Genomic DNA, 72,089 nt, shown 5'->3' on the forward strand with positions numbered 1-72,089 from the left:
TACATCAACTTTTTACATTTTTTATAGAACCTTTTGTTTTGGTGTTGGATGCAAAATGGAATATTTTGAAATGTATTTCTAACCCTAAACCTAATTTGGTTTACTTAAGAAAATTTCTAGCATTATAAAGACAGTTTTTGGTGGAGTTCAGGACAAGGTATTGGAGGAGAGTTTTTCTCCAGGATCATAGAACATTATAAGCCATAGGGCACGTCTTTGGGAAAATTTTCATTATAGTGAATGTAATAGAAAATTACTTTCAATAATAATATTTATCTTTTCTTTTTTCATTCATTTTTTTCTTGGGTTGTGTCTTCATCAGTGTTATCAAAACATACCTTCATCAAGTGGTATCAGAGTAGGTTTTCTTGAGTGTGTAGACAGAGCACCGACTATGAGGTAGTTTGCACTAGGATTGTGTGGTTGTGGGTTTTGATACAAGAATACACCTCCATGAAGGGAGCATGGTAGAAGGGTTAGATTTTTTACTCCTGAGGTTAGAGCCCTCCAAAGACAAGTCCAGGCATTGTAAGAGGAGATCCATAGAGGGATGCATGTTGCTGTAAGTGACGAAAGTAAAGAAGAAAATGAAGAAGAAGGAAATATTGGGTTGGAAGAGGAAGGAGATGGAGAGTCCTAAAATAGTTAGAGGAGAAGTTTTTAGGGCCATTGCCAAGCTTGGAAAAAGACCTAAAATTGATGTCGGCATGTTTTTCAAAAATCTAAACCTAGATGAGTTGATCGATTAGATCAATGAGCTCGAGGAATATTTTGAGTATGAGGATATTAGGGACCCTAATAGGGTTAGTTTTGCGAAGGAAAAAATGAAAGGCCTTGCCAAAATCTAGTGACAAGAGATTCAGTTAGAAAGAAATAGAAGAGGAAAAGAGAAAATGACAAGATAGGATCGTATGGTGGATAAACTAAAGAAGTAGTTCATTCCTATCATGCCCATAATTCAACAAGGCAGAAACAAAACTCAATTTTTTTTTTGAAAGATATGTTAATGTTTATAATTTAGTCAAATGACTTGATTTTTCATATGGAAGGCTTTACACTCATATCAAGTTTTGCTTATTGTTGAATGGTACACTATTATAACTGAATGTGTATAAGTTGCATTCTAAGGTTATGGATTACAATGAAGATTAAGAAAATATTCGAGTGTTCTAAATTTTTGATTAGATAAGTAGGATACATATGCTTAACTTTGTTAGCCAATTTAAGTCCTTTGAATGTTAATCCAAATTAAGATGATATAGCTATGTTGTTCTTAATCTAGTGTATTTTGTGTTTCAATTAATTCCAAACTTGCATTCGTGATTAATGTTATATATATATTAGCTAGCAATAATCCTTCGCATGAAGATGATGATTCGTTATTTCAATATCGAGGTTGATTCCTTAAGATACTCAGGAATGGGGTCCATTAAACCATCGACTAATACCATCATCCATTTGTCCTTATTCACTGATTTGTTCCAAACTTCAAATTGTTGAAATGTATTCCTATATTCCCTTTTCATAAATACTAAATTTATGTTATCCTCACAACATACTTTATTAACTAAACTAACCCTTAATTATACTTCCATTTCTTAATATCAACATTCCTAAATCCTAGCTTAATCTCCATCTAACCATAACAAAAGTATAACAAGCAAAAATAATTAACTAATATAAACATGTTTAAAATTAAATTACCTATAAACATCTTAAATCTGCATTTTACTTATTCCTAGAATTTACCTATGTATAACTTAACACCTTATCAAATTATCCATAAATACATTAACAATATATATTAGGAACTACATTTAAAAAAAAAAAACTTACTAATTCATTATTCATTACTTTTCTACTCACCTAACCATCTCATCCAATAGATAATTTTATCAGGTCCAAGACAATCATTATTATAAGGAAAATAATGAAGCACATTTTTTTTTGTTACTTTATCTAATCAAATACTAAAAATCTAGCCCAACAAATCTTAATCTAAAGCAATATAATTTACATTCCCAAGAAAAATCTCCTAAAGTTAATTTTAACATCTTTTAATTTATGAAATTTAAAGCTTATAATATATATTTAATTGATTTTAGCACCCCCTCTTCATAAATTTCCTAAGCTACCCCACTTTATTTTTTCCTAACTCCCATCCTATCCTACTCCTTCTTAGCTGACCTAACCTCCCTCTTGTCCCTTCCTCAGGTGGGAGAAGACTTGGGGGATGGTGTGTAAGGGTGAGGGGAGGGCTAACCTTGTCTTTTCACCCCTTTATGCAAAATGGGAAGTGGGATATGCATGGCTGGTTAGGTGGGATTTATCCCAAGTTTTTAATGATTTTTTTTTGAAACTTCCTAACTCCTCCCTAAATGCATGGTCACCCATTTTGGGCTTTTTTTTATTAAAAAAATGTCGTTGCATTTGAGGTGTTGTCACCTTCTACCAAGGGCTATATATATATATATATATATATATATATATGACAATGTACTTGGACCTTTTTTTTTCTGACTCCTTGTAAAGGAAATAATATTATGATGGTGACTTTTATTTTTTTTAAATATTAGTTTTAATAGGAAATGTTTATTTTATTTTGGTTATATTATTTTATTGACTATGTTTTGAAGAGAGGATTTTTCTGGAATTGCCATACATTTTTCAGCAAGTTGTTGGAAATGATTGAAATGATCATAAGAAATTTTTTTGGGATAATATATGGAACTGGTAAAGAATGTCCTCAATCATTGTTTTGTCATTGATGTCAAACTTGCTACTTGCAGGAATGACAATTTCTTTAGTGATCCAAATACTATCAATTAGTTGATTGTCAAGGAGGAGGCAATCAATAAGATGTAACTAGAACACCTAGAGAAAGGTTGAAGTTATGATGTTGTAATGAAGTACAAGGATTAGCTAAGCCATTGATGAAAAAGTGTATTTGATGACATAGTATAAGATACAAAAAATGGGCACACTGAAACATATCAAAGATTTAAGGTTTTAGCTAAGTCTTTTGTAAAGCTCAACTAAGTTCATTAGAGAGAAAGAGCCGAGCAAGCTAGTAAGAGACGAGCAAATTCCTAGTTAATACCGAGTAAACTTTAGATGCTGAGTAAATTTTAGATGTTGAGCAAGTTCAGATGGCGAGTAAACTTTCAGATGCCGAGCAAGTTCAGATGCTGAGTAAACTTTCAGATGCCGAGCAAGTTTAGATGCCGAGTAACCTTCAGATGCCGAGCAAGTTTAGATGCCGAGTAAACTTTAGATGCCAAGCAAGTTCAAATTCTAAGTGACACAGAGTTCATCAAGTGCTGAGAAAAACCAAGTGCCGAGCAGGTATAGGTGCCGAGTAACATAGAGGTGCCGAGCACCAGTAACTCAATAATACTGAGTTGCTGCATTATTTTAGAAATCGAAGATTTGCCAGATCTAAGCCGACAAGGTTGTTATCTAGAAATTTTTAAATTAAAAAGAAGATAAGAATGATGAGCTGGTGGCATAGAACACCATGTAGAACATTTTTAAGGATACAACTGGAAAAGTTTCTAGAAGAGAACAATATATGGGGTAGATACATTATATCCTACCTAATCCATTTTGAAACCCTAAAATTGGAGAGGGAGAATTGAGCGGCAAAGGAAAATCAGATTTCTATTTAAGAAGACACAAGTTAATGAAAAAAAATAGAGGAGAGAGAGAGGTGGTCAAGAATAAAAGCATGAAGTACTGAAGAAGGTGTCAAGGAGAAGAAAGCACAAGAATTCTATTTGGATAGATGACCACAAGGATGATTGCATTGGCAGAATGAGTAAGAAGACTCAAGGAAACAAAGCTTGAGAGGAATACAAGCAATCAAAGCTGGAGTGACTGAAGCCAAGCATAAGGATTGAATTGAAAGTGTGATATGAAATCTGCAAAATATGTTGTAAGTTATATCAGATCAAAAGACCATTATCATTACTTTCTAGCAATTGTAACAGTAAGTTTAAATCCTATGGACTTAGGTTGGTTTAATAGCCATAAGATAAATCCTTTAACAGGGTGACATTCCAAGTGAATGTTCTAAAGACCTTTAACCAAGCCCATTCCTAATAGTTTGGTGAAATCCTCTAACAAGGTCACATTTAACAGTGTGTTGTAAGCCTTTAATAGGGCAGGCTCTTAATAGGGCATCACTTCAGAAGAGTGAGAATCAAGTAGCATGTTACTGGTGGTTTTTCCCAAATTGGGTTTCCACGAAAATCATTATGTCATGTGTTGATCATGGATGTTTTATCTTTGCATGTTGATTTATTGTAACTTGCTAATATGGTTGAATTTAAAGTTTGGATGGATGAAAAGTGTATGGATTCATTAAAAATAGTAAAAAGGTATTAATAGGGAATTTGGACCTTGAATAACTTATTCAACCCCCCCTCTCAGTTATTCTAAAGAATTCTAACAATTGGTATCAGAGCCTGACTGCTGATTCAATTTAAAGGGACTACAAGTAGAAAAGATCAAAATGCCAAAGAGAGAAGTTCCCAAGCTCAACAAAGACAACTTTGTTGCATGGAAAAGTTTGATGAAGCTACATCTTGGATCCATAGGAGATTATGCCCAAAATTCAATTGTCACTAAACATGTAGATCCAACAGGTGCTCCTACTATAGAAGACATGAAAAAAAAGCAAGAACACAATCAGACAATGCTGAAAATTGCCTCTGCACTCAGCTATGCTAAATTTGATGATATCAAAGGATGTGACACTGCATTCAAAATGTGGAAAGCCCTATCAGACATCTATGGAAGAGATCAAAATGTACAAAGAGCAAAAAGAGAAAGTCTTAGAGGAAGGTTTGATGACATGAAAATGGAAGGAAATGAGAATGCTGCTCAGTATGGTGCAAGAATAAAGGAAGTGGTAAGTGCAATAAGATGCTTGAGTGGTCAACTGGATGAAGATACTATTAATAGTAAGTTCTTAAGAACCTTGCTCCCTATCTATGCTATTAGAGTATCAGCAATACAAGAGCTAAGATGTATACCAGGAAATAATCTAAGTTTTGAAGGTATAATAGGTAGACTCACTGCATTTGAGTTATCTAACTTTGACAACTACATACCTGAAAATGTTGAATCTACTTTTAAGGCCAAGTTATCACTGAAAGATGCTGAACAGGTGAAATCAAAGAAAGGAAGAAAAATGAAGTATGTATCCAGTGATAGTAGCACTGATGAGGAAGTTGTGAAATAATTGGAAGCATTGCTTGCTAGAAGATTTCACAGGAGCAAAGGAAAATTCAAAGGTAAGATGCCTATCATTTGTTTCAATTGCAATGAAGTAGGTCATATTGCTGCAAGGTGTCCACAGAAAAAGGATTCCAAGGAAGGCAACAAATACAAGAACATAAGAGATGATGACAAGAGAGATTACAAAGAAAAAGGTAAGAAGTGTTATATTGTTGAAGAAAATTTTGATAACAATGATGATGAAGTTGTTTATGTAGCCATGAAGGACCAATCTAATGAAGAAGAAACCACAACACTGGTAACATGTATAAACAAGAATGACAGATGGATCATAGATAGTGGATGCTCACATGACATGACAGGAGACAAAAGTAAGTTTGTTAACTTTACTCAGTATGATGGAAATAGTGTTAGATTTGGTAATGATGCTCCATGTCAAATCAAAGGAAAAGGTTCCATTAAGCTCACAGAACAAATTTTATGTGACAATGCATACTATGTTGAAGGATTAAACTACAATTTACTGAGTGTCTCATAGTTAGGCAATATAGGTTGCAAAGTGGAATTTGGAAACAAAATTGCAAAAATCTATGATACTAATGGTAAACTGATAGGAAAAGGAGATCAAACAAAGAGTAATTTGTTTTACCTTGATATGGATGATGTTTCTTGTTTATTTGCAAAATTTGATGATGAATGGTTATGGCATAGAAGATTATGTCATGTCAACTTTGACAATCTAGTCAACATCAGTAAAATGAAGAAAGTTAGAGGTTTACCAAAATTGAAGAAACTTGATAATAACATGTGCAAAAAATGTTAGCTAGAAAGGATGACAAAGCCAAGTTTCAAAAGCAAAAACTATACATCTAAAGAGATACTTGAGTTAGTTCACATTGACTTATGTGGTCCAATGGAAATACAAAGCTATAAAGGAGATAAATACATAATGCTATTTGTTGATGACTATTCTAGGATGATGATTGTTATGTTCTTAAAATAAAAATATGAAGCTTTTCAAATGTTTAAGTGATATGTGGCTAGAGTTGAAAAAAAATTGGAAAAAGCTTGAAATGCCTAAGATCAGATAGAGGTGGTGAATTTACATCAAATGAATTTGAGATATTTTGTAATGATAAAGGAATCAAAAGACAAACGTCAGCTCCTAGAACTCCTCCACAGAATGGAATTGCTGAGAGAAGAAATAGATCTGTGATTGACTATGCCAGAACATTAATGATGGAAAAGACTGTTGCTCTAAAATACTAGAGAGAAGCGGTAAGTGTAGCTGTTCATATACTGAACCGAGTACAAGTCAAGAAAGGTACAAATACAACACCTTTTGAATTATGGTATGGTTACTCACCCAATGTAAAACATTTCAAAGTGTTTGGTTGTAAATGCTTTATCCTTAAAGATTCTAGAAATGGAAAATTTGATGCAAAAAGTGATGAAGGTATATTTCTTGGTTACTCCACTAGAAGTAAGGCATATAAGTGTTTGAATATTAACACTAACAAAATTGTGGAAAGTGCAAATATAAATTTTGATGAGCACACAAAAGTCCAAGCTGAAGTACCAAAGAAAATGAAAGAGTACAGAACCTTTGTGTATTCTTATGAAGGAATGACTGTTGATGAGGATGATGTCAATCAAATTGAAAATCAACAAGTATCAGTTTTAGCCAAGTCTCAACCAGTGAATACCGAGTTGCATTCAGAAGTCGAGTTGCAGAATGGAGAAAATGCACAATCTGATTCTAAAGACAGTACACATGATGAAGAACAACCTGACAACGAAGTGCATAGTGATCTTGAATCTAGAAGATCAAACATGGAAACAAGGACAAAGCCAAGATTATCCAAATATGTAAAAAGACATCGCCCTGCTGAACAGATAATTGGTGACAAAGATGCAAGACCAATGACAAGGAACAGACTAAGACAAGAATCATGTCTGATCATAAAATTTGAACCCAAGACAGTATATAGTGCATTACAAGATGATGACTGGTATAAAGCTATGGAAGAAGAAATTGATCAAATAAGAAAAAACAAAACCTGGAGTTTAGTTCCCAGACCAACTAACAAGAATGTGATTGGCGCCAAATGGGTATTTAGAAAAAAACTAGATGAGAATGGTGAAATTACTAGAAACAAAGCTAGACTAGTATGCAAGGGTTATGCTCAAGAAGAAGGAATAGACTATGGGGAAACATTTGGTCCTGTTGCTAGAATGGAAGGAGTAAGAACTTTACTTGCATATGTTGCCTACAAAGATTTTAAAGTCTATCAGATGGATGTAAAATATGCCTTCTTAAATGGTATACTAGAAGAAGAAGTCTACATTGAACAACCAGAAAGATTTGTTGATGAAAACAACAAAGATATGGTGTATAAGCTACATAAAGCACTCTATGGGTTGAAACAAGCACGTAGAGCATGGTATGAGAGACTTCACAAGTATCTAGTGCAAATTGGATTTGAAAGAACTGATGATAACAGTAACATGTACATCAAAGTAGAAGAAGGTAAAGACATTATTGTATCTAAAATCTTTGTGGATGACATAGTGTTTGGTGGTAAGGAAGTACTTTGCAAAGGTTTTGCTAACAAAATGAAACATGAATTTGAGATGTCTATGTTTAGAGAAATCAAATTTTTTGTTGGGTTGCAAGTACATCAACTCAAACATGGAATATTTGTTACACAATCAAAATACATCAAAGAAATTCTTAAAATGTTTGGATTGGAGGAATCCAAACTAGTCAGCATACCAATGGCAACAGGAAATAAGCTATCCAAAAATAATGAGTCAGCTGAAGTCAATCAAACAATGTACAGATCCATGATTGGAAAACTGTTGGAAATAGAGATGGAGTAACTAAGAGGGGAGGGGTGAAATAGTTACCACAAAAATTATTTCTACAGATCCTTAGATGTCTTAAAATACAGCTGCTGCTGACACTTGGTAACCACACAAATAAATGCTGAAACTTGATAGATGTTCTGTTAATTTTATTAAGCATTTAAAGTGATTAACATGCATACATAAAGAAATAACATGAACACAAGAGACACCAGATTTAACGTGGAAACTCAATTTGGGAAAAACTACCAAGTAACTAGTTACCAATTTTCACTCTTCTGAAGTGAGCCCTGCTAGGAGCCAACCCTGTTAAAAGTTACAAAACACACTGTTAGGTTTGAACCTGTTAGAGGATTTGATCACCTTGTTAGAAGTAGCCTTGTGAGAGGTCTTTAAAACAATTCAACTGAATTGTCACCTTGTTAGAGGATTTACAAAATGGCTGTCAAAACAACTCTGTTAAGAGATTTTGAATCACTGTTACAATGATTAAAAAGAAACAATGAAGTGATTTGAGATATATGCAACTTATCTTTATTGAATACAGATCTCTGTTTTGCTTCATTAAATCCTCACTGATTGAATGCAACTTTGCAGCTTCATATGGATGACAAATTCTTCCTCAACATTCACTCATGTAATTGCTTATACATTTGCACTTTTATGCATCCACACAATTCTACATCCCTTGAATTCACAACTTGACCTTTCATATATACCTTACAGATTGTCAAGTCAGCTCAATTACAAGTTTACAATAACTAAATAAATAAATAAATCAGTCGGCTGGATAGAACAATTAAACTTAATTCTTTAGAATCATAAATTTCTTTGCTGCCCGACCCAGCTTGGTGACCACTGCTTTAAAATGGTTTCTCCGTGTTAACTAAGTGAAGCTCGATAAACACTGCAAACCTTGCAAATTCCTTTAGAGACCAAGTTAACTCGATAAATACTAACCTTCCTTTGTTTACCGAGTGAGCTCGGTAAAAGATAACTTCTTTTCGCTTACCGAGTGAGCTCGGTAAAAGATAACTTTTTTTGCTTACCGAGTGAGTTCGGTAAAAGATAACTTTTCTTTGCTTACCGAGTGAGTTCGGTAAAAGCTAATTTTTCTTTGCTTACAGAGTGAGCTTGGTAAAAGATAACTTATTGAGTAATGTTCAAGAATGCTCGGTAGTCACTATAAGTTGCTTTGCTAACTATCTAAGCTCGGTAGACTCTATTTGAAGGCTGATATGACATTTGTGTAACATCAAAGACAATTCACAATTAACAATTGTATCCAACAATCTCTCTCTTTAGCATTGATGGCAACAAAACATGTCATAGCAGAAATGAAATTTGTAAACAAGTCTTTTACTTATATGGCAATCACAACATGTCAATATAACAATTCTCCCTCTAAGATAAAAAAACTCTCCCTCTTTAACAACACATGCCAAAGACAATTCAAACTCAAATGAATTTTAGTGTACCTTTAGTACTGATTCATATGCAATGTTTCCTGGTTATGTTGCATCAACTGATAGATCCTCAATCTAGTATGAGTTGATGCATCACTAGAACTTTATTTTAGTGAACTTTGGATAGGGGAGTGACCCCTAACTTACCTCTTAGATACAAGAATGCATCCTTAGGTAATGATTTTGTGAATATGTCAACAATTTGGTCCTTTGTATGAACATATTCCAATCTGATCTCCTTATCTTGCACCAATTCTCTGACAAAATGATATTTTATTGCAATGTGCTTGGTTTTGGAATGCATCACTAGATTCTTAGATTTGTTGATTGCAATTGTATTATCACAGAACATAACAAATGGTTCTTTGATTTCCATCTTCATTCCTTCCAACAATTGTTTAAACCAAACAATGTTAGAGCAGTTTACTGCTATAACAACATACTCTGCCTCTGCTGTTGATTGAGATGTACAATTCTGCTTTTTGCTTGTCCAAGAAACCAATTTTTTTCCAAGAAAGAATGCACCTCCACTTGTACTTTTTTTGTCATCAAGGTTTCCTGCCCAATCAGCATCAGTAAACACTTTCAAATCCAAATTTCCTCCAGACTTATACCATAAACTATACTCTTCAGTTCCTTTCAAATATCTCATTATTCTTTTGATTGCCATCAAGTGGTTTTCTCTTGGTTTTGCTGAAAATCTTGCTACAATACCAACTGCAAGAGCAATATTTGGCCTTGTATGAACTACATACTGCAATTTTCCAATCATAGATCTATACAATGTTTGATCTACTTCCTTTAATTCATCTTCCTTGGTAAGTTTTAATCTGGTACACATAGGAGTCCCAACTGGTTTACAATCTTCCATTCCAAACTTTTTCAATATCTCTTTGATGTACTTTGATTGAGTAATGTAGATACCATTTTTATTCTGTTGAATTTGAAGACCAAAAAAGAATTTGATCTCACAAAACATAGACATTTCAAATTCCTTGTTCATTTGTTCTGAGAATTCTTTGCACAGATCATCATTTCTTGTGAAAACAGTATCATCTACAAATATTTCTGCCAAGACAATCTTATTATCTGGTCCTTCCTTAATATACAAGCTACTGTTATCATTAGCTCTTTGAAAACCAATCTAAATAAGATAGTTATGCAATATTTCATACCATGCTCTAGGGGCTTGTTTCTGACCATACAATGCCTTGTGTAATTTGCAGACCATGTTCTTCTTATCTGGATTAACAAAACCTTCAGGTTGTTCAATGTAAACCTCTTCATCCAGTATACCATTGAGGAATGCTGATTTGTCATCCATCTGATAAACTTTGAAACCCTTGTGAGAAGCATATGCTAGTAAGGTTCTGACTTCTTCCAATCTTGCAATAGGAGCAAAAGTTTCTTCATAGTCTATTCCTTCTTCTTGAGCATATCCTTTGCATACTAGTCTAGCTTTGTTTCTTGATACCTTACCATCTTCATCCAACTTGTTTCTAAATACCCACTTAGTTCCAATCACATTTTTGTCTTTAGGTCTGGGTACAAGAGTCCATGTCTTATTTTTTTCTATTTTCTCTATCTCTTCATTCATAGCCACAATCCAACTATCATTTTCCAATGCATCTTTGATATTCCTAGGTTCAAAATCAGCAAGTAAACAAGTACCTTTCAGCTTATTTCTTGTCATGGTTCCTTCAGATTTATCTCCAATGATATGATCTACTAAATGATGTCTCCTGACATACTTAGCTAATACAGGTTCCTTGCCTTTTGAATAGATTTCATTATCATCTTTTTGCATTTTAACTTCAGGCTCTTTCTGTTCTAGCTTAGTAGATATTTGCTCGGTAGATGTTTGCTCGATAAATACTTTCTCAGTAGATACTGAATTTAACTCAATTTGCTGTGGCTCAGTTTGAACTTCCTGTAACTCGATTAGAGTTGACTCAAGAGTAGAAGTTTCCTGATTCTCTGATGTAACTGGTACTATATCAGGTTCACTGAAGACAAACCTTTTATAATCTTCTAGTTCCCTTTTGCTTTCTTCTTCAGTCCTTTCTGCAAACTCATCAACTTTCACATGTGCACTTTCATAACTCATAGGGGGTTTTGAATGAGTCTTTCTTCAGCTATACTCGATTCAAGGTATAGACTGTAGTGTTGATTGCTTCCTTCCAGTATTTGATAGCAATGCTCTTTTCAATCATTAATGTTCTTGCACAATCCATGATGGATCTATTTTTTCTTTCAGCCATTCCATTCTGTTGGGGTGTTCCAGGGGCTGATACCTATCTTTTGATTCCTCTTTCAATGCAAAAGTTATTGAAATCATGTGAAATGAATTCTCCACCTCTGTTTGATCTCAAGCATTTTAATCTTTTCCCTGTTTACTTTTCTACTCTGGCCAAATACCATTTGAACTTTTCAAATGCTTCTGATTTGTTTCTTAAATACATGACTGCCATCATTCTTGAGTAATCATCAACAAAAAGAATGAAGAACTTTTCTCTAGTATAGCTTTCAATTCCAATGGGTCCACATAAATCAGTATGTACAATTTCTAATATATCTTTAGACTGATAGTTTTTACTTTTAAAACTAGTCTTTCTCATCTTTCCAATTTGACAATTTTTGCATAGACCGACCTCAGGTTTCTTTATGTTGGGAATGCCTTTTACTTTTCTAAATTTTCTTATCTTTACCAGATTATCAAAGTTTATATGACACAACCTTTTATGCCATAACCAACTTTCTTCAACTTGAGCAATGAAACATGAACATTCACCTAGTTCAAGATAGAACAAGTTACCTTTAGTTTGAGTGCCTGATCCAATCAACTTTTCTTTCCCATCTAGCAGTCTTGTTTTACCATGCATGAATTCTACTTTGATTCCATTATTGAGTAGCTATTCCACACTTAACAGATTATGCTTTAGTCCTTCTACCCAATAGGCATTATCACATATAAGTTCTTTGGTTAGAGGGATTCTTCCTCTTCCTTTTATACCACAAGGTTCATTGTTACCAAATCTTACACTACCACCATCATAGTCTTCAAAGTATTCAAAATTAGTTTTGTCGCTAGTAATGTGATGAGAGAAACCACTATCTATGATCCATGTATCATTTTTGCTCATATGAGAAATGAGTGCCATTTATTCATCACTATCAGATTCATCTTTCACAGCAATATAGACAATCTCATCTTCTTCTTCATCATTAGAGTCATTAGAATCTTTAGCCATAAAACATGTTTTCTTTCCTTTGTCCTTGAATGATTTGAAATCTTTCTTTCCATTCCATTTCTTTTCATCTTTATTCTGCTTGTTTGGACATCTAGTAGCAATATGACCAACTTCTTCACATGAAAAATAGATTAGGGGTACTTTACCTTTGTATTTTCCTCTGCCTCTAGAATATTTCCTTGCTAGAAGGGCTTCAATTACTTCAAGATCACTATCTGAACTTTGGTTTGATTCATCTTCACTTTTTGACTGAGATTTCTTTTTGCCTTTCTCCTTGAGTGAAAGTTTGGCTTCAAATGCTGATTCAATGTTTTTGGAAGCTGAAACATAGTTATCAAAGTTGTCCAGTTCAAATGCAGTCAATCTTCCAACTATAGCCTCTAGATTTATCTTATGATTTGCTTCACATCTTCTTTCCTAAATTGCAGACTCTGATTGCATAAATGGGAAGTAGAGTTCTGAGAACTTTGCTTATAACTATCTCTTCACTGATATCTCCTCCAGAAGCTTTGATTACGCTGACACATGCTTTAACTCTTTCAACATATTTTGCAATGTTTTCATCCTCTCTCATCCTCATTTGATCAAATTGTCCTCTCAAACTTTTTTCTTTGGCTCTTTTGACATTATCATCTCCTCCATAGATCTCTTTCAGCTTTTCTCACATTTCAAAGGAAGATTTGCAGTCCTTGATATCATCAAATTCTTCATAACTTAGAGCAGATGCTATATCTATCATCATAATGTTGTGAGTCTTATTTTCAGCAATATCATTGATAGATAGTCTACCAGCTAGTTCTGCATATTTTTCATCAAGGTACTTTAGTCCTATATCACCAATGGATGCTAGGTGAAGTCTCATCAGTCCTTGCCATGCTGAGAAGTTATTTCTATTAAGTCTTGGGATTTCCCTTTTGTAAGACATCCTGATCTTTGGCTTAGATCCTTGAAATCTTATCCATAAGCACCAAAAGCTCTGATACCAATTGTTGGAAATAGAGATGGAGTAACTTAGAGGGGAGGGGTGAATCAATTACCACAAAAATTATTTCTACAGATCCTTAGATGTCTTAAAATACAACTGCTGCTTACATTTGGTAACCACACAAATAAATGCTGAAACTTGATAGATGTTCTATTAATTTTATTAAGCATTTAAATTGATTAACATGCATACATAAAGAAATAAAATGAACACAAGAGACACCAGATTTAACGTGGAAACCCAATTTGAGAAAAACCACCAAGTAACTAGTTACCAATTTTCACTCTTCTGAAGTGAGCCCTATTAGGAGGCAACACTGTTAAAGGTTACAAAACACACTGTTAGGTGTGACCCTGTTAGAGGATTTGATCACCTTGTTAGAAGTGGCCTTGTAAGAGGTCTTTAAAACAATTCAACTGAATTGTCACCTTGTTAGAGGATTTACAAAATGGCTGTCAAACCAACTCTGTTAAGAGATTTTGAATCACTGTTACAATGATTAAAAAGCAACAATGAAGTGATCTGAGATATATGCAACTTATCTTTGCTAAATATAGATCTCTGTTCTACTTCATTAAATCCTCACTGATCGAATGCAACTTTGTAGCTTCATAGGGATGACGAATTCTTCCTCAACATTCACTCATGTAATTTCTTATACATTCACACGTTTATGCATCCACACAATTCTACATACCTTGAATTCACAACTTGACCTTTCATATATACCTTACAGATTGTCAAGTCGGCTCAATTACAAGTTTACAACAACTAAAAAAAAAACATAAATCAGTCGGCTGGACAGAAAAATTAAACTTAATTTTTTAGAATCATAAATTTCTTTGCGGCCCGAACCAACTCGGTGACCACTGCTTTAAAATGGTTTCCCCGTGTTAACCAAGTGAAGCTCGATAAACACTGCAAACCTTGCAACTTCCTTTGGAGATTGAGTTAACTCGGTAAATACTAACCTTCCTTTGTTCACCGAGTGAGCTTGGTAAAAGATAACTTTTCTTTGCTTACCAAGTGAGCTCGGTAAAAGATAACTTTTCTTTGCTTACCAAGTGAATTTGGTAAAAGATAACTTTTCTTTGCTTACTGAGTGAGTTTGGTAAAAGATAACTTTTCTTTGCTTACCAAGTGAGTTTGGTAAAAGCTAATTTTCTTTTGCTTACCAAGTGAGCTCGGTAAAAGCTAACTTGTTGAGTAATGTTCAAGAATGCTTGGTAGTCACTATAAGTTGCTTTGCTAACCATCTGAGCTTGGTAGACTCTATCTAATGGCTGATATGAAATTTGTGTAACATCAAAGAAAATTCACAATTAACAATTATATCCAACAAAAACTACAATATTTTGTACATAGTAGACCAGACATAGCATTAGCAGTTGGAATAGTGGCTAGGTTCTTTGCTAATCCTAAGAAAATCATCTCGTAGCAGTAAAAAGAATAATGAGATATCTTAAAGAAACTGATAACTTTGGACTATACTAAAAAAAGAATGGAAAATTTGAGCTCAATGCATAAACAGATGCAGACTGGGGAGGAAACATTGATGATAGAAAAAGCACAAGTGGAGGTACATTATTTCTAGGCAAAAGGTTGGTCACCTAGACTAGCAGGAAACAAACATGTACATCTCAGTCCACTGCAGAGTCGAAATATGTGGCAACTGTAGTCAATTGCAAAAATATTGTGTGGCTCACACATCTATTAGAAGGAATGAAAGATGAGGTAACAAAACATGTGATATTGTATTATGATAATACAAGTGCTATAAACATATCCAAAAATTCAGTAATGCATGCAAAAACCAAGCATATTGCAATCAAGTATCATTATGTCAGAGAATTGGTAGAAGAGAAACAAGTAAAGTTGGAATACATTCACACAAAGGAACAAACTGCAAATATCTTCACCAAACCATTTCCCAAGGATGCCTATGAATATCTTAGAGGCAAGTTGGGGGTAATACCCCTAACTCAAGCAGTTTAAGGCAACAAGGAAGCTGTCTTGCATCAACAGGAATAAATCATTAAAATATTAATAGGTTGATGCAAAGGATGACAGCAGGAGCAGAAACTCCAAATCAGTCACAAGCATGGTGATAGAGGGAGAAAATCAACAAGAAGCCAAAGCTTATATTGTGCATGATGAAGATGCTACATCTTTAGCATTTATGTCAGAGAGAGAGAAATATGTAGAAATCTGATCAATACAAAGAAAGAGGGAGATATATATGAAAGAGGGAGATATATGAGATCAGTACAGCAAGACAACATATACAATCTTGGTGGTAACTAAGTAACAACCATTATATTAGATCAAAAGACCATTATCGTTACTTTCTAGAAATTCTAACAGTAAGTTTAAATCCTATGGACTTAGGTTGGCTTAATAGCCATAAGATAAATCTTTTAACAGGGTGACATTCCAAGTGAATGTTCTAAAGACCTTTAACTAGGCCCATTCCTAACAATTTGTTGAAATCCTCTAACAAGGTCACATTTAACAATGTGTTGTAAGTCTTTAACAGGGCAGGCTCTTACTAGGGCATCACTTTAGAAGAGTGAGAATCAAGTAGCATGTTACTGGTGGTTTTTTCCAAATTGGGTTTCCACGTAAATCATTGTGTCATGTGTTGATCATGGATGTTTTATCTTTGCATGTTGATTTATTGTAACTTGCTAATATGGTTGAATTTAAAGTTTGGATGGATGAAAAGTGTATGGATTCATTAAAAGTAGTAAAAAGGTATTAATAGGGCATTTGGACCTTGAATAATTGATTCATCCACCCCCCCCCCTCTCAGTTATTCTAAAGAATTCTAACAAGTGAATATGCATCTATAGGTCTCATTTTTAGAGTTAAACTTATATGTATAGTTTTCTTCCTATATTCTCTATGGTTGCTTATAATTGAGTTGACAATAATCTAACATTATATATTGCAATCCAGTACATATTCTACTTAACCATTCTAATGTATTACACATAACAACTATCATATTACTATCAAAGTCTAATTGCAAGATACTCTAATATGAACATCAATGAAATATTCTTGCTTGTGATTCCAAGAACATCAAGTATTTAACTTACATTATTGACATCCAATTCTTGACTATAACTAAATATGAATACATTAACTATTGCATACATATTCTACAATTATGTATGAATCTAGTTTGATCACATAATACATCTAGTTATTTCTATGAGAATGTAGTACAATAGAATAGCAAGAGATAGTTTTAGTTTTATCTTACTATTTCCTACAATGATACTTAACTCTTCTCTTTAATACATTCATATCGAAGTTTATGAACAAAAAAATCGATGCAATAAAATTTCTCCTTCATTATTCTCTCAAATCTTCCTTCTAACACACTTATCAAGCATGAACAAAGGGTGGTGAAATGACCATATCAAGTTATACACAATGAAAGGACCCTTTTAAATACATAGATTATTCAAGACTCTCTCTATGGATAATGAATAAGAACAATAACAACACTCTTACAAGAACAAATAGAATCACATATCAAGATGAAGTTTGGTTCACCATTTCCTTCACAAATACAATAGTGTCATCTTCTCCTATGCAATAGAAGGACTATATGAACCCCAAGTTTCCAAGAATCATCAAGTAAAACCTACAAAATAGAGATGAAAATGGAGAATCATGAAAGCTCACCTTCCATCCTAAGGCTCAAGGAGGCCACCCATCGAGCTTGGGGAAATAAGGCACAAATAGTTGTACACCTTCACATTCACATATCATGCAAACTATAACAACACAATTCAACACAACACAATACAACCCATCCCAAGGCTTGCACATAGATTCTTCCATAGAATCAAGATATAGGGTGAAGATGGGCTCTCTCCATGAGAAAAATTTCACATCCACAAATCTCTCACATATTCCCATAAATAACATGCCCTTTCAAGTCTTATCATTATCTTCCCCCTTCATAGTCCTCCTTATACCTCTAAAGAATGCAAGAAATCATAAGTCCATACTCCATTGAAACACATCAAAATCATCTCCACACATGGGAGATTTTCTTAACTACATGGGTGAACTCGACTAACCCCTTCACCCAAGCATATCTTCTTTCCCAAGGGTAAGTGATGCTTCACACCCAATTTACACAAAAAACAACATGAAAAAACAAGATTCAAGAAAGAATCACATAAAAATTTACACATTCAACATACATACAACAAGATTTTTCACCAAACTACATCTATACCATATCAAGTATACAATGCAAGGAAGAAACACCATATCAAATCTGCAATGCAATGAAAAAGCACCATGGATCATAGATACCAACCTCACTCCAAGAAATGGAAAATAGAAGTTGTTGTAGAGCTCCTTATCCTCTTTCTCCAAACCCTAAATGTCTCTAAAGTTAGAGAGTGGGAAAGTGGGTTTCTAGTTTGTCCATGCCTCTACATGTGACTCCCATTTTCGAATTCAATATAAAATGCATTCTTTTTGGGGTCTCTTAGGTCTTTTAGGCACCCTACTGGTCACTATTAGCCCCCAAACTTAAAGTATTATCATGGGGAGGGTTTATTTTCATCAAAAATTCACCTTAGAGCTACTTTTTGGCCCTCACAATGCTAGGTAAAGTCTAATTTCAAGCTCCTATAATGGTAACCTTTTTTCCCCTTACTTAATAAAGGTAATTAAGTCTCATTCTTAATTAAAGAATTTAACTTCAGATAAGGTGACTACATGATCCATCTTTCGACAACATGTCATTTTCACACAATGAGTATAAGTGTCAAGTGACACACACAAAATTCACTATACATCACACATGACATGTTCTGAATCTACTCATGAAATACATACTACACACATACATCTCATGTTTACAAAATAAACACATCACAATGAGGTTTATGAATCTTCTAAAGATTCACCTTGGTAGTGTCATATTAACATGTGTTTACACCTTGTTTTTTTGTTATGTTTCCATGGTTCCTTTTCTACACACTAAACTCAAGCATTAGTAATCCAATGAAAATTCACATATAAAATACATATCAAAGTAAAGATACATAATAATTTCATTATTCTACAATTCACATATAACACATTTCATAATTAACTTTTTATTCTCCATCATTTGCTTACATACATTTAATCACAAACCTCAAAAATCTAAATATTAGTGACTTTCCTAACAATATCAATTTAAGAATTTTGAATCACAACATAATTCCATTTTCTATCATAATAATGAAGTACTGATTAAACATCCATTAATTCATCGACTATGCTAATTAAGTCCTAATACAGAGCATAATAGAAAATCACAAGGTAAATATCATCATATAAGTAGAAAAATTTACTATCCATCAAGTATCAAAATATATGTCGAGATATCTAGTCCTAAATAAAAAAATGGAAATATAGTATCTATGCTATGATGGGTCAAGGTGAGGCCTCACAATTCCCATTGATTACAAGCTTGATTTGTTCAAAAACATTTAAGGGTTAAAGCAAGCAGGAAAATACATCTAGGAATACATAGAGGAATTTTACCGAGTCGTTATTAGGATAGGGCATGCAGAAGCAAAAAAGAAGAAGGTTTCTTGTTACCTTAGTGGGTTAAGACCTAGCATTCAAGAGGAGCTAAGTCTAGTTAGAATGACTAGCATTGAAGAGACATAAAAAATTGCCTTACAAGTTGAGGAGAAGCTAAACACAAAAGTTTGATGGAGGGAAAAGATGGCACAGTCAAGGAGGAAGGGGCAATGGTAGGCCTCTGAGAAATGTTTGGTAAAATTCAAGATTAGGAGTTATCATGATGAGGTTCTCTATGACATAATTCCAATAGATGTCTACTATTTATTGTTGGGAAGGCTGTGGTAGTTTGATGGGCATGCTACACATGATGGTCATGCAAATACATACTCTCTAGCAAGGGACAAAGTTTTCCACAAATTGAAGCCCTTGATAAAGGAGGGTAAAAAGGTATGCAATAGTGCTAAAGTATGTCTTATTGATGGAAGAAATTTTTTGGATGGCATGAAACATTATCATATGTGTTATACTTTAATTCCTAGAAAAGATAAGGAAGGTAGTAGTGAAATTCCACTTGAAGTTTTAGGTCTATTAAGTGAATATGGAGATGTCATCTTTGAAAATTTTCTACAAGGGTTGCCACCAATAAGAAAAATTAGTCATCAAATACATTTAGTCCTAGAGCTAGTTTGCCTAACAAGGTTGCTCATAGGATGACTCCTAGTGAGACTGAGAAACTAAATAGACAAGTTCAGGAGCTATTGAGGAAATGTTTGATTTGATAGAGCCTGAGTCCATGTGCAATACTTGTAGTACTAACACCAAAGAAGGATGGAGAGTGGAAAATGTGTATAGACTCTTAGGCCATAAATAGAATAACCATCAAGTATTGGTTTACTTTGCCAAGAATGGATGATCTTATGGACTATTTGAGTGGACCTAAGTACTTCAAAAAGATAGATCTAAAGAGTGGTTATTACTAGATATCTATACGAGAGGGAGATGAGTGGAAGATTGCAGTCAAAACCAAGGAGGGTCTATGTGAGTGGTTAGTCATGCCCTTTGTCATTGACCAATGTGCCAAGCACATTCATGCAGCTTATGAATGAGGTACTAAAGAAATTTTTGGAATTTTTTTATATTGTCTATCTGGATGATATTTTGATTTTTAGTAAGTCTTTGGATGCATTTATTGTACATTTGTAGTATCCTTGAAAGGTTGAGGGAAGATAATTGTTTATTAATTTGAAGAAGTGTAGCTTTTTCAAAAGGGAGTTAGTCTATTTGGGGCTTGTTGTCTTAGCTAAGGGTGTCAAAATGGATCTAGAGAAGGTGAAGGTCATCTTGGAATGGCTTACTCCAAGGTTTGCCACTAGGGTGAGGTCATTCCATGGTCTAGCTAGTTTTTACAGGAAGTTCATTAGAAATTTTAGTAGTATATGTGTACCCCTAATCAAAACAATGAGGGGGGATAGAAAAGAGTTCAAGTGGACTACAAGAGTTGCAAGGAGTTTTGAATTGCTGAAGAAGAAGGTGACAGAGCAACCTGTGTTGGCACTTCCTGATTTCAACAAAGTATTCTAGGTGTATTGTGATGCTAGTGGTGGTGCTATTAGGGTTGTGCTAAGCCAAGAAGGTAAACCTATTGCCTATTTTAGTGAAAATTAAATGATGAAAAGAAGAAGTATTTTGTTTATGATAAGGAGTTCTATGCAATAGTTCACACCTTAAAGAAATGGAGGTATTATTTTTTTCCAAAAGAATTTGTCTTGTATATAGATCTCTAGGCATTGAAATACCTAAATAGCCAAGGTAAATTGAATCAGAGACATTTGAAGTGGGTAGAGTTCATGCAAAGCTATACATTTGTATTGAAACATAGAAGCAAAAAGTCTAATAGGGTTGCAAATGCATTAAGTGGGAGAAAGTCATTACTAGCAACAATGCACATTGAAGTGGTTAGGTTTGATGAACTCAAGAATTTATACCCCAAGGATCTTGACTTTATAGAGCCTTGGAAGGCTTGTAAAGAGCCTATTAATTTAGATAGGACTAGGTGTCTAGATTACATGATTTAGGATGACATATTGTTTAAGGGAAGTCAATTGTGTATCCCAAGAAGTTCCATGAGGGAAAAATTGATCAAGGAGAATAAAAAAGGAGGGATGTTAGGACACTTTGGTCAAGATAAGACCATTTCCATTATTAGATAACATTACTTTTGGCCTCACATGTCACATGATGTGAAGAAGTTTGTGTAGAGTTGTCAAATATGTCAAACAACCAAAGGATTTAGTCACAATACTAGACTCTACGAACCATTACCTATTCCAATGAAGCCTTGGGAGGACAAAGGTATGGATTTTTTTTCTTAGATTTCCAAGGACACAAAGGGGTAATGACTCAATATTTGTGGTGGTTGATAGGTTCTCCAAGATGGTATATTTCATTCCATGTCACAAGACTCATGACACAATACATATTGCAAATTTGTTTTTCAGAGAGGTGTTGAGGCTACATGGTCTCCCAAAAAGTATTGTTTCTAACTAAGATACTAAATTTGTGGGGTATCTCTGGAGGGCTTTTTGGAAGAAGTTGAAGAAAATAATGGACAAATATAAGTAGTGAATAGGAGTATGGGAAATTCATTGAGGTGTTTACTAGGAGATAAACCAAAGGGATGGGATTTGATTCTAACACAAGAAAATTTTTCTTACAATAATTCTATAAATAGGAGTACTGGTTGATCACCATTCTAAATTGTTTATGGAAGTAGTCCAAGGACTACACTAGAACTGAGGAAGATGGGGCAAGGGGAAAGGACAAGTGTTGAGGTAGAAGACTTTGCTAAACATGTCAAGAACACACATGAAGAGATGCAAGCACATATTACCAAAATGAACATATAGTATAATGCTAGGGAAGATCAAAAGAGTAGACATATGGAGTTCTAAGTTGGAGATCAAGTTATGGTATATTTGAGGAAGGAATGATTTCTAGTGGGTACCTACAACAAGCTAAAGATGAATAAATTTAGCCCTTGTAAAATTTTGAAAAAACATGATTCAGGGAATGCATGTGAGGAGTTTCCAGATGGGATTCACATTACTCCTATTTTTAATATTATAGAGTTAACAAAATATCATGATGATGGTGTAGATGAGAAATTAATGCTAGAGCCATGTCCATTTCTTACTTCTACGAAGGAAGAGATTGAAGGAATTTTGGATAGTTGTGTGGGCTAGAGTACCAAAAATAGGTAGTATGAAGAATACCCGACGAAGTGGAAAGGATGACCAATAGAAGACTCAACTTAGATATCCACAATGGAGGTTGCCCATTTGAGTTTTCCTCTACCAGTTATAAAGTGTCAGGGTTACTTTTCAATCTATCTTGGGTGTCTAATGCAGGAGCATCTAGTGGTGTAAGGGCAATCCTATATCATCCTGAAACATGTTTAGTGTTAGTTTATATTTAAAGTGTTTTAATTTTAGGATACCCATTTGGGTCAAATAAAGATTCCAACTCTCATAGCTCCACTATTAGTTTTCTAGGTTAGAGTTTTTGAGTACCTTGGGATATGTGCCAATTCAAAAAAAAGATATTTTGTAATTGAGCCATAATTATAATGAGTTAGAGGGTGTAAGTTAGAGGGATGATTATAATTTTAATTTAAAGCACTCCAGAAAAAGAATCAAGTCAAAACACTTTACAGTTTGAAAGTTATTGCAGCTTTAAGTTTTTTGGAGACCTCCTAAGAGTACTTCAAAGTCAGATTTGAGGAACTAAACGGCCTCATATAGGCCAAAAATTTGAGGGATAAGAAAATGTAGTCCATAGGGATATAAAGAACTTGGAGAGATTTCTAAAAATGTAAACAGTTCATCAATCAGAGTCCCAAATCAAAAGTTATGCCTCTTGAAAGTTGGACTACCATTTCTAGATTCTTCTAATTTTACTCTGACTTCTTAGGTGTTTTCTAGAACTTTCTATTTTGGTAGTGGATGACCAATGAAATATTCTAAAATATACCTAACATTAAACCTAATTTGGTTTACTTAAGGATATTTCTAGTATTATAAAGGGAGTTTTTGGTGGAGTTCGAGAGAAGTTACTAGAGGAGGATTTTTCTCTAGGACCATACAACATTGTAAGCCATAGAGCACATATTTGGGTCAATTTTTATTGTACTAAATGTAATAGTAGATAAATTATAATAATAATATTCCCCTTTTCCTATTGCGTTCATTTTTGTCTTGGGTTGTGTCTTCATCAGTTATATCATAGTGTACCTTCATCATTTATGCAGTGAATAACAAGTTCAAGGTTTATCAAATGGATGTTAAATCAGCCTTCTGAATGGAGAACTTGAAGAAGAGGTATACATTGAGCAGCCTCAAGTTTTCCTTTATCAAAAGATAAAGAAATGGTATGCAGATTAAAGAAATCTTTATATTTGAAGCAATCACATAGAACCTAGTATGCAAAGTTGGATAGTTATTTGAAAAAGCTTGGATTTGCAAAAGGTACGACATGCAATAACTTGTATTTGAAAGAAGTTGAAATGGTTTTCTAATTATTATAATATTTTTTGATGACATAATTTTTTTAGGTAATGATGAAGCAAGTGATAAATTTTCTAAAGAGATGAATAATGAGTTTGAAATGAGCATGATAGAAGAAATAAAGTTTTTCCTAGGATTACAAATTGTATAGAACAGTGATGGTATTTTCTTTTCACAAGATAAGTACTTGAAAGATTTTTTGAAAAGTTTTGGTTTGAAAAGTTGTAAAACTATTGGTACACCTATGATAATTGGTCACAATTTATCCAACAAAGATGAGACACTTGTAGTAGAGAAAAATAAGTATATATCCATGATTGGAGGTTTGTAGTATTTGACTTATGCAAGACTAGATATAATAAATGAAGTTGGGATTGTAGCTATATTTCAAGCTGATCCTAAGGAGTATCATTTTGTAGTACTGAAGAGAATATTTAGGTATTTGAAAGGGACATCTAAATATGGAATTTTGTATGAAAGATCAAGTGATTTCACTCTATGTGCACATACTAATGTGGATTGGGCAGGCAGTATGGATGATAGAAAGAGCACCAGTGGTGGAGCATTCTTCCTTGGAGGAAGATTGGTTTCTTGGTTAAGAAAGAAGCAATATTGTATTTCGCTGCCAAGGTAGACTATGTTGCAACAAAAAATAATTGTAATCAAGTCATGTGGATGAAGAAGATGCATAAGAATATTAGAATTGAGTTTGAATAACTTGTTATTATTTATTGTGATAACACAAGTACATCGAGTATGTCTAAGAACCTTGTATTGCATTCTAAGACTAAGCATATATCTATTAACTATCATGTGTTGAGAGAGAAAGAAGTATAAAAGGAGATTAGATTGGAGTAAGTGAGTACTAAAGATCAAATTGTAGATATCTTTATGAAGTCTTTGCCTAAAGATACTTTTGAGTACTTGAGAGGTATGCATGGGGTTATACCCCTACCTGCTTTTGAGTAGATGATGTAAAGAGTGCATTAGTCTAGTGGTACATAGTACTATTGTTAGCCTAGGCTAAATGCTGATGCATCCCATATGGGGGGTATCTATAACAATTTGAGTCACTAAGGACTCTTGGTATTTGGTATCAAATAGTTTCTTTGGACACTCAAGTTGGTTGATGACTTGGTGCAACATATTGGTAATTGGTATTTAACTATTGGTATGTTGTAACATTGAGATTGAGATCTTTGACATTGATGTAAATGGGGGATAAATTGCTTAAATAACACATCTCCTAAGGTATGGGACAGAGTATCTCCTAAGGCATGGATGAGAGATTTCTCTTTAAAGAGATTTAGAAAGATTCATGAAAGAAAGCATGAATATGCTCTTGATGTATTGTAAATTGTTTAGTGTGAAGTAAACAATAGATGTCTAAGAAGAAGTATGCACCTATGTACATATATTGTGTTTGAGATTATTTTTAGCATATGGACAACTAATATTGTTTAGCAACAACAACATAATACTGTTAGGTATTCTTAGAACTTAATTTTTTTCATCTATGTTTCCATCAATGCCAAAGGGGGAGATTGTTAGCATGAATGATGATGATACTACTCTGGGGGAGTATTCTAAGTATTGGCAAGTATTGACATGTTGCATTCATGAATATGTTTATCATTGATGTCAACATAGCATGGTTTCTATAAAGACTAACTAAGTAGAAGAAAAAGATCTTGATGGTATGGATAAAGGTTTTATTTTTTGGTGATGCTTCATTATGGATATGTTCAAAATAGTGTCCTAATGATGTGTTTAAGTGGGAAGAGTCTGAATTGAAGACATACAAAAGTTGTACTTGATTTACAAAGAGCGGTTTAGAGAAAGATTATTAGAAAAGTAGTTCCTGATATTTGTTGGCTATTTTACATTTGAGATGTAATGAAGAGATGTGTAGTTAAGAAGTGATAGAGAATAGTTAGTTGATGATGTCAATGAGTGTGCAAGCCCTAGTATCAAACATGTGAAGTTTTGTATAGACTACGAGATAATAGTGCTATTGTTATTGTAATTAATTAATTATCTTATTATAATTAATTGGAAAGCCTCAAGGCTAACTCAAGGAATTATTATGAAGATATGGTATAAAGGAAATATATTTTCCTTGTTTGTAATGTGATGATATGTGTTGTGATCATTGCATGAAGTGTGAAGTGTGAAAAGAAGTCAAGTGCTCATTGAATGTGTATAAGTGATCCAAGGGATCATTGGATTTGAGATTTGTGATCTAGTTACAAGATTCGAAGGAGCAAAGGTCCTATTTATAGGATAGAGAAAGAGGAAGGAAAAATATAGTAAAATTTTATTATTCTTTAAGGAATAATACAAAGATCATTTGGGCAGTTGGTTCATTGGTCTTTCCCTTGAAGTTGTTTGGGTAGTGGGTCTAGCAGTCTTCCACAACTCCTAACAAGATTATCACAAGTCCTAATAGGGTTGGAATCTCCTAACATGGATTCAAAGTCTCCTAACATTGACTCATATGCATTGAATGTATTCATAGACTCCTAACAGGGTCCATCATCTAACAAAGGAATATTTATATTAGTACATCATCTTGTGGGTACCATTCCCATCGAGGTTTTCAATCTGATCAAGGGGTTCCCTAGTTAACATATCTGGTGTTATTGCATATGAGTATATTTTTGTGGTTTTAGTTTATATTACTCATATGGTTAAGTTGTTTTAAGGTTGATGCTTGTGATAATAGTTGGATAACTGATTCGCCCCCCCTCTTAGTTATATCAGTGGACAATATATTCTAACACATATTTTATTTCCATGAATTTTGTCCTTCCTTTGTGATTCCAATGGCAAGCCTCTTTTCATTTCATCATATCAACAATATGATGAGTCTTTTCAATGAAGTATGGTACAAATCTCCTTGAGAAATTCACCTTTTTGAAGAAAGAATGAACCACTATATTTTTTTATTGTAATGATAAAATTTTTATTTCCTATACTCTCTCTAGATCAATCTTAATACCTTCTTTGGACACAATTTTTCCCAATAGGTCATCTTCTATTAGACCATAAACTAATTTTTTGGTATTTAGTGATACACTATGCTCTTTGCATCTCTCCAAGACTTGTCGTAGATCAAGGAAATGATGTTGGTATGCTTTGAATAAAATAATCAAATCATCCACATATACAATGATGCTTTAATTGATGATACCATCAAAGGCAAAATCCATTGCTTGTTGAAATGTTGCTCTAGTGTTGATAAGGTCAAAAAGAATATGCTGATATGAAAATGTACCCATGGGGTGGTAAATGTCATATTATATTGATCATCATCAAAAAATTCAATTTGATTGTAGCCTGAGAAACCATCTAACATAGATAACATTTCTGAACTAGTTATAACTTGTAACACTTGATTCATGATTGACAGTGGATAATTATCCATGAGAAATGCCTAATTAAGATTAAGAAAATCTACATATTAAAAAATTTATCCATTCTTCTTTCTAATAGGAACTATATTAGCTACCCATGATAAATGGTGAATAGGAAAGATAATACTTTCTTCCAACATTTTTTGAGTTTTAGCTAGAATAATACTTGAAATATTTGGATTATACTGCCTCTGCTTTTGGTAGAAAGGGGTTGTGCCAAATTTATGAGGAATATCGTGCTAGAATTCCTTAAGATGAAAATATTTTAGATCCTCATAAGAATAAGCTAGAAAATCCTTTTATTCATGAAGTAAAGTGACGAACTTCTCCTTTTCTTCATTAGTACACTAGCTTCCAATGTTAACCAACTTTGGATCATCTTCAATCCCAATGTTGTATTTCTCATGTTATCCTGAGGAGCTAGTTCTCTTCTTTTGTTTCTCTTTGATAGACCTATCATGCTTGTCAAATATATTTTCCGAAGAAATGAGGCCTTTGGGGATCTTATTTCCTTTTAATTGAATTACTTCTTGACCAATATCAAAATTTTCATCATTTGGTGCATTTTTTCCTCCATAGTACATATCATCCAATCTTTCCTTCATTTCAAGAAAATTGATGATCTTAGTATCATCATTGAATACTTGCCAGTGTTCACAATTATTTGAGATACTTGGATAGTAAACCAGTTGTATTTCATACATGTCATCTTCAAAGTCTTGATGGTAAAGCAACATAGTAGCCAAAACAACAAGTAAATCAACTCTATCATTCAGATCTATATGGATCATTGAGATATTGACAACATTAAATAAATTGATGAAATCTCAAGCTAGATCATGATAATGTTTAAATGAGTCATTTTTGGCTTGATATTGAATTTTTACTTGACATATAACCAAATCAACATCTCCTTTAACATGTAAGTTCCTAATTCCTTTGGCCCATGCAATGTTCAATCCTAATATCAAGTTATCATATTCAACTGCATTATTAGTATTAGGAAATTGCAAATTGTAGGACAAAAGGGAAAAATTCTTATATAGGTGAAATCATCACAATTTTTACTCTAGATCCTCTAGAAGCACAACCTTCATCAAATTCCATGATCCAAACATCATTAAATCTTCTCAAGCTTACTTAAAATTCCATGAGAATAATCTTTCCTTTAAGAGAATCAATAGAATCTATAATTGAAACATTCTCCACTTTGTTAAGATAATCCATAGGATAATCTTCATGAATTTTTTTTCCTTTGATCATAATTGGTGATTGATTTGGAATGGAAACCTCTTGTAAATTTTTAGTAGCATCAACAAATCTTTTAGTGTTTGAAAGAAAGGAGGAACTCTCAGAGCATGTCCAATCCTTTGCTAATTTTGATATTTCATCCACATGTAGGTACTAATTACCCATTCCAACTAGTTCAAAAATAATTTGAGTGTGTGGATCATTAGATTTGACTACCACATATTGTTTTCCCTCTTAGGATGCAACTTTTACATGACAACTTTAACATGTATTCTAGCTTCAATCATATCCATATTATATCCTTTCAAAAACTTTGGCCAAGTAACATATCATAAGAAGAAGGTATATTTGGAACCAAAATGGTCATCTTTATCTTCTTTTTTTTTGACCTTATGGTCAAATCATTCATCTATTAGTGAATCAATAGTTAGTTAGTTGTTTACATTGCTATCGATCTTATCATAATGCTACTAGTGTAAGCCAAGTATTTTAGTTACAATCAAGCCAATTAGTTAAATTTTAGTTCATGTCAAGCTTCACAATATCTACTAAGCATCTGAGACAAAATATAATGTTAACCAAGCTCTATAGTGTAAACCAAGCTTACAATGTTAACGAAGTAAATAAAGATAGTGTTGACTGAGCCATGCAATGTCAACTGAGTAATTCAGTATCTATCAAGTTCTTTAATATTCTTTGAGTCATCTAGTGTTAAACAAGTTCCTATTACCCAAAGTGATTAGTATGGACTAAGAATTTACATCAACCAAGTGCTAGAGTTTTCTAAGTGTTGACAAATGTTGTCAAGTGTTAGAACATCGCCCAAGTGGTCTTGAGAACCTAAGTTACAATAAGTGAGCCAACTTTGTGAAGATTGTTAGAGTTTGATATTGTAGCCAGCTCCATAAGGAAATTAAGTGGATTGGTATATATGTAATGAATTGCATCATATCCAAATATCAATTTGAAGAAGTAGAAAAAGCATGAGTGCGAATTAAAGAAGGCTACAAGTAGTATAAAGAAAATTAGAGACTTATCTATCATAGAAAGGTGATCATTGTTATTCAAAGGAATCTCATTTAGCAAATCATGTTGTAGACTAGAGATCAACCACTAATTCATCCTAATAGGTGCATTAGTCAAATCCTTTAACAAGGTTGACTTAATAGTCTAATTCCAAATCTCCTAATAGAGTGCATACTTCATTGTATGTTGTAAATCCTTTCACAAGGTGGACCTAACAATCCTTATTGCTCCTAAAAGGGTAGATCATCAAAAGTGATCAATTGTAAGATTTAATAGAGTAACTTTATACTATAGTAATAAAGCTTTTGGGTATCATTCCCACCCTAATTTTACTTTCTATTGGGAAGGTTTCTAGGTTACCAAATATTGTGTCAAGTGTTTTAAATGTTTTATTGTTTTTAGTCTTTCATGCATACAATTAGATCAATGAATGTTTAATTGGTGAATTAAAATATAAGCTTTATTTATTCCTGATTCATCCCCCTCTTAGTCACCTAATCTATATTACATTTCCAACAATTGGCATTAGAGCATTAGTTCTCACATTAGAAGTTTAACATCTTGAGAAAAGATCAAAGGCAATGCAAGTATATAGACTAGAGAAAGCTTTTTAAAATGAGAAGTTGGATCTACAATTTTCCATGAATAAATTCAAGAAAATGAAGGAGAAACTATCTCAATCCCTAAAAATAAGAAAAGATCTTGCAACACGAACGAATGATAATATCTGCATTAAAGAAAGAATTGAAGACATTTTCCAAGATAGAAGTTTAGATGAAGTTGATGCATCAATCAAAGATCTACTTATCAACTTAAGGAAAGAGAATGAAAGATCATAATGATCTTAGGATAGAAAAGAAGACCAATGAGAGGATAATCAAATATCAAGAAAGTGTAAATCAAATGAATGAGAAAAATCAATTTAGACACAAAGGTAAAGATGGATTAGGATACATAGAAGAAGGTGAATCATTCTAGCAAGGATCTCAAAAGAACAAAAGACCTACATGTAGTCATTGTGGAAAAATATGACATACATCAAACAAATGTTGGAGAAATGGTAAATCAAAGTTCAATTGGAAGTGTTACAATTACAAAAAACCAAGACATAGAGCAAGTGATTGCATAAAGAAATCTAAGTTTGGAGGAAAGTGTTTTAACTACAATAAACAAGGGCACAAATATTCATAGTACAAGACCAAGAAATGGAACCCAACAAAATGAATTGTCAAAATAATATTTGGATGGGATTACAAACAATGGTGTAGATGTAAATACTATGGTGAGTTTGGTTACATTGGAGAAAATTGCATAAAACATCACACAAGGAAGATAGACAATAGAAAGAGATGTTTTGTATGTACAGAACTTGGACATCTTGCCAAGAATTGCATGAATTGAGGAAGAGTTGAAGATGAAAAGAAGGTAGAGGTTGAAAATATTAGAAGTTGTATGAGCTAGTAATGGGTAAATAAATCTCCTAAAAATGCACGTTAGAGTAATACAAGTGTTAACACTCAAGTTAGTGAGTTGGATAACTCAAACAGTTCAAACTAGTTACCTATGGAGATTACTGGAACTATGATTTTAAGAAGACATCTCACATCAGTTCTAGTCAATAAGAAAAATATCTATTTTAGTATTCTAGATGCATAAGGATCACCAAGTTAAGATGACAACTAAAGACCTTACCAAGCAAGGTTAGGTAATAAGACCTTACTGAGAAAGGTCGGATTGCATAACATTACCTAGTTTTGAATACATATGTCATGTTGGTGACTCTATTGAGTATCAAGTTCATACCAAGTGATGATAGTTCCTATTGAGTTCAATGTTTTTGTCATGTTGAAGATCAAAGTAAGTGAAGAGTTCTTATTGAGTTGAAGGTATCTCCTAAGTAATCTAGACTTGGCCAAGTGGAGGACAACCTATAACAAAGAAAACATTGGTAAGCCACACTAATGATGAATTGAAGACTAAATTTGGTTAAAAGAAAAAAATCTAAGGTTATTTGTCACCACAAATTTTCTAGAGTTAAGATCTAAGAGAATTCAGTCACATAGTCTATATTACATTTCCAACAATTGGCATCAAAGCATTGGTTGTCGCATAAGAAGTTTACCAACTTGAGAAAAGATGAGAGGCAATGGAAGTATATAGACTAGATAAAGCTATTGAAAATGAGAAGGTGGATATGCAATTATCCGTGCATCAATTGAAGAAGATGAAGGAACAACTCTCTCAATCCTTAAAAAGAAGAAAAGATCTTGCAAAACAAATGAATGATAATCTCTACACTGAAGAAAAAATTGAAGATATTTTCCAAGATATAAGTTTAGAAAATACTGAGAAGAGAATAAGAAATTCAACTTGTTAGAATGTTTGAAGACATGGAACAAAGGACAAAGCCAAAAAAGAGAAAAGATTGTTAACCAAAAAGATAGAAGAAAAGGACAATTAAATTCATTAACTATCTCTTTAGTAAGTTTATGATAATCTCTACACTGGAGTTAATGCATTTGTCAAAGATCTACTTGAGAAGAATTTTACTTTGCATAAAGAAGTCAAAATTTTGAGAAGAGAATAAGAAATTCAACTTGTTAACATGTGTGAAGATATGGAACAAAAGGACAAAGCCAAAAAAGAGAAAAGATTTTTAACCAAAAAGATAGAAGAAAAGGACAATTAAATTAATTAACTATCTCTTTAGCAAGTAGATTTGATTGATCAAATCAATGATGAAAATCAAGAACTTATCAACTTAAGGAAAAAGAATGAAATATTACAAAATGATCTTAGCATAGAAAAGAAGACCAATGAGAGGATAATAAAATCTCAAGAATACATAAATCAACTAGATGAGAAAAATCAATTTAGACACAAAGGAAAAGATGGATTAGCATACACAGAAGGAGGTGAATCATCACAGCAAGGAGCTCAAAAGAAAAAAAGATGTACCTATAGTAATTATGGAAAAATATGACATACATCAAACAAGTGTTGGAACAATGGTAAATAAAAGTTCAATTGAAAGTGTTACAGTTGCAACAAACTAGGACATAGGCCAAGTGAATGCATGAAAAAACCTAAGTTTGAAGGAAAGTGTTTTAATTGTAATAAACAAAGGCACAAATATTCACAGTGTAAGACTAAGAAGTGGAACCCAACAGAACAAATTGTCAAAGTTGTATTTGGTTGGGATTACAACACATGGTGTAGATGTCACTACTATTGTGAGTTTGGGCACATTGGAAAAACTACATAAAACATCACACAAGGAAGAGAGACACTACAAAGAGATGTTTTGTATGTACAAAACTTGGACATCTTGCCAAGAATTGTATGAACCAAGGAAGAGTTGAAGATGAAAAGAAGGAAATGAATGATATAATTAGAAGTTAAAGGAGATAGTAATGGATAAAGAAATCTCCTAATAATGCAAGTTAGAGTAAAAAAAGTGTTGACACCGAAGTCAATGAGTTGAGTAACTCAAACATTTAAAACTAGTTACCTATGGAGATTACTAGAACTGTGATTCTAAGAAGACATATCACATCAGCTCTAGTCAACAAGTAGAAGATCCACTTCAACATTCCAGATGCACAAGGATCACTGAGTTAAGATGATAGCTGAAGACCTTACTAAGCAAGGTTGGGTTGCAAGACCTTATTGGGAAAGGTCAAGTTGCATAACATTACCTAGTTTCAAATGGAGATGCTATGTTGGTGACTTTATTGAGTATTGTTTTCATACCAAGTGATGATAGTTCCTATCGAGCTCAAGGTTTTTGTTGTATTGAAGATTAAACCAAGTTAATAGTTCTTACCAAGTCAAAGGTATCTCCCAAGTGATCTAGACTTAGCCAAGTGGAGGGCAACCTATCACCAAGTGAACATTGGTATGACACATTAATGGTGACTTGAAGACTAAATTTGGTTAAAAGAGGGAAATCAAAGGTTTTTTCTCACCATAAAATTTTTTAGAGTTAAGATCTAAGAGAATTTAGTGACCTAGTCTTTATTACATTTCCAACAATTTTTATCAGAGCATTGGTTCTCACATAAGAAGTTTACCAGCTTGAGAAAAGATTAGAGGAAATGGAAGTATATAGACTAGATAAATCTATTGAAAATGAGAAGTTGGATCTACAATTATCCACGAATCAATTCAAGAAGATGAAGGAGAAACTCTCTTAATTCCTAAAAAGAAGAAAAGATCTTGCAACACAAATGAATGATAATCTCTACATTGAAGAAAGAATTGAAGACATTTTCCAAGATAGAAGTTTAGATGAAGCTGATGCATCAATAAAAAATCTACTTGAGAAGAATTTTACTCTTCATGAAGAAGTTAGAAAACTAAGAAGAGAATAAGAAATTCAATCAATCAGACTATATGAAGACATGGAACAAAAGGACAAAGCCAAAGAAGAGAAAAGATTATTAACTGAAAAGATAGAAGAAAAGGACAATTAAATTCATTAACTATCTCCACAACAAGTATATTTGATTGATCAAATCAATGATGAAAATCAAGAACTTATCAACTTAAGGACAAAGAATGAAAGATTAAAAAATGATCTTAGCATAGAAAAGTAGACCAATAAGAGGATAATGAAATCTCAAGAATGCATAAATCAACTGGATGAGAAAAAGAAATTTAGACACAAAGGTAAAGATGGATTAGGATACACAAAAGAAGGTGAATTGTCCTAGCAAGGAGCTCAAAAGAACAAAAGACCTACATGTAGTAATTGTAGAAAAACATGACATACAACAAGCAAGTGCTGGAGCAATGGTAAATCAAAGTTTAGTTGAAAGTGTTACAATTGCAACAAACCATGACATAAAGAAAGTAATGCACAAAGAAACCTAAGTTTGAAGGAAAGTGTTTTAACTACAATAGACAAGGGCACAAATATTCATAGTGCAAGACCAAGAAATGGAAACCAGAAAAAATAATTATCAAAGCTCTATTTGGTTGGGATTACAACACATGGTGTAGATGTCACTACCTGATGCAGGAGCATCCAGAGGTATAAGGGCAATCCTGTGTCACCCAAAAAAAATAATACTTAGACTTAGTTTCTGTTTCATGTGTTTTCATTTTTGGATACCCATTTGGGTCAAATAAAGGTTCCAACTCTCACAGTTCTACTATCAGTGTTCGTGTAAATCTTGAAAAAATAGGAGTATGTAATTGAGCCATCATTTTGGTGAACTAGGAGGTGTAAATTGGCTAGATGAATGTAATTGTAATTTAGAGCATTTCAAAAAAAGAATCAGGTCAAAGGCCCCACGGTTTGAAAGTTATTGCAATTTTTTGAGTTGTGGAGACCTCCTAAGAATGCTTCAAAGTCAAGTTAGGGGCATTAAATGACCTCAAAAAGGGCCAAAAAATGGGGGACAAGAAGAGCTTGTCCATAGGGCTATAGAGCACTTTGAGAGCTTTCCAAAAATGTAAACGGTTCGTCAATCGAAGCTACGGTTCAAAAGTTATGCCTCCCAAAAGTTCAGTTACTATTTTTGGATTCTTCTAGATTTGCGCCAACTTCTAATGTAGCTTCTGGAGCCTTCTATTTGGTTGGTGGATGCCTACTAGCACCTTCTAGAATGTATTCCTAGTCCTTAACCCTCTGGGGTCTATGTAAGGAGATTTTTGGCATTGTAAAAGGAAGTTCGGAGTGGAGTTTGAGAGGAGGTACTGAAAAGAGAAATTATCTCCACATTTATGCTATTGTAAGCCCTTAGGGCATGTTTTGAAGTTTATTTACTCTGTACTGAATGTACTAGCTTATTTTTTTTAGTTAATACAATTTTCCTTTTCTGTTGTGTCCATTCTGTTCTTGGGTCATGTTCCCATCAAGTGGTATTAGAGCTGGTTTTCCTGAGTGTGTAGACAGAGTGCTGATTGTGAGGTAGGTTCCACCAGTACTGTGTGGTTGTTGGTTCAAGTTTGAAGATGCCTCCACAAAGAGAGCATGGCAGAAGGGCTAGAGCTATTAATCCTAAGGAGGATAGAGCCCTCCAAAGGTAGGTACAGGCATTGCAAGAGGAGCTCCGTAGAGGAGAAAATGTTGCCGCAGGTGACGACAGTGAGGATGATAATGAAGAAGAAGAAATGGGACCAGAAGGGGAATTTGATAGGGAAGTTATGAATCATGTAGAGGAAAGGCTTTTTAGGGCCATTACTAAGTTTGGGAAAAGACCTACAATTGAAGTGGGTGTATTTTCAGGAAATCTGAAATCGGATGAGTTGATCGATTAGATCAATGAACTGGAAGAATACTTTGAGTATGAGGATATCAGGGACCCAAATAGGGTTAAGTCTGCAAAGGCCAAACTGAAAGGCCATGCCAAAATCTGGTGGCAAGAGGTTCAATTGGAAAGAAATAGAAGAGGAAAGGAGAAGATCACAAGATGGGATCGCATGGTGGACAAATTGAAGAAGCAGTTCATTCCTATGGACTATGAGCTTGATTTGTTTAAGAAGATGCATGGGTTAAAGCAAGCAGGAAGATCAGTCCAAGAATATACAGAGGAATTTTATCGACTCTTGATTAGAGCGAGGCATGCAAAAGAAAATAAGGAGAAGGTTGCTCGTTATATCAGTGGAATGTGACCTAGCATCCAGGAGGAATTAAGTCTGGTAAGAATGACTAGCATTGAAGAGGCATACTAGTTTGCCCTACGAGTTGAAGAGAAGTTGAATAAAAGGTTTGAAGGAAGACAAAGAGGGTGTGGTCAAGGAGGAAGGGAAAGTGGTAGATCATCTAGAGGCCGCAATGAAAACCAAAAGAAAAATGAAGATGTGGGTACTAGCAGGAACTAGAGGAATGAGGGTTTCAATCGCTCCCATGATAAAGACTTTGGAAATCAGAGAGGAAGAGGTAGAGGATGTGGAAAAGGAAGAGGAGGCTTCTGTGGTACCTATTTCCATTGCAATGAAGAAGGTCATCGTGCCTTTGAATGCCCTCAATGACAAGGAAGGACAGAGAGGAGAGCTGAGGGCCAAGCTAGGGTTGCTCATGTGGATGAGGATGCACAATCATCACATTAAGAGGATGTAGAAAGAGGAGAGACCTTGGTAAATGAAAGAGTCCTACTATGTGGTGAGATTGAACCAGGACAATGGAGGAGTTTGTTCCATATCAGATGCAAGTGTGAGAATAAATGTTGTGACATGATCATTGATGGTGGTAGCACTGATAACTTGGTATCAAAAGAGATGGTCTCTAAGCTGAAGCTTAAGAGGGAGAAACATCCCTAGCCCTATCAGATTGCTTGAGTAAAAGATGATCGTAAGGTCCTGGTAAGTGAACAATGTTTAGTGAAATTCAAAATTGGGAGTTACCATGATGAAGTTCTCTCTGATGTTATTCTGATGGATGTTTTCCATCTATTGTTGGGTAGGCCATGGTAGTTTGATAGACATGCAGTGCATGATGGGCATGCAAACACATACTCTCTAACAAAGGGTAGAGTTCACCACAAATTGAAGCCCATGAAAAAGGAAGGTGAAAAGGTATGTAGCAATGCTAGGATTTGTCTTGTTGATAGAAGGATGTTTTTAGATGGCATGAAACATCAGTATATGTGCTATGCTTTGATTCCTAGGAGAGATAAAGAATGTAGTAGTGAAATACCACTTGAAGTTTCAAATTTATTATGGAAATTTGGAGATATTATCTCTAATAATGTTCCAGATGGATTGCCACCAATAAGGCAAATCAGTCATCCGATAGATCTGATTCTAGGAGCTAGTTTTCCTAACAAGGCTGCTCACAAGTATGACTCCTACTGAAACAGAGGAGCTAAATAGATAGGTTCAAGAGCTATTTAGGAAGGGCTTGATTCAAGAGAGCTTGAGTCCATGTGTAGTACCTGCAGTACTCGCACCAAAGAAGGATGGAGAGAGGAGGATGTGTATAGATTCTCGAGCTATAAATAGGATAACCATCAAGTACCGGTTTCCTTTGCCAACGATGGATGATCTTATGGACTACTTGAGTGGAGCTCTGTACTTCACAAAGATAGATCTCAAGAGTGGCTATCATCAGATATGGATTTGAGAAGGAGATGAGTGGAAAACAACCTTCAAGACCAAGGAGGGTCTTTACGAGTGGTTATTCATGCCCTTTGGATTGTCGAACGCTCCAAGCACCTTCATGCGGCTCATGAATGAGGTACTTAAGAAGTTCTTGGGAAAATTTGTTATTGTTTATTTGGATGATATTTTAATTTTCAGCAAGACTTTGGAAGAACATTTATTGCATATTCGTAGTGTCCTTGAAAGGCTAAGGGAAGAGAAACTGTTAATTAATCTGAAGAAGTGTATCTTTGCAAAAAGGGAGTTAGTCTATTTGGGGTTTGTTATATCACCCGAAGGTCTCAAAATGGATCTGAAGAAGGTAAAAGCCATCTTGGAATGGCCTACTCCAAGGTCTGCTATTGAGGTAAGATCATTTCATGGTTTGGTTAGTTTTTACAGGAAGTTTATTAAGAATTTTAGTGGCATATGTGCACCCCTAACTGATACAATAAGAGGGGATAAAAAATAGTTCAAATGGACTGCAACAGCTAGGAGGAGTTTTGAATTGCTGAAGAAGAAGGTAACAGAACAACCTGTGTTGGCACTTCCAGATTTTAGAAAGGTTTTCTAGGTGGATTGTGATGCTAGTGGCAACGCTATTGGGGTTGTATTAAGCCAATAAGTAATGCAGGTTGAAGTAGTTGGGTTTGATGAACTCAAGAAATTGTACCCCGAGGATCTTGATTTTGCTGAAGCAAGGAAAGCTTGTAAAGAACCTATTGCTGTAGATAGAACCAAGTGGTTAGACTATTTGATTCAGGATGGCATGTTGTTCAAGGGTAGTCAATTATGCATTGCAAGGAGTTTCATGAGGGAAAATCTAATTAAGGAGAAACACAGTGGAGGGATGGCAGGACATTTTGGTCGAGATAAGACCATTGCCATTCTTAGAGAACATTATTTTTGGCCTCAAATTTCACAGGATGTGAAGAAGTTTGTATAGAGTTGCCAGGTTTGTCAAGTTGCCAAGGGGTTTAGTCATAAATACTGGCCTATATCAGCCATTGCCTATTCCATCAAGGCCATGGAAGGACATAAGTATGGATTTTGTTCTTGGAATTCCAAGGACACAAAGGGGTAATGACTCACTATTCATGGTGGTTGATAGATTCTCCAAAATGGCACATTTCATTCCATGCCACAGAACTCATGATGCTGTCCATATTGAAGACTTGTTTTTCAAAGAGGTGGTAAGACTACATGGTCTTCCAAGGAGTATAGTTTATGAAAAAGATGCTAAATTTGTGGGGTATTTTTGGAGGACATTGTGGAATAATTTGAGAACAAACATAGAATTCAGTTCCATGCATCACTCGCAGACTGACGGCCAAACAGAAGTGGTAAATAGAAGTCTAGGCAATTTGCTAAGATGTTTAGTTGGGGATAAGCCCAAGGGATGGGATTTGATTCTACCACAAGCAGAGTTTTCTTACAATAACTCTATAAATAGGAGTACTGGAAAATCACCATTCCAAATTGTATATGGGAATAGCCCAAGGACTGCACCAGAATTAAGGAATATAGAGCAAGGGGAGAGGACAAGTGCTGAAGTGGAAGAATTTGTTGAACATATCAAGCATCTACACGAGGAGGTTCAGGCACACATTACCAAGATGAATCAAGAGTATAAAGCTAGGGCTGATCAAAGGAGAAGACATAAGGAATTCCAAATAGGGGATCTAGTCATGGTGCACTTACGAAAAGAAAGATTTCCAGCCGATACTTACAACAAGCTGAAAATGAAGAAATTTGACCCTTGCAAAATTTTGAAGAAACATGACTCAGGAAATGCATATGAGGTGGAGCTGCCAGATGGTATTCACATTTCTCCCATTTTCAACATTGTAGATTTAACAGAGTATCATGATGATGGTGCAGATGAGGAGCTGGTGTTAGAGCCATGTCCAATTCTTGCTTCTAAGAAGGAGGAGATAGAAGACATTCTAGATCATCGTGTGGGTAGGAGTACCAAAAATAGGCAGTATGAAGAGTATTTGGTCAAATGGAAAGGATGACCAATCGAGGACTCAACTGGATTTCAGCAGCTGAGGTTTTCTATTTGGGATTTCCTCTACCATTCATAAAGTGACAGGGTCACTTTTCAATGTACCCTGGGTGTCTGATGCAGGAGCATCCAAAGGTATAAGGGCAATCCTGTGTCACCCAAAAAAAAAAATACTTAGACTTAGTTTCTGTTTCATGTGTTTTCATTTTTGGATACCCATTTGGGTCAAATAAAGGTTCCAACTCTCACAGTTCCACTATCAGTGTTCGTGTAAATCTTGAAAAAATAGGAGTATGTAATTGAGCCATCATTTTGGTGAACTAGGAGGTGTAAATTGGCTAGATGAATGCAATTGTAATTTAGAGCATTCCAAAAAAAGAATCAGGTCAAAAGGCCCCACGGTTTGAAAGTTATTGCAATTTTTTGGGTTGTGGAGACCTCCTAAGAATGCTTCAAAGTCAGGTTAGGGGCATTAAATGACCTCAAAAAGGGCCAAAAAATGGGGGATGAGAAAAGCTTGTCCATAGGGCTATGGAGCACTTTGAGAGCTTTCCGAAAATGTAAACGGTTCATCAATCGGAGCTATGGTTCAAAAGTTATGCCTCTCGAAAGTTCGGTTACCATTTTTGGATTCTTCTAGATTTGTGTCGAATTCTAACGCAGCTTCTGGAGCCTTCTATTTGGTCAGTGGATGCCTACTAGCACCTTCTAGAATGTATTCCTAGTTCTTAACCCTCCGGGGTCTATTTAAGGAGATTCCTGGCATTGTAAAAGGAAGTTCGGAGTGGAGTTTGAGAGGAGGTACTGAAAAGAGAAATTATCTCCACATTTATGCTATTGTAAGCCCTTAGGGCATGTTTTGAAGTTTATTTACTCTATACTGAATGTACTAGCTTATTTTTTTCAATTAATACAATTTCCCTTTTCTGTTGTGTCCATTCTGTTCTTGGGTCGTGTTCCCATCACTACCATGCTGAGTTTGGGCACATTGGAGAAAAATGTATAATTTACATCACACAAGGAAGAGAAAAACTACAAAGAGATGTTTTGTATGTAAAAAACTTGGACATCTTGCCAAAAACTGTATGAATCAAGGAAGAGTTGAAGATGAAAAGAAGGAAAAGGATAACAATGTCAGAAGTTAGATGAGACAATAATGGGTAAAGAAATCTCCTAAGAATGCAAGTCAAAGTAATATAAGTATTGACACCCAAGTCAATGAGTTGGGTAACTCAAACATTTCAAACTAGTTACCAATGTAGATTATTAGAACTTTGATTCTAAGAAGACATTTCACATCAGTTCTATTTAGCAAGCAAAAGATCCATTTTAGCATTCCAGATGCATAAGGATCATCAAGTTAAGATGATAGCTAAAGACCTTACCAAGCAAGGTTGGGTCACAAGATCTTACTGAGAAAGGTTAGGTTCCATAACATTACCTAGTTTTCAATACAAATTCTGAGTTGGTGACTCTATCGAGTTCATACAAAGTGATGATAGTTCCTATCAAGTTCAAGGTTTTTGTCATGTTGAAGATCAAACCAAGTGAATAGTTCTTACTAAGTCAAAGGTATCTCCTAAGTGATCTAGACTTAGCCAAGTGGAGGACAACCTATCACCAAGAGAACATTGGTATGAAACATTAATGGTGACTTGAAGACTGAATTTAGTTAAAAGAAGTAAATCAAAGGTTATTTCTCACCACAAATTTTCTAGAGTTAAGATTTAAGAGCATTCCAGAGCCTCGAGAAATTCAAAACTATTATTGTTGAAGTTTTCTTTCATGTTTGAAGTATTACTAAGCAAGAATGGCATCTTCTAGTAGTAAAACAAGAAAGGTTTGGAGATGTTAGTTTGAGGAGTCGATTGCAAAGCCCTAGGATTCACATTAAGTCTAGTAGTTGCAGAAGTACTTGACCTAGCTAGAGAAAAATCACAAATTCCTTCAAAGGTACTTTTAATCCACAAAATTTGATCCTTTTACCACTATTTCATTCAAGAGCTAGGAACCTTAGGGATGAACCAAGCATTCAATGAATTTTGTGTAGATGGGAGCTTGAAACTTAAGCAGAAGAATTCGAAAACCAAAGGGTTAACACATATCTTGCATATGTCAAGGGATTTCCAAGGGAAATGGATTAGACTCATCCTGAGTTGAGTCCATGATATGTATTTATGATCAGACAATTGTATTCAAATTACAAAGAGGATGATACATAAGATAACAGGGTTGCCAATGTTGAATAAGGAAAAGACTACAAAAAACCCTAGGTTAGGTTGAACTAACTAAGAGAACTCTTGTTGAATGGGATTGTAGAGGCATGAAACTAAATGGGGTTATAAAGATGGAGATAAAGTTTAGAATCCATGTGATTATATACAAAATCTATAGCTTGAGTAGATTGAACATTGTTCCTTGTGAACCTGTTGACCTAGCATTTAAGATGGTAAAGAATAACCCATCCTCTGACCTTGCTGAGCTATTGTTGAACCAATTCAGTGAGAACATGGAGAGAATCTGAGTCTTGAAGAGCAATCCATGTAAGTTTAGTTCCTTTTTGACTTGTCTATTCTTTTATATGCCAAAGTTATTTCCTTCCAAGGAAACTATGATGTGGAAGAAGGATACACCAATGCTATATCAAATTAATGAATTTATAGTAGAATTGGGTGATAAATTTGAAAGTATAATGGATTCTTATTTTGAAACTTTCAAAGAGAAAATGCAAGCAGATTTAGAATTCCTAAGAAATTAGTGGAAGACTATAAACAAGATTTTTTTTTTCTGGTTGACTGTGATAAAGTCCATATCCAAGTAGTCAGGCCAAGAGTTGCATGGGTTAAGCCCCTGGAATATGAATTAAACATAGATGATACAAGGGACATCATTGAAGATCTCTTGAATGAGTTTGTTGACCCCAAAGAACCTTATTTTGGCACCTATGAGGAAGCCAAGGCCAAAATTACTCTTCAAATTAAGCTTCCCCAAGCAGTGAAAAGAGGAACAAAGAATGTGGAAAAAATACTTAAGACCACAAAATCCTCTAGTTCCTCTCTCTTGTTAACTGAAGGAAAAGGATATGACCTTGATGAATAAGGAGAGGAAGACCATGTAGAGGAAGAAGAACCTAAAGAAGAGGAACCTCCCAAGAAGAAAGGGAAGGTTATAATCACTAAACCTACAAAGTCCTTTCCTATGAAGTAGATGAAGCAGAGAAAATAATGTTTCAGAAGACTACCCCTACCTTTGCATAAATATTGGAAATAATAGAAGAAGGATGAGGTATAGAATCTTTCAAAAATCTTAAGTATGACACTAGGAATGCAAAGGAGAAGAAACAGATAGAATATACCCTAGTGGAAAGAATGGAAAAATGGAAATACTCTCCTAATGAACTGGTCAAGCAAGTTCATCACAATATTTTGAAGGTAGTTACACCTATATGGGATAATGCACTTAATTTTGGAAAGGACACCAGAGGATAGACTTTGAGGCAACTTATGTCTAATCTATCATGCAAGAAGGTAAAGGAATCATTGAAGAAAAATGAGCATAAGCTTACACCAGAATTTAATACATTACTGATCCTATCAAATGACACAAAAAGTGTTGTGAAATCCAACACTATATCATGGAATAATATCTATGGGATACATGAGCCTAGTGATTATGTTGTGCAAATTGATGAAAAGGATGATGAAGTACAAAATGTAGAAAAAGATAATGAAGATATAGATGATGAGGAAGTATAAAATATCAAAGATGATGTTGAAGGTGAAGAGAATCAAGAAGCAGTAGGAGGTGATCTTCCTAAAATCTAGACTATTGAAGACTTAGATCCTAAAAGATAGCAACTTAGGTAATGGCCTCTCTTCCCAACTCTTTGAGAAAAGCCTTAGTGTCATCTAGCTCAGAGATAGCTGCTACCAAGCTAGTTGAGGTAAACACTGCTTCACCAAGCACTCAACTATTACTGAGTACATTGATGAGTGAATTTTCTATCACTTCATCTAGCGAATAGTAGACTCAAATCACCCCAACATCAAGCCTAACTAAGTCACAACAAGGTATTGCAAACATTCCTACTATTAGTGTTATTTCTTCCACTTTTTTACTATTCCTACCATTTCTACTATTGTTACTACCATGGAAAGTACAATGCAAGTTGAGGTTAAGCCTCTACCAAGCATTGATGTATTGAGTAAAGGAAAGGAAATTGTCCTTCCATTTAGAAAGAAAAGGGTAAAGAGGTAAAGCCTCTAAGGAAGAGATTGATCTAGAGGAAGATATTGTCATACCAAATTGGGATCTATATAATCTAACTCTGGATCAAATATATACCCTTGGTGAGCTTTGGAAAAAGAGGGAAAAATAATAGAAGCTCAGAGAAGAAGAAGAAGACGAAGAAGAAGTAGTAGAAGAAGAAAAACCAGGTACTTGAAGACATCAAAAGCATATTTGTGGATGTTCTAAATATTGAGGTTGATGAGAAAAAACTAACTTTGGATCAATTGATTGAAATTTTTCACAAGTAAAGTGAGGACATCAATGGGCAAAATAAACTTCTTCTTAGGGTAGAAAGAAAATTTGATAACAAAATTTTGGAAAAGGTAGGACAAAAGATAGCCATTGACCAAGTAGAATTGTCTACTTTTTTTGCTATATTTAAAGTATCTGTAAATAATGTTGTTTCTTTGTTTGTAAATTAAAGTGATATATCTATCTTCACAAAGGAAATAGAAGTTAAGCTAGCCAAGGTAGATTCTGATTTGAAGGAAAGTGCACATCAATTGTCACTCGACCCTAGCTGTAGTTCTGCACTCCTTGTAAAGATCAATTATTTGATAGATCTTTAGGTTGAATTGTTAAGGGAAGAAGCCAGGATAAGGGTCACGCTTTTAGAAATTCAAGGCATGATCCTTCCCAACATGAATGCAATGTAAAAAAATATTACATGTACAAAGACGTTGATCCATGATAACAATTTCTCCATAGCTGATCATATGATGGAACTTTTAGCAGAAGTATAGATAGCCTTATATGCATAAAAAGTTTTGCAAGAGAACTAGATAAGGCAATGAATATGATTTTGAAGGTACACAATGATTTCTTGTCACATTTTGGTGTTACCTTGTAAACTTTGCATTTTTTTGGCATTTGTGTCAAAAAGGGGGAAATGTAAATACATATCCTATGTAAGGGATAAATTTATATACAAAGGGGGAATACATGTACAAATATGAAAGATGTATATGCAAAGAAGAAAAGGTGTTTACACAATCATTTTGAAAAATAAAAAAAAGTTAAGAAGTTACCAAGCTACAACAATTGACATAGTCAAAACCAAGTTGAAGACCTAGGTTGTTGATAGAGGAGTTTTGACTTGTATTCTAAATATTTAGATTTTTAGTATGTTAAGTGTTTTTTCCACTAATACCAAAGGGGGTGATTGTTTACCTAATGGTCAAATTATTTTTCTGTTAGTGACTCAACACTTAGTCAGTTGTTTACATTTCTATCGAGCTATACAATTGCTACTGAGCTTATCATATTGCTAGTAGTGTAAGCCAAGTGTTTTAGTTGATATCAAGCCAATTAGTCAGATTATAGTTCATGGCAAGCTTCATAGTATCTATTGAGAATCTAAGATAGAATATGGCATTGACCAAGCTCTATAGTCTAAGCCAAGCTTGTATTGTTAATGGAGTGAATGAAGACAGTGTTGATTGAGCCATACAGTGTCAACCAAGTAATTCAATATCTATCAAGTTCTTCAATATTCACTAAGTCATCCAGTGCTAACCAAGTTCCTGTTACCCCAAGTGATCAATATGAACCAAGTGTCTACATCAACCAAGTTCTAGAGTTTTTAGAGTGTTGTCAAGTGTCAGAACATCAAACAAGTGGTCTTGAGAACTAAAGTTATAGAAAGTAAGCCGACTTTGTGAAAATCTTTAGAGTTTGGTATTGTAGCTAGATCCAGAAGGAAATTAAGAAGATTGGTATCTATGTAATGCATTCTATCATATCCAAATATCTGTGTGAACGAGAAGAAGAAACATGAGTGTGAATTAAAGAAGGCTACAAGCAATATAAGGAAAAGCAAAGACTTATTTATCACAACAAGATGATCATTGTTATTCAAAGGAATATCATTTAGAAAATTGAGTTGTAGATTAAAGACCAACCACTAATTCATCCTAATAGGTGCATCAATCAAATTCTTTAACAAGGTGGACTTAACAATCTCATTCCAAATCTCCTAATAGAGTGCATACTTCATTGTATATTTTAAATCCTTTCACAAGGTGGACTTAACATTCCTTATTGCTCCTAATAGGGTAGACCATTAGATTTGATCAATTGTAAGATTTAACATGATAAATTTATACTATAGTAATAAAGCTTATGGGTATCATCCTCGCCCCAATTTTAGTTTCTATTTGGAAGGTATTTAGGTTACCAAATATTGTGTCAAGTGTTATGAATATTTTTTTCCTTTTAGTCTTTCATGCATGCAATTAGATTAGTTAATTTTTAATTGGTGAATTAAAATATAAGTTTTATTGGTTCCTGCTCACCTGCTTTTCAATCACCTAGTCTATATTATATTTCCAACACTTGTTTGGGAAGGATGCAAAGGAATAATGAGTGAATATGATTTTCACTTTCAATGGTACTTGCTTATTTTGCATAGAGTAGCAATTACCAAAGGATTTTGTTAAAGTTAATGCCAAATCATCAACAACCTTAGTTGGCATGACATTGTTGGAGGCACTAGAATCTATGACATAATTTCTTAGCTTGAAACTATTGATTAATATAGATAAACAGAAAGGTTCAATCTTCCATAGATTTGAGGATGGATTAGCAACTAGATTATTGGGCATTTTTTTCAATTTAGGGCTAGTCAAATGAGGTTGAGTTGGTTGTGATTTTTTGACAAATTTAGTAAGCTTATCGAGCTGATCTCAATATGCTTATAGGTATTCTACCTCAGACATTTGGTTTTTTGTATTCTTATCATGATGTATAATATCAAAAAACTTAGAAAGAACTAGTTAAGGAAGCATTTAAAATTTTTGCCTAGTGTTTAATATTAGCATTAGATACACTCTTTAAAATACTAGATGAAGGAGTAGGAAAATCAACACTTAGTTTTTAGTTGGGTCAATATGTAGGCTAGGTAGAGTTGTTCCCTTCTTTGCAATGGTACCATGCATTTGAGGAGAACCCATTTTATTTGCAACCTCATCTTTTTGTTGAGACATCTTTGTTTGTGAGTGCATCATGAATGCATGGTCTTGTGAAAAATCAATTTCATGATCTTCATCATCATATTTGATGTATCTAATAGTAAAGTTTCTATCTTCTTAATTATCTCCATAATAGGAGGGAATATTATCCTTGAGAGGATAATATTCTTGATTGCCATTAGTAATATCAGCTTCATAGTAACCAGTGGCTGAGTTACTTGGTGGTGTTTCAAGTACAATCCTCTCTGGAGGAGGAGGAAGCTTGTTCTAGCTCTTAGCTATGTAGTTATTTATGGCATTGAGATATGGTCATCTTAGAATATCCTTGTGTGGAGTAGAAAATGACCCTTGAGATATTGCTTCGTAAGAGAAAGGAATTCATTTTCTAATTTTTGAACTAATGGATTAGTTGAGTCCAATAAAGAAGATTATGTATAGGAATTATTTTTGGATTGGTTAGAGTCCTTATGAATCTTTCTTGCAAGTATCAAGTCATCTTCGATCTCTATTGCCAAAGTTTGTGTGAGAGTCAAATTAATAGGAGAAATTCTTCTCAACAAGAAACTAACTTATGGAAGTAGAGGGATAATGAAGAAAAAATTCAAATTTGTAGTAGCAGGTTGAGACGTAGTGGGAACCAGTTGGCTAGTTTATTGAACTCACATCCCATCATGTACTTCCTTCTTCATCTGTGTGAGTTGTGCTAGGAGAACATGCTCATGTTTTTCAAGATTGAATCTATCAAAAAAATTGGTTTGCAAAGAGGCCCAATCAGTGATGGAATTGGGTTCCAAGGCATAGAATTAATCAACTTCTATACCTTGCGAGGTCTCTATAAAAATCCTTACCAAAACATCTTCATATTCCACAGCTAAAACTCCTAAAGTGATGTAGAAATCCTTAATGTGTTCATCAAACTATTTTTTTTCATCCTTATAGAAATTGGGAAAATTCTTATGGGAACCTTGGGGTAGTGCATGTAATGGTGCTGCAAGATTTAGTGGACAAAAAATTGCTCCCCATGGGTTGGAAACCATATTGGTATTAGAAATATGTGCATGAGAAGTATGAGTAGCAGGAATTAGGTGTGTAACAAAAATAAGGGTTTTGAGGAAAAACTGAGAATCTTCATTGGGTATAATGTAATCTTCTTTTTGAAAGATGGGTAGCTTGTAGTTCTAGAAAGAGAAGGAATTTTAGTAGGTAAATCAAAAAAATCTTATTGAGTCCAAAATGATCCAACATAACTTGAGGAACTATCAACCTTATTTCTCCTTAAATACACATGCTCAAAGCTTGCCAATGTGATAGCCTATAATGAAAATTAGCACAAGGATCTAAAACTTCAAATGAAAGTAAGAGGCCTCTAAATGCATTGGTATCCCCAAAAGAGTCACCAAAAAACTATCAGGGAGATATTTTGCAACTGACATTTTGGGTAAAATTTAGTCACAAAATAGGTAGATTAGCCACAACATGTGAGATAGAGTCTCTCCTACCTCAAAGGGAAGGCTCCCCCTTCTTACCATTCCTTGGATCAACTCAAGGTAAGAAAGAAGTTGAGAGAGTTTAAAAGGGTATTACCAATATTCCTTCCTCTTAACTATTAGAAAAGAATCCACTTGCTTGCAAAGAAAGTAATGGGCAAGATGAATCCTCTATTGGAAACTATAATTGGAAACCTACTAGAGAGATATTACTAATAGTGTAGTGTGCTATATCTTTTGATTGATGAAGAGTATTTGAAAACAAAGGTGACTAGATGAACTAATGATGTTGTTGAGTGATGAAAAGCAAGTATGATGGAATTACAATGGAAACTTAATTAGTTAGTCTTTAACAAGTCAATGTATTGTTCAATCATCTTATGAAGTGTAGAAGTGTTGAGTTAAACACAAGAAAAGCCTAGCAAAATGTGGTCAGTCAATGAAGGAGCTGAAATATAGGATTAAGGAACTTAAGAGTTAGATGAGAAAACAATATTAGCTGAGTGATAGTAATGGCAAAGAAAGTTGAAGAAGAAAAATATAGTAGTGATCGAGCATAGTGATGACTAAGCAAGCTAGTGGAAGACAAGCGAGACAAAATAGTACTAACCAAGATACATAGTGTTGGTCAAGTGTCAACAAAAGTTACAGTTGGTGAAAGAATCAAGTTTGAGGGTGACATAATTGAATTTTTGTATTAGTGAAAATGTGTGGATAATAAGGATTGATGAGCTAGAGTATTTAATACATGAATTGAGTTTGTTAACCAATTCATGGCAAGAATTTAAAGAGAAGTTTCTAGAAGTATCAAGAAAGGAGTAGAAGGACAAAATGATGGATACATTCAATGGATTACCTAACCCTAAGATCTATAGTGATATTTAAGTGAAAAAAGATCAAAATTACCTATTTAAGGAGGCATAAGAGATGTTTTCTAAGGTTGGTTTGTTGTTGATTGGCAATCTTAAGGAGAACCTATGAAGAACAGAGTAGCAGAGGTGAAGTGAAGAGATTGGTGAATTATGATTTCTTGAAGGGATCCAATGAAGATCAGTGATGGAGATGTTAATGAAGTTCAATAATTGAACCAACAAATGAACCAAATGGAGATTTGAATTTGCAAGGTGAGTTGTTTTTTGCAGATCAAACTTGCTATTATTTTCTAATCATTGTGGTGGTCAAAATTCTTTAATCAAGGTTGACATAATAGTCACTTTGTAAATTCCTTAATCAAGGTGTCATTCTAATGGAGAATGATCCAAAGTTCTCTAACTAGGCTACTCCTAAGAGAGTGATTAAATCCTTTAACATGGTTACATTTACCAATATTTTTTATAACCTTTAATTTGATTGTCTCTTAACCAAGCTCACTTTAGAATAGTAAAATTTGGTAGCATGTTACTTGGTGGTTTTTCCCAAATTGAGTTTCCACATTAGATATTGGTGTCATATATGTGTGAATGTTTTATGTGATGCATGTTATTCACTAGTTTATGTTATTGTCACGTGACATATATTGAACAAAGAGGTAAGTAATGAACCAAATATTTATTTTTTGATGATGTGATATATAGACTGAGTGATTTAATGAGATTGTTTAAGTTGTTTTAAGTTAGTAAAAGATGAATTGGTACATCTAGAAATAAGAATAACTGATTTGACCCCCTCTCAAGTATTCTAAATATTCCAACAATTACTATCAGAGATCTTGGTTCTTGTGAGGAAAGTTTGAATGACTTAGGCTAAAGATAAAGATGTAAAAGAGAGAGGTACCTAAGTTGAACAAGGATAATTTCCTTGCATGGAAATGGTTGATGAAATTGCATCTATCTAAAGTTGGAGATTCTACATGGTACTACTTAAAGAATGAATACATCAAGGTTGTCAAACCCATGAATATTGAACAAATGAAAGAGAAGTAACATCATTGTTAAATAATAATAGATCAAACATCTTCTTTTATTTATGATGAATTTGATAATGTGAAGGAAGGTACTACTACAAAGAAAATGTGAGACAAGTTATCAAAAATTGATGGTGGAGACAAAAATGTGTTGATAGTTAAAGCTAAAAGATTGAGAGGAAAATTTGATGACATGAGAATAAAAGAAGGTGAAATTGTTGGTTAGTATTGTAGCTAAATCAAGAAGGTTGTGAATGCTATTAAAGGAGTTGGAAGCATTATATCTGATCAGACTACGATAAGTAATACATTGAGGAATTTACTTGCTATCTATACAATTAGAGTGTCTCCAATTCAAACGCTAAGATGTACACCTAGTATTGATCTAACCTTGGATAGCCTAATTGGTGGGCTAACTACATTTGAGTTGTCAAATTTTGATAATTATTCCCTTGCAAGTATTGAATGTTCTTTCAAGTATTGAAAACGTGTGGAAAATGATAATGAATCAGATGATGATCTTGAAGCATTATTAGAAAGAAGGCTACCAAGAGGCAAATGAAAATACAAAGGTAAGCTCCCTATTATCTATTTTACATGTAGAAAAGTTGGTCATATTTTTGAAAGGTTCCCTAATAGAGATGAAAAGGAAGAAAGGAAGGATGGAAAATTCAAGGGAAGAAGATAAAGAGAAGACAACCAAGGTAACAATTAAGACTACAAATGCAAAGGTTAGAAATCTAGTTATATTACTAAAAAATATGGTTATGATAGTGATTTTGATGAAAATGATGAAGAAGTTGTTTATGTTACAATGAAAGATGAATATGATGAAGATGTGAAAATTACATTGATTTCACATGTGAACAAGGATGAAAGATGGATAATTGATAGTAGTTGTTCACATCATATGACTATTGATAAAAGCAATTTTAAAGTTAGAACATTATAATGGAAGTAGTGTTAAGTTCTGAAATGATGCACCATATTATGTGAAAGGCAAAGAGTTAGTTATACTAAATGATAAGATCAAATATGACAATACATATTGGGTTGATGGTTTAAAATATAACTTGTTGAGTGTGGCACAATTGATTAGTTTAGGCCACCAAGCTGAATTCTAAAATAAAAAGACAAAGATCTATGATGCTATTGGTGAACTAATTGGAAGTGGTGATTAAGCAGGAGGTAACTTGTTCTATCTAGACCTATTTGAAGATACTTGTCTATGTGCACAATTTGAATACATTTGGTAATGACATAAGAGGATATGTCATGTAAACTTTGAATACTTGGTAAGAATTAGTAAGATGAAAATAGTAATAGTGTTACCAAGATTGAGAAAACCTAACAAAGTGATGTACAAACAATTTCTAATGGGAAAAATGAAAAGGTCTAGTTTCAAGAAAAAGAGTTATTGTTCTAATGATATTTTTGGGATTTGTTCATGCTAATTTATGTGCTCCTATCATAGTGCAAAGCTATTATGGTGAAAAATAATTCATTCTATTTGTTGATGAATTTTCTAGAATGATATCTATGATATTTCTTAAAGAAAAATATGACGCATTTTGAATGTTTAAGTGGTATTTTTCTAGAGTTCACAAGGAAACATGAAATTTTTTGAAGTGCTTGATACTAGATAGAGGAGGTAAATTCATATAAGATGAGTTCAACATATTCTACAATGACAAGGGAATCCAAAGACATATGAGTGCACCTAGGACACCACCACAAAATGGTATAGCTCAAAGAAGGAATAGATTAATCATGGACCATGCAGGGAAACTAATGATAGAGAAGAACGTTCCACAAATGCATTGTATAGAAACTATAAGTACTAAAGTCTACACTCTAAACTGAGTTCAAGTGAAGAAAAGAACTAGAAAAACACCTTTTGAACTATGGTATGGTTATGCATCTAATGATAACTATTTTAATTTTTTTGGAAGATCACTATAAGTGATCAATTGTAAGCCCTAACAAACAAACTTTATTACTATAGTAGTGAAGCTTGTGGGTGTCATCACCACCCTAGTTTTACCTTATACTTGGAGGGTTTATAGGTTACCATATCTTTTGTCAAAGTGTTATGGTGTTGATTCCTTTATTACTTTATGTTCATGCATGATAGTAGATTAGCTAATCTAAAGGAGTAATATAAGTGAGAAAAGATTTTATTGGATCCTGATTCCCCCCCCAGGTCACTTGCTTCTCATTGAATTTCCAAAAATTGGTAGCAGAGAAATTTTATCCTATCATAGACTTAACAAATATTGATAAAGACCTAAGGAAATGGAAGTCTGCAAGTTAGTAAAGAATGTGGCTTGCGAGGCACCAAATTTAAAACTACATCCAACAATTATTGAGCAAAAGGATCTAATGGGAGCACATTTGGCTATACAAGATTAGGCACTACTAATCAATGACATTGGATTATTCTACCATTTCACTATTAAATAATTAGGCACATTTGAGATGAAGCATACAATGCCCTATGTGACAATGAAGTACTCAAAGCTAAACATAGAAACTTGGAGATCAAGGGTTTGACACATGCCCTATACATGCTAAGGGATTTCAAGATCAAATGACTCAAGTTTATTTTTATAAGAGTGAAAAAAATGTCCTTTTGGATCAAGAAACCTACGAAGATTATGAAGAAGATGGTTCAATGAGTAACGAGTTACCCTATGTTGGATAGACCCAAAATAACAAAGACACTAGCTTGATGTCAATTAACAAAGAAGTGTTGAGAATTGGATAATAGTGATATATAATTGTTGTCATTTATAGCAATACATGATGTACATGATCATAGGAAACCTTGGAAATACACATACCTAGTGTTTGGTAATAAAAAAATTGTCTAAGTATAGAATTTGGTTTAGAATATTGTATTGTTTTGTTTATAACTTATTTCTGATGTCATATTATGACTAGAAAAGTTAGATGGAGATATTATACATGTTAGTGATGACATGTATAACCTCAAACATTAGTATAGAATATATAGAACAAATATAATCATGTTTGAAGTGAAACAAGACAACAAAATTGAAGAAAGGATTATTTTGTTTACAAGATAATTACTTGTCCAATTAGGGCCGACATCCTAGATTTTTACTTTAAGTTGGAAAAGTGGATTGTGATCTTAGCTGACCAAAAAGTAATTTGTGTAAAGGCCATGTACTTATGCAAAGGACATCTTGTCATGAGAAAGGGAGAGATTTTGATTGCAAGTGCTATCTTATAATTGCGATTATATGTGAACTTTTGTGAAAGTGATATATGTGAAGTTTTATATGAACTATTTTGTGTTCTAAGATTTAGTTGAAGATTAGAGATCAATAGAGGAAGAAGATACAATACTTATATTCTAGAAGTTTGATTACTTTTTTGGGCAATGAGCTCTTCTTGTAATTGGAAGTACATGTTTGGGCAATGGGCTCATCTTGCATTTACTAAACTACAACTCGTAATAGGGTTGGAATCTCCTAACAAGGATTTAAACTCTCCTAATAGGGACTCCTTATACTAAATTTTCTCATAACTCCTAATAGGGTCCATCCTCTAACAAGGAACTTATATATCAGTATATTATCTAGTGGATATCATCCCCACTAGGGTTTCCCTGGTTAACAAAATATGATGTTATGAGTTATCTTTGTGCATTGTTACTATTACTTTTCAGCATTACTTTATTGCTTTGTTATCCATGATTTAAAGTAAGGAATAATATCTAGTTGATGATTAAAGTTTTTAGATGATTGATTCACCCCTCCCCCCCTAGTAATCCCCATTTCTAACAATTGGTATTAGAGTATAGTTACTTTGACAAGGCTTAACAACTTGAGTAAGATCCCTATGGATGTGGAATAGTTGATGAAGACTCTTGAAGAAGCTCTTGAACAAATTGATCTCTTTAGTAAAGAAAGAGATAAGCTCAAGGATAGATATGAAGACTTTGAAGTATACATTGGTCAATTGAAGGAAAAGATTGAACATCTCAAATCTAATCTGAGTCTACTGAATCTGGAACTAATGATGATGATTATTCAAAGTTGAAGAGAGAGTATAAAATCTTGAAGCATGAATTGAAGATTAAAAATCTGAAATTGGCTTTGAGAAATGATCCTAGTAAAGTTGAATCAGATTTGAAGACTAAAATGTAGATCTGAGAGCAAGTTTGGCAAAGAAAACATCTGAGTTTGAAACATTAAAAGAAGATCATGAAGTACTTCATAATTACAATACTATTGTGAAAGGTGAATTAAATTAGTGCAAAAAGAAGCTTGAGAAGCTTTATTTTGGTAGATAAAAGCTTGATGATTCAATGTTAATACAGAGACCTACTTATGATAAGATTGGTCTTGGTTATCTAATTAACATGTCTGTGAAGAAACTTGAGATTAGATCATATCCAAAAAAAAATGATAAATCTAATGATAAGATTGAATCTAGTCAATCTTATAATAAATTCAAAGAAGTTAGACAAGATAAGGAAGTTGAAGTTTTGGATGAACCAAAGCAAGTGGAATCTCCTAAGGAAACTAGGTATGAATTTAGAGGTAAGTACTTCTTATGTATTGAAATAGGTCATACGAAAAGAGATTGTACCAATAAATTATTTAATCATGTTAAGGAATTTTATTGTTATAATTTTCATGGTATGGGTTCGAATGCAATTGATTTTAGGAAGCATAAGTATGATAATGATAGAAGGAATAGTAGAATGTCTAGAAATACTAACCCTATAGATATAAGAAGATCTAATGAAAGGACATCAAGAGAAGGGAGATCTTATGAAGATAGAAGAAAGATCATGTGTTATAAGTGTAACAACTTAGGACACATTGCTTAGAATTTTCATGCATCCAATTATCAGTAGAATCTTAGACATACAACACCTATATTTTAGTTATGCAACAAATTTAGACACACAATAAACTACTGCAAAATAAATATAAACTTCATGGATAGAAGGAAAAATGGAAGAAACTTTAGGAATAATAGGAATGATGGAAAGAACATTGGAAATGAAAGAATGAACCATGAAAGGAACTCTAAAACCAATATAGACAATGAGAAACACACAAAAATTATTAGTGAACTTTGAGAAGAACTTAATGAGGAATTTTTAAAAGGAGTAGATATCTCAAAGGAAAAGTTAGATGATGATGAGACAAGAAGATTGAAATCAATTGTTGAGTTTGATTCAAATAAGTTGAATTAAGCTTGTTCACAACATTAGAATTTGAGAACTTCATCCAGAGATTGAATTAAAGGTATTAAGTTAGGAAAAGGTGTATCTACTCAAGTTTAGATGGTACATAAGTTCAATTGTAATTTGGAGCTCATCTAAGTATTTCATAAAGGAATTCAAAGTTATTGGTATTACAAAAATAGGCTAATTCTATAACAGTAGATGAAAAGTATGTTTTTGTAAAGAATTTCATGATGCAAAGTCTTGTAGATTATTTTCATGATGGAAACTAGCTATAGAAAACCTTGAGTGACATTTGAAAATTGGATAGATGATCTTGAGTAGTTATTTGATTATAGAACATAATTGACAACTTTTTCATGTTTGCAAAGTACACAATTAATGCAAGTTCAAGTTGATGGAATAAATGGAGTATAGAATTGATTTTCACTTCATTACAAATTCATCCAAAGTGAAGAGCACTCAAAAGTGACTTGTCAGATAAATTTTGAAGCAAACCCTATTTTTGGAAAGAGGTTATTTATCATTTTTCAACAAATTTGTTTGGTAAAAGATTATAATTGATATGATCATGGATATATCAGTGGTACACAATGTTGAGAACAATGATAGACCTATGTTGAAGGTTATTTCTATAAAACCTACTAAAGGAAACCCTAATTTAGCATTGTCTATCACTCTAAACAACATAATATATCTCAAAGTTATAGGAATTTATCTGAATAGTAAGTTTGAGTTGATTAGTAGTGAATATATGAATAAAGATATGGAATTAGTTTTCAATCATGATATGATTATGAAGCCCAGATTTGAACATTTAAGGGAACTAGAATAGTTCAAATATCACTTCTACCATGAATTGGACATAGATGAGTGGACATAGATCATATTGAGTAGGATACATGATGGAAAACTATTGATTCAAGATAATGTAATTGACATTTTTACCAACCTTATTCATGAGGTAACTCATCTTAGTAAGCAAGGTAGTGTACTATAGGTGAGAAATTGGTCAAGAAGAAATTTGAGAGCTATACTAAAGAAGTGTATAATGGAAAGGCTATGGTGATCAGCACCATCAAGCAAGATGATGTAATATTTTTGAGTAGGATTATTTCCTATTCTATTTTTCCAAGTTCAAAGATTGATGAATTTTAGAAGGATTCATATATACAACTTATAAGATATGCGTAGAGAAGGAACATGCAAATCTTAGTGAAATTCTAAGAATGAAACTCTTAGAAAACCTAGAAAAGATCAAAAGGATGAAGAATAGTGTGTTTTGATTCTAGTCATTAATCAATCACATATTCTTTCATGTACTTAAAAGAATTCCTTACTTATTAGTCATAGATATAATGAGCAGTGATAGATGTACAATGGACAAGATTATAGAAGTATGCAGAAGGCATCCTGTAGATAAGATGTTGGACAACGACAACCTAACAATGAGAACATTTTAGAATGAAATAAAACATAGATTCAAAATTGTACCTACAATTGTCGATGAATTTAAGGAAGACATTTGTATTTTGGTTGATATAGATTATACCTATATTCAGGTAGTGGGACCTCAGGAGACATTTTTTGATCCCTTGGGTTATGAATTTAATGTTGATATAGTAGTTGATTATATTGATTTATTGTTAAATTCAAATAAAGACAAAGTAGAATACAAATTTGGTACATATTATGAGATCACATAGTTAGCTCATCAAGAAACCTTGGAGAAGGCATCACACAAGAAAATATAATCTATAATGAAGAAAGCACTATCAGAATCCAAAATGACAAATAGCAAGTCTGACACTGTAAGACAAACAATGAAGCAAGGAATACTAAATATTCAACCTTTTTCAGTATCTATTGCAGAGACATCTTAAGAATAGAGCATTTTGTATGCATTAGTGTTAGATGTTCATCCTAATGAACTTAAAAGAAAATTTGAAAGATTGGTGGAAGTAGTAACTACTAAAATAAAGAGGGTCAAACAACAAGCCACTAGACTAGGCAAAATATAGAAAACATTATCGACAATTGTTAAGTCTAGTGATGAAGAAGAAGAAGAAAAAGAGATCAAGTAAGCAGAGAAAGTGACTCCATCAAAGAATCAACAAGAAAATATTAGCAACCATGGAAGCCAAAAATAGAGAAGATCAACACAGTTATTGCTAATGAAGGTAACTTTGTTTAGATGGACAACTTTTATGATTTGTACAATAGTTTTGAGAAGGATCAGATTAATATATCTACTATGAGATATATCATAGAAAACACTATGAAATTGAAGGATCTTGAGAGCATAATTAACCTAAAAGTCTATGAAATACTCATTCGGAAGAAGGCTCTTGCAAGGGAAGATGATCTAGAACTTTGGAAGTCTACACTTAGAACTATTTGCAAGACTAATGACAAAGAAGAGATTAAAATATTGTTGAATAACCTCACACCATATTTAAGAATAAAGTGAGACCATTTCTATTTATGGTTGGTGAGAAAGATAAACTAAGGACTGAGACTACAACAAAAATAAGTCAAATATTGGTAGAGTCAAAGGCAACATCTCCTTTAGAACCTAAAACATTGGAAGTGTTAGTGAGTGGTGAAACTATGCATATTAATTAGACCAATGTTACCATTAACATTGATGATACCAATCCATTTGGTGGTTTTGAACCTAATAAACTAGACACTGAGGATACTGAGGACAAGTTGAGGTAGATTGAAGAAGAGAAGAGGTTACTTGGCAAAGAGAAGTGGAAAATAGAGGAGGCCAAGAAGAAATTTCTTAAGGAAGAAAAGAAACAGAAGGAAGAAGAGGAAAAGAGGAGAATTGTAGAAGAAGAAATGAGGAAGAAAATAGTGGAAGATGAGAAGAAGAGATTAGAAGAGAAAAGGAAAAAGAGGAAAAAGAAAAGAAAGAGGAAGAAGAGAGAATAATGAAAGAGGCAACTAAGAAATAAAGGGAGAATGATACTAAACCATCTAGCTCATCTATTCTACTCTCTCTTACTAGTTTGGCAACTGATGATGATGATCAAATAGATTTGATCTCATATCTATCCAAGCTTATAAAAAAGAATAGAATAGTAAAAAGTTTATGTAAAACTTTAATGGAAGTTATTGACAGACTGCACAATATTTTGGTAGTACAACCCACTAAATCAGATCTTGAACAAAGGGCATAAATAGTGTTGAAATAATTTGATGAAGAGTTTACCAATTTGTTAAATGTTGCAGAAGCTAAGACATAGATTTCCCACGATGCTAAATTGTTTAGCACCATTTGTCAAAACATTAAGAATGATTTGGTTAATCTTGATACTTGTATCAAGGAACTTTGAAAATGCCAGAAGGATGGGAAAACTTTGTATGTCAAGTGTACCTTGTCACACAAGTTGACTAAGGACATCAACCATCAAATAGAAGGAAAGATGAGTGAGCTAGAGGCTTTATCTAGCTAGATCCAGCATCCATCTTGAAAAGTAGATGATTTTGAAGGACATGTGGCCATTATCCACAATGATATTAGGAAACTAGAACTTCAAAGAGAACAAATTTTTAAGAGGATATCAGATTTCAGAGAATCTATTTCTCTAAAATTATCTTTTGTTGAGAAATATTTGGAGGAATTTGTTAAGGCAAAGGACACATATTCTAAATTTTTGTGTTTAGATCTTAATGTAATTGAGATTGCATCATATGCTTTATGTACAATTCTCACCTTAGCTGAATCCACCAAGGAAACATGGACTAAGGGTAAGAATAATCTAAAGGAAAACTTTGATGATTGCATGAAGATCATATCGACATAACGAAGGGCAATATTTTTGGATAGATTTTTGACATTCTTGACCTTTTTCATTGATGTCAAAGCGGGAGTATTTGTAGAAAATTGTGAAGTATATTGTAAGGGGGAGCTTATGTAAAGTCAAACAAATTGTAACAGATGTAATGTAAGGTGTTATTTTTTTTTTTTGTGTTAAGTTTTTCACTTAGCCATTTTTTCCTATTTTGTTGCCATTAATGCCAAAGGGGGAGATTGTTGACAATTGGCTAATAGTGATATGTAATTATTTTCATTTATGGCAACACATGATGTACATGTTCATAGGAAACTTTAGAAATAAAGATACTTAGTGTTTGGTAATCTCAAAATTGTCTAAGTATAGAATTTGGTTTACAATAATGTATTGTTTTATTGATAACTTATTGCTAATGTCATATTATGACTAGCGAAGTTAGATGGAGATAGTATACATGTTGATGATGACATGTATAACTTCAAAAGTTAGTATAGATTGTATGAAATAGAGATAATCATGTTTGAAGCAAAACAAGACAACAAAATTGAAGGAAAGGATTATTTTATTTACAAGATAATTACTTGTCCAATTAGGGCTAACCTCTTAGATGTTTACTCTAACTTGGAAAAGTGGATTGTGTTCTTAGCTAGCCCAATAGAAATTTGTGTAAAGGCATGCTATTTGTGCAAAGGAAATCTTGCGATAAGAAAGGGAGAGATTGTAATTGTGATTATATGTGAACTTTTGTGTAAGTGATATATGCAAAATTTGTATGAGCTATTTTGTGTTCTAAGATCAAGCTAAAGATCAGAGATCAGTAGAGGAAGAAGATAGAGTACTTATATTCTAGAATTTTTGATTACTTGTTTGGGTAATGAGCTCTTATTGTAATTAGAAGTGCATGTTTGGGCAGTGAGCTCATCTTGCATTTACTGCACTACAACTCCTAGTAGGGTTGGAATATTATAAAAAGAATTCAAAGTCTCCTAATAGGGACTTGTTATACTAAATTTTCTCATTGAATCCTAACAAGGTCCATCCTCTAACAAGGAACTTATATATCAATCTATTATCTAGTGGGTATCATCTCCACTAGGGTTTTCGTTTGGCTAGGGTTTCCCTAGTTAAAAAAAATGGTGTTATGATTTATCTTTGTACATTGTCATTGTTACTATTCAACATTACTTTATTACTTTGTTATGCATGGTTTAAAGTAAGAAATAATATCTAGTTTTCAACTAAAGTTTGTAGGTTACTGATTCACCCTCCCCCCTAGTAATCCCTATTTCTAACAAGAAGAGCCTAGAAAAATTGGATGGTAGGGGAATGAAGCTTAATAATGTTAGTGACATGGAGATCAAATTTAGGATCCATGTCATTACACATAAGATCTATAGATTTTGTAGATTAAATAGTGTCCCATGTGAAGTTGTTGACTTGGCTTACAAGGTGGTGAAGAATAACTTATCATTTGACCTTTCCGAGTTGCAACTTAGCCAGCTTAGCAAGAAAATGGAAAGCATCCAAGCTTCAAGAGAACCATGTGTACTTTTGGATTCCTACTCAAATGTTCATTGTTTTATGTTCAAAAGTTCTTTCCATTCAAAGGTAGTGTAGTTTGGAGTAAGGATAGACCTATTATTTATCAAATCAATGAATTCATCCAAGAATTGGGAGAAAATTTTGATAGAATAATGGAAGCATATTTTCAAATTTTCAAGGAGAAAATGTAGAGTAGGTATAGGATACCTTTGCACTTCATTGAGAAATATGCTCAAGATATTTTTTTCTTGGTTTATTATGATAACACTCACAATCAAACAATCATTCCTAGGACTGCATGTGTGAAACCCTTGGGACATGAGGTCAACATTGATGATACAAGGGAGACCATAGAGGTTTTTATTAATGAGCCTTCCAACCCCAAGGAACCATACTTTGGCACCTATGATGAATAAAAGACCATGATATTTCTAGAGATAGAGATTCCCCAATTCTTGAAAAGAGGAAAGAAGAGGATGGAGACCTTGAAGAAGAAATTGAAAGATGACCTTATTATGCTAACTGAGGGAAAAGGTGAAGATGAAGAGAAATAAAATCAAGAGGAAGAAGTGGAGATAGGACTTCCCAAGAAAAAGGGAAAAGGGTTTACAAGGGTACTAAAGAAGTCTACAACTAAGAAGGCTACACCCAAGAAGGAAGCTACCCCTATATTCACTACTACCAGGAAATCCAATAGGAAGATGAAGCTTCATGATGAAGATAATGAAGACGAGAACAGTCCTATTATTCAATTGAAGAAGCCTCCACTATCCTTTGAGAAAAAAGTTAAAAGATTAAGAGAAGGAAATGGAATGATAGGTTTCAAATACATGAAGTATGAAACCAGAGGTAGAGAAGAGAAACCTTATATTGAAAATGCTCTAGTAGAGATGATGGCTAAATAGAAATATGTCCCTAATCAGTTGAAATAAAATCCCCTAATGTCCTACTAAAGGAAGTCACATACATGTGGACTAATGTTGTCAAAATAGAAAGGGATATTAGAGAGAAGACTTTGAAATGTGTCATGCCCAAGGTCTCCAATGTAGAAATCAAGGAAGCCATGAAAAAACATGAGAATAGGTAGATTCTCAACTTCAAGGCTTTCCAATTTTTTATAAACAATATTGAGGATGTTGTGTAGTCCACAAAAAGTTGTGGAAGACAATTTTTGAGGAAGAGGTATAGATTGTAGAAGAATCTAATATAGAGGTGATGACAACAACAATGATTACATCTCTACCCTCTACTCTAAGCCAAGCATTGCTACACCAAGTATAGATCAATCAAAGAAGAAGGACTAGAGTCTTCCATCCACCCAAGTAGGAACTGAATTGTAGACTTTATGTTCACTTTTGAGGGGCTTGGGGCCACTCAATCTCACCTTGTATCATGTTAAGCATGGATGCTTAGTCTACTCCTCTAAGATGACTAAGATCTCACTATGCTCACAAGGAGCATACATCCCCAAAGAGAAGCACTGATGGAACCCTATTTTTTTGGCAAAAATTAGGGACTCCATTTATGATGTTGGAGATTTAAATTTGTTTTTTCAATTGATGTCAATAACACTGAATATCATTTCCATTGGTAATAGTTGATGATGAACTCACAACTTTATAGAGACTCTAAAGAAGAGTTGTATATCTACAAGGTGAAAATTATGAAGCTATTATTAGTAGCATGGCTTGAGCATTCCTGATGAATAAAAGCAATGACTAATGTGACCAATGCATCAATTAATGAAAATGAATAATAGATAGAAAAATATTATTGCATAGCAATGCTTTCTCAAGGAAGTATATTATCTTCAATATGTTATCAAAGGATGAACTAGATGTAATCTATCTGTGCTCTAGGCAGATAAACATTACTTCTTGAAGATCGATTAAATAGGGGCATCATATTTTCATGAATTTATTGAGAAGTTTGTACAATTTGAGATTGGTGTGAAGAGACAGACATTGTTGTTGTTGAAGATTATTGTCCTAAGGACTAAAGTTAGACATTTCATTGTCTATGACTTAACCAATATTGAGAGAACACAGTCACAATAACTAGTAGTAGAAAGAGATGTTTAATTAGAAAATTGGTGCTTGAGATGGTTGAAAACAAAGTAGAAGTTGGGTCCATACAAACAAGTATGGAAAAGCATGAATTCTTGAGTCTTATGCCAAATTGAAGGAGTTATTCTGTGTGCATGTAGTAACAAGAGATACAAACCTATTTTATTCACTATGTGACTTCCATAGGGATGATAGATATGAGGCAGTGTCTCCTCTAGGCATTACATCTTTATCAAGAAGTACATATATCTTTTGTGTGATTTTAGAAACTATTCTTTTCAATATTCAAATCATTTCAAGGACTTTGTCTTGGGTTTGAAAGCATAATAGGAAGCCATTTTATAATTGTAACAACAACATGAGTAAATAATTACACAACGATGGGCATCCTGATGACACATTGGAGACAACCTTATTGAAACCAATAATGAAGAAAACTATTGAAAACTTTCTTGTGCCCTTGGTTCAAAGACGAAGTCTAGAATGAAGCATATACTTTAGAAAGACAAATACTTGAGTAAAATTAAACAAGACATAGAGCCCTATAAAGTTAATGAGAAGATTAATATTATAAGCCAGAAATCTCAAAAACAAATTATGACATGCCAATAATTAAAATTATTAAAGGTTCTAGTTTTAAGAAAAGGTGTGATTAGAAAGTTGAATAATATTTTAAGAAGTGTTACTTTACATTTGAAGTCACACTCTCTAAAGTAAAAGCTTATATATATGAGATTTATTTGGAGAAGAAGCACAACAAGGACATTTACATCCATATTCTTAGGAGAAATTATTTTATATTTATCATTTTATGGAGGGATAAGGAGCAACATTATGACTTTGTAATATAGATTCTATTATTTTATTTTTATAATAAAATAATATATCTTATGCTTATTACTAAATGGTATGGAGATTTAAACTGTAGATGAATCATCCTTTGTAATTATTTTTTGGAATTCTGTATACAATTTAAATGTCAGATAAGTGGACACATTCATTTAGCATCTTAAATGTGATGATCATAGGTATTGTGAAATATTAAATTGTTTCTATATTTGTGTCCAGTTTGTCTCCCTACCAGAGGAATTAAGTTTCAATCTACACTAATTTAAGATTGCATAAATATTTGATTTGTTGCATATTGATTATTTAATTGGTAGTAGTATAAGTGCATAAGAACTTTATAAAGTTGTATGTAAACATTCAATGAAGTTAACTCTATTGTCTGGATGAGCAGAGGCACTGGTCTTTTTATTATTGAAGTTAGATTATCTATATCTTCCTTCCTACAAGCATCAAATTTATTATTATTCAATTATAAAAAACATCCAACCATTTTCCAACATCCAATTTTCATTTTAATTGAATTTGAGGACCTTGCCAGCTAGAACTCTTAAGTGTAATTTTTCTTTAGAAAACCTCTAAACTAGGTGATAAAGTTTGAGGAGAAGGTCTACCCACCTAGGTGTAGCAAAGCCTAAAGTGTAGGGAAATCAAGAAGTAGTCCCATTTTTTGGCCATAACTAATTGAGAAGTCCAACTGGAGAAGTGGTAGGCTCTTGGATTTCCAATCTACAGTTTTGGAAGCCAACAGACCTAACATTACATTAGTAGTTGGTATTGTTGAAAATTTCTTACTAATCCTAGATAAAGTCATATGATGGCTATGAAAAGGATATTAGGATGTCTGCAAGGAACATAAGACTATGGTTTATGGTACAATAAGCATGACAAGTTTGAACTAAAAGTTTATTAAAATGTTGGTTGGACTAGAACCATTGATGACATAAAGAGTACAAGTGGTTGAACTTTCTTTATAAGAAGAAGATTGATTTATGGAATAGCAAGAAGCAAAATTATATTTTTAAATCTATAATAGAGGCTAAGTATTTTGCTGCAATAATCAATTGTTCAAATACTATATGGATCAAGCAATCATTGAAAGGTATGAAGGAAGAAATTACTAAACCTATTGTGATATATTGTGGTAACAAAAGTTCTATAACTATATCAAAGAATCCTGTGATGCACACAAAGACCAAACACATTTTTATAAAGTACCATTACTTAAGAGAGTTGGTACAAGATAAAGAAGTGAGGCTGGAGTATGTGTACACAAAGGAGAAAATAGCTCATATATTCATTAAGGCATTACTTAAGGATGCTTATGAGTACTTAAGAGGCAAGTTAGAGGTGATTCCCCTATCTAAAGAAAGCTAAGAAGTTAGAGGTGATTCCTTTATGATATCAATTGTAAATTCTTCAATGTTAACATCAATTGTATTGGCAATACATCTATCAATGATGAGAATAAGAATGAAACTAAGGATATTAGTAATACAATTGATGTTAACATTGAAGAATTTACAATTGATATCATAGAGGGAGAATTGTAAATGAGTGCAAGATGAGAGTCAAAATTAAACTAAGGATATTAATGAAGATCTATATCAAATCAAAAAGGGAGATTTTGAGGAACTATCACTAGAAAATCATGGGAATGTCTTTTGCATTAGCATGGTAAATAGAGGTGTTTCCATTAATGCCAAAGAGGCAGATTATTGGAAACTAAAATTGGAACAATATTTATATTGTAATTGATGTCAAATGTACTAGATAGACATTTACTAATAGTATAGAGTACCATATCATTTGATAAATAAAGATGATTTGAAAAGAGAGGTAATTAGATGAACTAGTGAAGTTGTTGAGTGTTGAGGAGAAAGTATGATGGAATTACAATGGGCACTTGATTTTAGTCTTTGACAAGATGATGTACTATTCAATCCTGCTATGAAGTGTAGAAGTGTTGACTTAAATACAAGTAAAGCCTAAAAAAATGTGGTTGGTCAATGAAGGAGCTCAAATAAAGATTAAGGAACTTAAGAGTTAGTTGAGGAAACAGTATTAGCTAAGTGATAGTTATGGCTAACAAAGTTGAAGAAGAAAAGTATAGTAGTGACTGAGCATAGTAATAATTGAGTGATTCATAGGAAGTTGAACAAGATGGAATAGTAGTGACCCAGCTACATAGTGTTGGCCAAGTGTTAGAAAAAGTCATAGTTTGTGAGATAATCAATTTTGAGGCTAACATAGTTAAATTTTTGGATTAGTCAAAATGTGTTGATGATAAGGACTGATGAGCTAGAGTATTTAATGCATGAATTGACTTTGTTAACTAATAGATCAAAATAATTTAAAGACAAGTATGTAGAAATATCAAGGAGTAGAAGGAAAAAATGATGGATAAATTCAATGAATCCAAGCTAACCCTAAGATCTACAGTGATGTTTAAGAGGAAAAAGATGAAAATTAATTATTTAAGGAGGCATAGGAGATTTTTTATAAAATTGGTTTGTTGTTGGTTGGTGATCTGGAGGAGAACCTATGAAGAATAGAGTAACAGAGGTGAAGTGAAGAGACTGGTGAATTATGATTTCTTGAAGGGATCCCAAGAAGATTAGTGATGGAGATTCATTTTAACCATTTATTGGTATTTTCCAAGATAGATTTAAATCCATCAAAGATAGATATGCCTTGTTTTTTTAGTGAATGTATGGGAAAATGCCACTACTTGTCAAAACTAACAAAATGGTATTTTGGATCAAGAATATTTCCATCATCTTCAATCTGTAGAAGATCTACTATAATGTGAGCCTGCAATAGTCTTCTATGCAAAGAACTATTAGAATTTGAAAAGATTAATAATCTAGAAAGCTAGTGCAAATAATAGATATCTAAACTATGAATGCAAATGATACAAAATCAAAATAGCAACATAGAGTTAGTCTCCAAGAGAGCAACACAAATGCTAGAAGAAAAATAACATTAAGAGAATGCAAAAGAAAGAGATTACAAATACAAGCTAGGTAACATGCTTATATAGACTAGGAAGAGGGAGAAGGTGGCAACACTGACCAATGAGGGTCAACCATCTATCGGACTAAAGATAGCAAAGTATCTTCCCAAGATAGAAAATGGATGCTCACATGTAGGAAGGTGACACCTCACAACTAATCACATGATAAGACATGTTTTATTAACCTAAGTGAGATTATTAAAAGTATGGGAAAAATCTAGCAATATAGGAAAAAATAATAATCCACTATGAAATTAAAAAAACTAAACTAATACCCCCCATAAGCGAAGCTTAGATGGATGTAGAAATGGGTCCTGACAAGTTAGGCCATAAAATTCCCCCAAAAGAGAGAAAATAGACCCCAAAAAAAAATTAGGACTCTGAGTGAGAGGAAGAGGCCCCAAAAGATGAAGCATCCTGCACCCCTATAAAGCTCGCAAATGAAGAACTTGCTCTTAGTGAAGGGTTTGGTAAAGATATCAGCGACCTGCTCAAAAGTCAAACAATAGAAAAGGTCAATGATGTGACCATGAATGAGCTCCTAGATGTAGTGCATGTGGATCTCTATGTGTTTGGTCCATTGATGATGGACCAAATTCTGTGAGATTTGAATGACACTTTGGTTGTCACAAAACAAGACTGATGGTTGTCTAATCTAGATGCCAAAATCCATCAGAATATATTGAAGCCAAATGGCCTTAGTGGCAGCATTCACAACCCCCTATACTCAACCTCGGTAGAAGATAGAGCAATAGAAAACTACTTTTTGCTGGACCATCAAATAGGACCTGAACCAAGTGAGAAGTTTTTAGCTGAAGTAGACTTGCAATCTTGAGAATCACCCACCCAATTTGATGAGTCTATGTAGCCCACCAAATCAAGCTCAATACCTACTACATAGTGAATCCCATAATTGTGAGAACCTTGAATGTAGTGAAGGATCCACTTGGTTGTTTTCTAGTGTAGCTTATGAGGCTCTTGCATGAATTAAGAGACCATGGCTATAGCATATGAGATGCCAAGTCTCATATGAGTCAAATAAATGAGACTCCCAATAAGTTGGTGGTACAAAGTGCCATAAACAAGTGGAGAAGTACATTGAGCCTCATGTTTGACTCTAGAAAGGAAGGGAGTTAGAGTAGGCTTACAGTTAGCCATATGAAACCTTGAGAGTAAATCTAAAGCATACTTGGAATATGTGAAGGTGATCCCGAAAGGAGACTGAAAGATCCCAATCCTAAGAAAGTAATACAACAAGCCCAAGTTAGTCATCAAAAAATTGTCTTGAAGGGCAATGTTGACAACCTTAATGGTGGTTGAAGAACTTCCTGTGATCAACAAGTCATCAACATACAAAACCAAAATAGAAGTGAATCATCCTATTGTAGAATGTAGAAATTAGGATCAAAATGGCATCGAGTGAACCCAACTGATAGAATGAATGAGTCCTTGTTGGACTCAAAATCGAAGTCCCAATTTTGAGTGCCATTTAGAAACCAAGCCCTATAAGTGCTTTTAATACATATGTACCCAGCTATCCATTTGAGGCCTAAGATGTGTTCAATGTTTATAACACATTTAATTCAGTATATCCACTCATCCCATGATGATAAATTTCCTCTCTGAGCCATTCTGTGAAGTCCCATTTTGAACAATTTCTAAATCTGCATTTTTGCCTATGTCAAACAGTGATAGGAGGTTGTGTTTGCAACCAAATATCTCTCACCCAGTAATGTTTCATGGCTTGCTACTTTTGGAGTGTTTAGTGTCCATACTTGAGAACCTATGTTTCAGATTTTGAGTCATTTTGAATTTGTTTGACTAGGTTTTGAATCCCTCAAAGTTGGTCATTTATTGATGTCATGCTGATATTAATTGTTCAAAATTCTGGGAAGCTGTATTTGACTTGTTATAACTTTGATCCAATTGACCAAAATGCTAAAATTCCTGTTGTATTACATTTTAGAGGTTAGAGAATTTTTATTTTTCAAGTTTGAAATTATGACGAATTCATTTGATTAGTTTTCAAACAAGATTTCAAATGAAATATCTAGCTTTTTACTGGTGTCAAAAAGTGCAGATTAGTTGGTACCCCTATTCATGATGTCATAACTCAAAATCTGTGATAAGTGAGATTGAATAGGTTATACCACTATGTTTCCCTTTGAAAATACTTTAAGTGTGCCAATTTTCAAGTTTTGATGAATCCATTTGCACAATTTCCCAGGTCAATTCCATTTGCAAAAAATGTTTTTCTACCATTGTTTCAACTTGCAAAATTTGAGCAGCTCACTTTGACCTCTCACCATTTGCACCTAGTTATTTGTCATGAGCCCTAATCATAGATTCATATTGTCCTTATGACAGAGAACCAACACCCTAGTTTTCATGCCCCAATTTGTCAATTTGCCTAGTTTTAAAAGCCAATTCCCTACACAATTTTTTGTTTTCTGACATGTTTTCTTGCAGGCAATTCTGAGAAGGTAACTTTGACAGTGAATATATTTTGACTGAGAATTTTTCATGAGATGAAATTTGATAGGGTAAGAGTATGTAGAATAGAGAATCAATATTATTGATCTTAGAGCCTGGTCAAGTGTTTTTGTTAGTTTTTAAGGCCAGTCAAAGGACCTCCTGATGCAAAAATTACAGTTGCAGAAAGAGGTGAAATAAGTTTTAAAAAGTTAAAAAAGTGATGCAAACTAATTGATTCTTCATAAAATTGGTATCAAGTGTTCTATAGATCAATTTGAGGATTCAGTTGTTCAGAAACAATTTTTTTTTACCTAGACCCACTTTGGAGCCCAGCTAAATTCATTAGACAAACAAGACATCAAAGATTAAAAATGATCAGTAAAGGTGATTAGGATAATTATAAAAATGGAATATTTTTTAATGGATATCTCATCATTGGAGATCAAAATGTGTGAAATGAATAAGGAAATCACATCTAGTTCTCAAGAGAGTTCTGACTTGCATTTTGAGATATTATGAAAATGAGGCATATGCTTAAGATGGAACAAGGGAAGTCTTGAGTTAGAAGAAATCTAAATATCCATGATGCAAAATAATTAGTACCTTAAAAAGCTACATCCTTTTGTGCAAGTAAGAACAATAGATATTGATAGAACAATTGGCTCCTCTAAACATCTGCCTTAATTTTAAAATCTAGTGACATCACTAAAGGATGGAATTTGTTCCCGTTTTGATCTCTATGTTTGTTTTGCAAAGAAAATATGACAAATTTGGTATATGTCTTTTGAATTCATTTTCTCCATCCTTAAATTCATATTTTCTAAACTTACTACCCCTCGATGAGTTAATGATTTCCCTAATAAAGGCATTCCAAGGTACAAGTGTAGCATTTCAAACATAGATGAAATTGATATTTTCATATCCATTGTGGTACCTGCCTAATTCTTTTTGCATCCATATAGGATAAGGCTGCATCAAATTGTTAAATATTGGAATGAAAAAAATACTGCCATATCACAAAGTACATACAGCTTCATAGCAATGGCAGAGAAAGCACACGTTAAGGAAAGAAGACATGAGGTAGGGGAGTCACCTTGAAGCTACATTCACACCAACATGGAAAAGGTTTGGAATCACCATTTGCATTGATTGAAAGAGGAGTTTCTAGCATTGAAGGGGAGCTATCCAAAATGTTTATAGCATCCACATCAAGGGAGCCCCACCAAAAGACTGAAAACATATACAATGGCATAGGCACATGATCATGAAGGGACACAGTCAACCCATGAAAAATTAGAGGATTATAGTCCATGTGAAAGAAGAGGGAGAAAGAGCACGATCACAATAAAGATCTAGAAAAGTGTAGTTGGTCACGTTGTAAGAAAAAAATTAAATGAGAACTGGCCACAACCACCTATGCAACTTTACTCATCAATCTTTACTGGCCTTATTGTGGATGATTTCTCCTTGCTCAATTTCAAACTTGGGATCAATGTATTCTCCACTAGACTCTAATAGTTTTGGTGAGTGATCCACACTATTCTCAGGATGCAATTATAACCATTGGTTTGTTACAATGGAGTGGCCTAATCACTAACCTACCCTAGAGAAGAAGATTAATTATTTTGTTAAAACTCTTGCGAATGTTGTTGGAAGTTAAGAAGAGGCAAAAAAAAGAACATATGCATTATCCACAACCATTTACCAAGGATTCATGTGTGAGATTTCAGAGGAGTTTGATGTTAAAAATAATTTTTGTTGAACCAAAGGATCCACATGAGCAGTAGGACATTGGCATGGGGAATGAAGGCACAAAAATATGTTGGAAATATAGATGGAGTAACTGAGAGGGGAGGGGTGAATCAATTACCACAAAAACAATTCCAAAATCCCTTAGATGTCTATAATGCTTACTTACTGCTGATACTTGGTAAATAGTGTAGGAATACTATAACTCAGTAGATTAACTAGTTACTAATCATCTAGCATTCATAGTTATTAAAATGCTTGCAAAGATTAAAATAAATGAACACAAGAGACACCAAATTTAACGTGGAAACCAAATATGGGAAAAAACACCAAGTAACTAGTCACCAATTTTCACTCTTCTGAAGTGAGCCCTGTTAGGAGCTAGCCCTATTAAAGATTACAAAACACACTGTTAGGTGTGACCCTGTTAGAGGATTTAATCACCCTATAAGGAGTGGCCTGGTTGGAGGTCTTAAGAAAAATTCAACTAAATTTTCACCTTGTTGGAGGATTTACAAAATTTTTGTTAAACCAACTCTGTTAAGAGATTTGAAGTCACTGCTACAATGGTTAGAAAGCAATAATGAGTTGACCTGAACAAGATGCAACTAAATTTGCTAGCTATAGACTTTTGTTCAATAGTATTAGATCCTTCTTGATCGAATATGGCTCTGCTGCTCCTCAATGATCTCTAATCATTTGCTTCCACAATAATCAACCTTCATATCACAATTATTTCATTCACTTGCACACTTAGAATTCACAACTTGACCTCTTACTTATATCATTTAGATTGTCAAGTTGGTTCAAATATAAGTTACAACAACTAAAAAAAAAATCATTACATCAGTCGGCTATTTGAAACAATTGATCCTAATATCAAAATAGTAAAATCCTTTGCTGGCCAACCCAGCTCGATAACCATTACTCCAGAATGGTTTTCTAGTGTTAACCAAATGAAGCTCAATAAACACTACAAACCCTGCAAAAATCCTTTGGAG

Source organism: Cupressus sempervirens, chromosome 8 (genome assembly GCF_028749045.1).
Source record: "Cupressus sempervirens isolate cs-2001-9-10 chromosome 8, ASM2874904v1, whole genome shotgun sequence".
Classification (NCBI taxonomy): Eukaryota; Viridiplantae; Streptophyta; class Pinopsida; order Cupressales; family Cupressaceae; genus Cupressus; species Cupressus sempervirens.